General features: G+C 34.8%; 1 pseudogene; it reads right to left on the bottom strand.

Moving 5' to 3' along the window:
* Positions 1 to 14,618: 14,618 nt before the first annotated feature.
* LOC116742968 lies at positions 14,619 to 70,697 on the bottom strand (annotated as a pseudogene).
* Positions 70,698 to 72,089: the final 1,392 nt, after the last annotated feature.

The raw sequence follows: 72,089 nt of genomic DNA, 5'->3' as shown, positions 1-72,089 counted from the left end.
CCCAGCATGCTAGTGTTGTACTGTCATTTCATCGGCTGTATGAGATGGCTCAGTGGATGGTAGCTTTAACCACAGTCTGGAGATTTTGAAGAGTCCTCTTGCTTTAGGACCCACTCAAAATTTGCAGACTTTTGAGTCACTCAACTATTTTGAGCAATATATTCCATCCAGTGTCCTTGGTGTTTCTTCCATCATTTCAAAAAAGTCTCAGAAAACTGTTTTTTTCTTTGTGGTACGGGCTACAACATGCTGAAATGTATTAAGAAAATATCTTGTTCTGCCTCATATGATTATATACTTTAAAAATTCATAAATGTGATAGGTCCCTCATTCTTCATGCCTTTTATCTCTTACCATGAGGCATACTTCTGTTTTACTTTTTCATCTAGAATACCTGCAACTCCCTGCTCACCAGATCCAATTAGCATCATTGATTATGTGAACTTATGTGTGCTTTTTTATGAATGGCAAGATGATCAAGTTTACTTGGGCCACATTATTATGGTTGACGACTTATACAACCATAAGACAGTCAATGTGGACAGCTCTCCTTACCACATAAAAGTCAACTGTTTTTGGTCATACTTATTGTTGGAGACTGAAAAAAAAACCAAACCAAACCAAGCCAAACCAAAACAAGGAACACCTAATTTGGCAGATAATGGACTGAAATGCCAAGTGCCAGAGACTCTGTTGAGTTCTGGCAATCAAGATACCTCAAACATCACAGCATCTTGTGTCCTGGCTACCACTTGACTAAATTTAAGATAGTCCACAGACAAATGTCATGATTCATTTCCCCCCCTAAGGATCAAGCAGGTAACTGAGTTAGAGAATAATAGGATTTACTGCCTTCCTTTTAATTTATTTATTTTCTGGAATCCCATTATTTTTTAAACTTTAAAAAAAATTCTATTGAAACATAGTTGATGACAATGTTGCATTAGTTTCAGGTGTACAGCAAAGTGATTCAGATATATCTATCTTTCTATATATATCGATATACACACACACACACACACACACACACACATACACACACAATACACAGGCACATGAAAAGATGCTCCACATCACTAATTATTGGATAAATGCAAATGAAAACTACAATGAGGTATCACCTCCTGCCTTTTTAAAATTTTGAAGATGGCATCAATCTTTGCAACTTCTACTTGTGATTCACTCTCTTGGCTGGGGCCTGGAACTTCAGGGAATTTCATTTGGCTCTTCCTCCTACTATGACTTTTAACCCCCAAACCGTGTAACTCATGTGAGGGCTTTCTTAGATGTTAAATGTTTGTGTTCTAGTTACATACTCTAAGATTGGGAACATATTAAGTTGCTCTCTCTGGCACAACTAAAGACTCTTAGTGAGTGCATTCTAACTCTGCATTACTAAAGATAAAGCTTTTCCTAAGCAGCAATATAATCTGCATGGCTTTGCCTGTTATAGATTATTGTGCAAAATGTGTTGTTTCCCCTTATTTTTCTCACTCAGGGCACTAGTTTAGAATAATCTATTTGATAATGCTCACCACTTGGCTATATAAAGATCTAACAGATGTTTGCTTTTTTAAGTTATATTTTAATTTACTCCCTAGTAATATCTGTATTTTATTAATAATAGCTTAATAATAATGTGTGATCATTACAGATCACTTAGAAAACATTAAAAATAATAAGAAGAATTCATAATTTTATCCCACAGAGATAATTTAAGAATTTAGCATATTTCCTTCTAATTCTTTTTCAATGACTACGTTTAATGTGTTTCTATTTATGTATGCATGCGTGTGTGTGTGCGTGAGTATGGCCTCTTCCACCACAAATCTGTATGTATAAATAGAAATAAAATTTTTATTTTACAATAGTTTAGATTGACAGAAAAGTTGCAAAAATAGTATAGAATTTCCATATTCCCTGCACCTAGTTCCTGCTATTGTTAATATCATATATTACTATGGTAATTTATCAGAACTACTGAACCAATATTGATACACTATTATTAACTGGCCTACTATTATTAATATTACCTAATTTTTTACTTACTGTATTGTTTACTGTTCCAGTATCCCATCTAGGTATACTACACTACAGTTACTCATGTCTCTATAGGCTCTTCATCTCAGACCTTCCTCATTTTTAATAGCTTGATCCTTTTCAAAAGTACTAGTCAGGTGTTTTGTAAACTGTTCCCAAATGTGAGTTTGATGGCAAGCATAAAGGGGTGGTATTTTTGAAATAATTTTATTTTTGTTATTTTAATTATAAATAATTTATACTTTTTTTTTTTTTTTTTGCGGTATGCGGGCCTCTCCGGACGCGCAGGCTCAGCAGCCATGGCTCACAGGCCTAACCGCTCCGCGGCATGTGGGATCCTCCCGGACCGGGGCACGAACCCGTGTCCCCTGCATCGGCAGGCGGACTCTCAACCACTGCGCCACCAGGGAAGTCCTATACTTTTTTTAAACTCGAATTCTGCCATGATGTTTTCTGTTCATGAACTTCATCTCATTTTCTTTATATTGTTGGTTTTTTTCCTGTCAATTTTCTGTATACATTCTTTATCATTTTAAAATTTTCTTTTTAAAAATAAACTTAAAAGAATTTTAGAATAATTTAAGAAGGTTTATTGAAAACTTGCAAAAATAATACAGAGATTTTTGGTATTCTCTAAATCACTTTCCCATGCTGCTGACAATGTAACAGGGTACATTAATCAAAAGTAAGGAATGAGCATTAGAATATTCCTATTACCTAACTCTGGATTTTATTCAGATTCCACTGGATTTTCCATTAATATTCTGTTTTGCTTCAAAGATCCACACTAGAATACCACATTGCATTTAGTCATCATATCTCCTTAGCCTTCTCTGGTCTATTACAGTTTCTTAGTTTTTCTCTTGTTTTTTACTTAATGTTATTTCCCAAGTTCTTTGGATCCAATAAATAAGTAGGTAGGTTCCTTATACATGGTGTTTTACCTGAATCTCTCACTATGAGGAAGTATGACATGATGAAACCATTTTTCTTATGTTTAATTAACTTCATATTACATGTTTTTGCCTCTGTTTTAGCAGTTTCAACTAAACAAATTATGCATAGTAAAGTTTTTATTTATCTTTTATCACTGTTTCTATACATGTTATGCCGAATCTCCCTGCCCAACCCCCTACTAGTACCTTATATCTTGCCAGCCACTTTATCTTTTTCAAGCTAAGTCCAGCCTAAATAAAGTTCAATTCCCACCTTCATTTGAAGCTCATATTCTACTTTCATTCCACTATGAAGACTTGACCTGGGATTCTGAATTTTGGAGTTGGGACCCACAGTGGTATTGTCTGGTTCCAAGTTACCTCCTTTTTACTCCTTCTCTAAAACTTAGATGTCTGAATGTAAAGAGCAAAATAATATGTGGGTCTTCACTAATTGGCCATTTAATGGTGTTCTTTCTTTTGCATGTTGTTGATTCTCAGGTGAAGAGTGACTGATCCTTAAGGCACTTGGTGTGATTGATGCTCAAATCTTGATCCTTCATGGGGAAACCATGTGTTTTGTAGACAGCTCATTGGAGTTACTCTCTCTAGTTTCCTATACTTTCTGCTTGTCCTTTTACCCCCTTACTCACCTCCTTTATCTGAGGCTCTGACCCAAACACACTTCTTCTTTTGATCCCTTCGAATAGCAGGCAGCTCTTTCGAGTGAATCCGGGTAGGGTAACTCAAGTCCAGAAAATACTGATGGCATCTTCTTAGACATAACAAAACATGGGGATATGGACTGCTTATTTTTGACTCCTGTTTCAGTCTTGTCGCTTCTCCCTATATTTTTGTGGGTGATGGTGGTGGTTGTTTATGATGTTAATGCAGGCACAGATAAATCTTGCCTAAGAAGATGTCCAACTGGGGAATAAGAGGGTACCGCTCCTGTCCTCCTCCTTGTGCCTTTCCTTCTCCTGCCACTCATCCTCTTTTGTTCTTCTCTTTCTGACGTACACTCTGATACCCACAAGAAAACAGCCCTGAGATAAATGTTAGGCTTTTCTAGGTTGGGTTGAACGCCATGCTGAATAACATCAGTGTTCTCTTTGTAAAGAAAGAGATCACGAACATGGAACAAACAAATAGTAATGCCCATTACAGACGTGAATCTGGCACATATTCATATCTGACTCTCTAGTCCATGATTAGGGGAAATTCAAGGTCACATAATAAGTTAAATACAGCTAGAGGAAACTTGTGATGCTTAGTGAGATAATCTATAGTTAATCATTAGAATGCATTTAGAATTTACATAGTACAAAATGGTAAAACAAAATCATAGAGATCAGAATCAGAAAAACTATGTTCTGGTCTAAGTCTTATGAATAATTAGCTGTTTCTTCTTAAGCCTACTTAAGTTTTTCTTCTTCAATTTTCTCACTTGCCTGTTCACTAGAAGCGTATTAAATCCCATTTCTTATCTGAAACTGCAATGAAGTAACAGTAATGGTAATAATCATTGACATCAATATCATTTATTGAACACTTACATTTGAGCAAGTTCCCATGAAAACAAGTTAATACTACGTGTAAATAAATAATATACATAGTGTGCATATATGTATACAACATTATGAATATTTAGTCATATACTCACTTGTTTTCTAATAATAGTCTTTCCTCTATTTTCCCACTTGCTATAATATTTTGAAAAACATTGGTTTCTTTTCAATATTGGTACTGTAGAAAATTTAAATTATATTGGCATTATTACAACTCACATTGTAAGATAAGCACTTTAGACCTTTAGGCAGGAAGAAATAAACCAAGCATAATGGCCCTTGAGGCAGGCTCTAGATATTTATTACCACTCCCTTACAAAATCACAGTCCAAGATGACAAATAGGCCCCATGCAAAGAAAACAAATATTTAAAATAAACTTTTTAATTGAACTAGTTCATGGTTCCAAATAAACCATTATATATGAAATACGATCACAATTACCCTAGCACTTAGTTCCTAATATATCATCAGAGTCAAGTGAGAGAGTAAGTAGCATGACACTGGAAGTATTTAATTATTTTCATTTAATGATACTTCTATAACGGGACTCTGTGGAATCTAACCCTGTTATCTCTGCCAATTTTTATATCGGTTCAATATGAATACACTGAGAGTGAGAGTATTTGATTTAATTTGCCAGAGGTAGTAGTGAGCCCAACAGCTAAAATTATGGAGATACCCTTTGACATATGTGATCTGAGGACAAGTTGGCTGTGACATCTATTACACAGCTTCAAATGATCTGGCTGGCTGAGTGCCTCTTTTGCAGTCATAACTCTATTTGCTTCTTTCATAAAATGAAGTATTTAATTTGGCATGATCACTTCAGCTAGAAGAGGACCTATTTCTTCAGTTAGAATCTCCAAACAAAAAGTACCCTTTCTGACCTCAGAGAATCTTTACTGTGATTTTTAGGACATTCCTCAAATCAAATTTGAAATGTAATTATCAGAGACAGCCATTTAATAATACATAATTGGCACTCATTTCATTTTACTCTTCTTTGTGTAGTCAGGTGCCAAAGAAGCTTATATATTTCAAGCATAATGATGATGATAATAATAATAATAATGCTATTTTTAAATGCCTGCATTAGTATTTCTGTCCTCAAATACTATTATGTGCTTTTCCACTTTAGCATAATTACAGATATATCCATTAGCCTTCAAAGCAAATGTGAGGAAATGTGTCTCTGTCTGGATTGAACATTAAATTTGGCAAACTTATTGCTGCCATCAAAGTGCCAGAATTAAGCTGCATGCAGTTCAAAGGGCACTGCCTATGTACCTAGAGTTCCCTATTTATGCTAGTCCCCTCTCACCCCAAAACATCCTTAACCTTAGTGTTTCTGATGCTATTAACAGAATCATATGAGCAGGAGTGTTCTTCAGAGCTCTTTGGTACAAGCTCTGACACAAGGCAGAGATAACTAGACCCTCAGGAATAATGGGCATAAGGTCTGTGCCTACTTCTAATTATTGGAAATTCCTCACCACTTGCAAGAAAAATTTTTCTCCTTTTATCTCTATGTACTAGTTTAATTCCTCCTTTTAGAGTGTATGTGAACAAGCAGACATTCATTTTTTCACAAAATTCCTCAAATATTTGAGTGGAGCAAACTGTCAATACGTATTTTTTTAAAAAATTGTCTACAAAATCACAAAAGCATTTATCTCTCATAGTTCCTCCTCTGTTGTTTCAAAATAGCACAGTGGAGACAAGTTACAATTCAAATTTCAAATACAGGAGTTATTTATCCAGAGACATGGAAATGTTTCATCACTTCAAAACACATAAAGCCTAATTTAAAAAAAAATGCAATGAGATAATCTCAAGGTCTAAATTTATAGGACCTTTTATTTATAGGTTTCACAGGTTATTGTAAAAGCACACAGAGAAAAATATTTTTTCTATCGTAATTACAATGTATTCAGTTTAAAAATATGAAATATTTGATTCTAGATAGTTCTATTTGTATCGATCACCTATCAAAAGAAACAACATTTGGGTATTTATTCATACATAAAATGTTAATTTGTGTTTAATTTGATGAAATGACTGAAGTAAATAGGTCATACTTATTTTAAAAGATATTGTCACTGATCACAAGTGATGACTGAGTTTTAGTAAGTGTAGACTAACTTATCACCAATGCAATTTTGTATAAAAAATTTATTAAACAAGATAAAATACAGAATTATTTATGTTCCACATCATATGTAGTTAGATAGATAAAAACTGATTAATAACCACTATGAAGATTTTCTAAAAGATGTAATAAAGGATAATATCTTCATTATACTGATAGAAAATTATAAACTGATTTTACTCTTCAATTTTAAATGTGAATATTCTGAAATGTTACTGAAAAATGTAACTTTTTTTGTAGTTAAGAAGTTACTGGTACTTCTACTAGTACTACCAGAAAGAGAAATTAAGAAAACAATCCCATTTACAATCACATTCAAAAAGAATAAAATACCTCGGTATAAATCTAACAAAAGAGGTCAAAGACCTGTACTCAGAAAACTGTAAGACATTGATGAAAGAAATTGGTAACCACACAAATAGATGGAAAGATATACCATGCTTCGGAATGAAAGAATTAATATTGTTAAAAGATCCATGCTACCCAAGATAATCTACAGATTCAACAAAATCCCTATCAAAATACCAAAGGCATTTTTCACAGAACTAGAACAAATAATTCTAAATTTTATGTGAAAACACAAAATACCCTGAATAAGTAAAACAATCTTGAGAAAGAAGAACGAAGCTGAATGTATCACGCGCCCTGATTTCAAACTATACTACAAAGCTACAGTAATCAAAACAGTATGTTACTGGCACAAAAACAGGCACATCAACGGGTAAATGGATAAGAGAGATGTGAGATATATATATATATGTATATACATATGTATAAAATATATAATGGAATATTACTCAGCCATAAAAAAGAATGAAATATTCTCATTTGCAACAACATGGATGGACCTACAGGGTATTATGCTAAGTGAAATAAATCAGACAGAGAAGACAAAAACTGTATGATTTCACTTACATGTGGAATCTAAAAACCAAAACAAATGAACAAACATAACAAAACAGAAACAGAGTCATTTATACAGAGAAGAAACAGGTGGCTGCCAGAGGGGAGGAGTTAGAGGAAGGAGAGAAATAAGTAAGGGAAATTAAGAGGTACAAATTTCTAGTTGCAAAATAAATGAGTCAGGGATATGTACATTGTGGGGAATATAGTCAATAATTATGTAACATCTTTGTATGGTGACAGGTCAATTATACTTCAAAAACAAACAAACCGGGGCTTCCCTGGTGGTGCAGTGATTAAGAGTCCGCCTGCTGATGCAGGGGACACGGGTTCGTGCCCCGGTCTGGGAGGATCCCACATGCCGTGGAGCGGCTGGGCCCGTGAGCCATGGCCGCTGGGCCTGTGCGTCTGGAGCCTGTGCTCCGCAATGGGAGAGGCCACAGCAGTGAGAGGCCCGCGTACCACAAAAAAAAAAAAAAAAAAAAAAAAAACCCAGCAAACTCATAGAAAAAGAAATCAGATTGGTGATTGCCAGAAGCAGGGAGTGGGAGAGGGGGAATTCAATGAATGCAGTCAGAAAGTACAAACTTCCAGTTATAAGATAAATAAGTACTAGCAATGTAATGTACAACACGATAAACATAATTAACACTGCTGTATGTAATATATGAAAGTTGTTGAGAGTAAATCCTAGGAGTTCTCATCAGAAGGAAAAATGTTTTGTATCTATATGAGATGACAGATATTCATTAAACTTATTGTGCTAATCATTTCATGATGTATGTAAGTAAAAATATTATGTTGTACACGTTAAACTTATACAGTGATGTATACCAATTAATTACATCTCAATAAAACTAGAAGAAAAAGGTACTAATAGATGATAACACAAAAATGTTCTCTTTATTTACAGTATACTGATATGAGAAGGTAAATAACTTAACTCAAAGGAAGAGACTGTCTTCTTTTGAGTATGGAGGTTCCTTTAAAAACTAAAAATAGAGCTATGATATGATCCAGCAATCCCACTCCTGAACATATATTCAGAAAAGATGAAAACTCTAATTTGAAAAGATACATGTACCCCAATGTTCGTAGCAGCACTAATTATTTTTTTTAATTTACTTTATTCAGGTATAGTTGATTTACAATATTGTGTTAACTACTGCTGTACAGTAAAGTGATTCAGTTATACATATATATACATTCTTTTTCATATCCTTTTCCATTATGGTTTATTACAGGACACTGAACAGCAAACCTTGTTGTTTACCCATTCTATATATAATAGTTTGCATCTGCTAATCCCAAACTCCCAATCCATCCCTCCCCCACCCTCTTCCCCCTTGGCAACCACAAGTCTATTGTCTATGTCATAGCAGCACTATTTATAATAGACAAGACATGGAAACAACCCAAGTGTCCATCAATAGATGATTGGTCTAAGAAGATGTGGTGTGTGTGTGTGTGTGTGTGTGTGTGTGTGTGTGTGTGTGTGTATATATATATATATACACACACACACACACACACACACACACACACAATGAAGTATACTCAGCCATAAAAAAGAATGAAATATTGCCATTTGCAGCAACATGGTTGGATCTAGAAAATGTCATACTAAGTCAGTCAGAGAAAGACAAATACTATATGATACCTCTTGTATGTAGAATCTTAATGAATCTATATACAAAACAGAAACAGATCCACAGATATAGAAAACAAACTTATGGTTACCAAAGAGGAAAGGGAGGGGGGAGGGACAAATTAGGAGTATGGGACTAACAGAGATAAACTACTATACATAAAATAGATAAGCATTGAGGATTTACTGTATAACACAGGGAGCTATATTCAATATCTTGTAACAACCTATGACAGAAAACAATCTGAACAAATATATATATAATTGAAATATTTTATCAATTTGCTAAACCTGTGAAAATGTACAGCAACTACAGTCTGTACATTTTCACAGGTTTAACAGTTGACAAAATTACAGTCTCTGCCTTTTTAAAATATAGTTGATTTACTCTATCATATTAGTTTCAGGTATACAACAGACTAGTTTCTGAACAATCAAATGTCTTGTGTTTCTAGTAATATGTGTCAATTTGGAAAGTATGCTGTGTTGTCTCGATAACTTTTTGATTCAGTCAATTTAAAAGAAAGGCAATTGCAAAAGCAAGATGTATATGTGTATATATATATATATGCATGTTATGTGTGTGTGCATATAGACAGCAAAATACGTATATACATGTGTGTTTATGTATGTGCGTTTGTGTGTGTTGATGTAGGCACAGAGATATAGAAGTCTAGTTGACCTTTGAATAACTCCATGGTCAGGAGTGCTGACCCTCCCAGCAGTCAAAAGTGCGGGCTTAACTTCACACTTGCCCTCTGTATCTATGGTTCAGCATCTGCAAGTTCAACATGTAGTACTGTAGCGTATTTAGTGAAAAAAATCCACCTATAAGTGGACCTGTGCAGGTCAAACCTGTGCTGTTCAAAGGTCAATTGTAAATACAGATATAAGTATGCTCATTCAAGTTTCCTAAACATTAGCATAATACTAGTCTAAATACTAAATAACTAAATGAATAATGCTCATCATATGAAATGTACCAATTTCTTTCAAGACAGCTGTACAGCTTTCCTTGATAGAATAATCACACTTAGATATTTCATTTTTGTAATAAAATTTGCATATCTACCTTTTAAAAAAATTTTCTAACGTGTAATATTACAATTGTAATTATTCTCCAGTGTAAATGAATACTAATTAATCAAATACATTAAAATGTATCTGAAGACATAATATGCTTCTCCAGAGTGTAACTATTGAATTGGTGATTTCAAACATTGGTAGTGTCTTAATTTCTGTAATATATTTGGAGAAAATAAATTAAAAGTATCCATAACCTTCATTTTGTTGGGTGACTTTAGTTATATTTTACCCCTTAAATTATTTTTAAAGGCATATGGCTTTATTCTCTTTTTTCTTTTTCATTTTATGGGTATCAAGAGAACAGTTATTTTTGCTGCTATAATGAGAATAAATTTTTTTCCAAAATTTGACCACATGCTTGGCATATAAAAAGAAGATAAGCCTTAGTAGAAATATACTATAATAAAACATATAAATACAGAAAAAATAGTATGTCCAACTATACCCATTTATGAAAATAATATGTATAATGATACAAATATCAATCTAAATTGTTGAATATGAGGAAACTATTCCTGATATGAAACATGAAAGTCACCAAGTTACACATTAAAATAAATGTGAACTTATTGACTAATAGGTTACATAATACTTTATGTTGCAAGCCAGGTTGTAAGTGCTAACTTTTGAAATTTCACAATATGAAAAACAGTATTTGATCTGTTTTGAGAACAGGAAACTGAGGCTCAGAAATGTTATTTAACTTGTCCAGTAACTCACAATTAGCAAATGATGAAGGCAAGATTTGCACCTGGGTTCTTTGCTGATTAAATGTACACATTTTCCAAGATGAAGAGTGTTGTGATGGTCTTTTGAAAAGCCAATAATTTTTTGAGGTACTACTGAGACTCCTCAAGGCTATCAGAGAATATAAACAAGAGGCAGGGTATGGTGTGAAAGGACTGTTATTTTTATTTTTGAATTTTTTTACAATTCATAATGTTTTTAATATACTGCAATTGTATTTCAGTCGCACAAAGTTAGCATGTAGGAAATTTAAATGAAACTATGGTAAAAATAGCAGAGAACTAAAAAAATCGAAAAAGGATAGGAATAAAGACACAGGTGTAGAGAATGGACTTGAGGACATGGGGAGGGGGAAGGGTAAGCTGGGACGAAGTAAGAGAGTGGCATGGACATATGTACAGTACCAAATGTAAAATAGACAGCTAGTGGGAAGCAGCTGCACATAGCACAGGGAGATCAGCTCTGTGCTTTGTGACCACCTAGAGGGGTGGGATAGGGAGGGTGGGAGGGAGACACAAGAGGGAGATATGGGGATATATGTAAACGTATAGCTGATTCACTTTGTTATACAGCAGCAACTAACACAACAATGTAAAGCAATTATACTCCAATAAAGATGTTTAAAAAAAAAAGCTAAATATGTAAATAAATAAATAAATAAGTGAGGGAAGTACAATTAAAGCATGAGAATTCAACATTCATTGGTATTTCATCTTCAGTTTTTTCATACTGACACTTGATACTTGCAAATTTTGAAACCAACTTTGAGATCATGATGACTATTCTGAAGAGATTTCAGCACCAGAACTAAGATTTGTACATTCAGTTGTTTTGCGATTGACTTGTTAGCCATTTGCATAGCGTATAGTACAGATTTGTCACTGGTCAGATCACAGTGTTGAAGGAAAGAAGTACCTTCCTGTAATTAGAAAGGATCCCCTAAACTGCACTCACCTTAAGACATCCAATGTACAAGAGCACAAAAACCATCACAATAATGTGTCTCCAAGGAACATGGTTTTGATAAGGAAAATAACTTAAGCTTCTGTTTCCCATTTTAATTACTGAAATCTCTAACAATGACAAAACTGTCACATAGGACAGTAAACATATACAGAAATTCAATCAAACTTCTTGGAAAGAACACATTTAGCAATCTGGGATAATGCAGAATGACAGGAAATATAACGTGATTCAACACTGGTTCTTGTAGTCATTTTACACAGACATCATGTTAGTATTAGACCAAGGCACAAAACATTTAGTGCATAAACCAGTTTCTTTTTTAAGATCTATCATTTTTATCTTGGTCTTTTATCTTACTTTGGACCACCTGTACCCAGTACTCTATCCTACTGCTCAACTTAATCAACAAAATCAAAAGTGATTTCTGACCAGATTTATGGGGGACATATACATTTATATCATCAAAGTGTTTCCATGACCAAAAGTACAATAATAAAGATGAAAATGCCTCCTATTTCTTTTAGAAAATAGTACTTTATAAGCTTGCTGCATCTTTAATGTCTTTACTATTGGACGACAATGAATAGTTGATAGAAAAAAAACTATACTTAATTATGATAGCTCATCCATCACAGATTAACCTAAAAATGAAGTTTCTACAGAAACAGGAACTATTTTAACAAGGAAAAAAAATTCCCTCATTCAAACCTCTTTGAAGTGGTAATGGCTGCAAACCTGCACAGCATTTAGAAAAGTATGTTATCAACAAGCTCTGTCTTATGAACTTAGATTAAGAAATCTAGAAAGCAGATGGTGGATTATTCCTTCACAATTTTAGTAAAATTACTAATAATCAAAGATTTCAAAGCAAATATGGCACATAACAACCCAAGCATAAATCAAGATGGAGAGTCTGGAGAATTTTTGATTTCCTAAAATTTCAAAAAATTCTATCATTGCAACATACAGGATTTCTCCCCTATTTTAATCTTAGAAGTTTCAAAGGAAAGGGAGTGGATTACATACTCACACGTGAGTGCCCGCACACACGCACGCTCACACACACACACTTGGTGGTAAGTAGAGTATCTAGCTCCTTCTTCCCACCACCTAAGTCTTACTTTATTTATTAAAAGAAAATTATGCAGGACCCCTCGTTGTTTTCCTTTTGTCTAATGATTTCTATGACCTTAATTGCTGCCATCATGGTTACTTTTCTAGTATTTCAACATAAGATTCAAAAGCAGCTTTGTAGTCAGGAACGTGTACCTGAACACCTGTATAACTGCAGGGCACCTAGGTAATAATAACTGACAAATTCAGGGATCGAACTTTTGAGTTCCACAGTAAGATATAATTCATGTGAATTATAAATGGTCTGAATCATGTTTCAGACCACTGAACTTACTGAAGTTAAAATACAAATAGCTGAAGGCATGATGTAAAAGATTAAGTACTTGGTTCTGTTAACATATTTACCAATTAAAGTCACAAAATATTCCTCATTATTATTCATGCAGATAATTGAGAAAAAGATAGTGCAGAAATTAAGTTTAAATTAAACATTATTCCTTCCCTTCCTCCCACTTCCCTATACTCTACAAAATGTTTTCCCTGGGACTAGGCCTTGAAAAGGCCACTACGTATTAGTTTGACATGCATTACTGTCTGCAATTAAAAAAGCTAATTTTGTGATGGTTGTAATTATATTATAAAAATGTCCACATTCATCAATCTAAAAAGGTTGAAAACCTACAGTGAATCTACAATATAGTGTTTTACATTTGACCACTGGTTTGTGTTATGTAGGAATCATAGATTTGGTAAATCACTAATAATTTAGGAAGGCATCTAAACCTTTAAATTCTGGATGAATTTATGTTCGAATCTACAAAATTGCTTTAAGGCTAAACTCGAGAGACTTCCTATCATTCTAGAATTCCTCACTCTGGGCAAATCATTTTTAGGACACTTTCTTATAAATATCACTCTTTGAAAGCACATACAATTCCAACTGTTCCACATTTTATGGTCTTAACCTACATAGGGCTGATCTCAATTATTCATGGGACATCAAATGTGATAGGAAGACAAACCTGAGAGAAACATTTACAATACAATAGCATAACTTGCTAAATTCTTCATCAGCATTCTCTGAAAAAAACTTCTCAAAGTCTTTCTCCTCTTTATTTTAGCAATGGATTGTGGAAAATGTGTGATTTTCTGTTGACATGAAAATATTTCAAGGCACGGTGTCCTTGCCTGACTGGTTTAGTATTTTCTGCATAACTGATACAGGAACTCCTATACAACTCTCTTCCACCCTGTTGTAAAGGTCAGAAAAAAGCATCAAACTGGGAGGGTACTAGCTTATTGCCAGAGTAGTAATGTCTCAAGACTTTCAAAGTATGTTGTCTTTTCCCTCGTTCTGTTTGTCTCCATTTTCTTTTTACAGCTCACAGAATGTAGGGGTTTTGTTGTTGTTAACAGTTGTTCTTTGCAGGTTTTTTTTTTTTTTTTCTTTCTCCAGATTAAAGTCCTATCTCTTCTTAGTTTGTTTCTCTATGTGATATTTCACTTGGTCAGTTCCTGCCTGATTGCATCGATGAGCTCTTCTTGTAGCTTAGTTACTTCTTTTCTCATTTCTTCTAAAGTGTTTGGCTTCAGCCTGTCATAGTCCAGTCCTTCTGTCTGGACTCCGTTGACACTGGACTGTGATGAGGGTGCAGATTTTGGTTTGTAAATAACAGGTGACTTGCTGCCATTCATTGTATTTGTTCTTTCCCAAGGTTTTCTTGTTGGTTCAGGTGTACTTGTTGAAGAGGCCTTAGAAGTTACAGGCTGAATCTTCATTTTCGTCTTCTTTTCGTTCTGTTCCAATTGTTGATCACTTTTTAGCAATTCTCTTCCTCCTAGCCAGCAGGGTGCTCATTTCTTCCATTAACCCACCACCCCTAACGGAAGGGGTCCTTTTCCACTACCTGTATTTTTTAGATGAGGCCAAATTCACACCAGTGATCTCTCCGCTTGGGAAACAGGAATCCTCCATCCATGACATTTTCCTAAGTTTTGATCCAGAAATTGCAGCTGCAAGTCCAGTTAAAGGGTGACTGTCTTCAAACATGGATCCCCAAGAGATCCAGATGCAGGGAGGGGAGAAGCAGGGGGTGGTGGAGGAGGAGGGGGTACCTGATTAGGAAGAAGGCGGTAGAGGAGGCGGAGGCCCTGAGGATGGAAGTGGATGGGATGGAGGGAGTCCTGGGGGAGGAGGGAGTGTGGCTGATGCCTGGGCAGGACCTGGTGGGAGTGGAGGAGGGGGTGGAGGTGCCGGTGGTCCCAAGTCAATGCAAGCCTGGCTCAGCAGCAGAGGAGACTCCCAGCACAGAGCTTAGAGGAGTCTCCACAGAGGCAGGGGCAGCAGCGTTTGACATTCTTCGCTCTCGCTCGCTTTCTAGTTGCTCTTGCCGCTTTCGTTCTTGCCTTTCTCTGTCCAGTCTCTCCACTCTTGTCTCTCCCACCCCAGGCAATCCTGAACTTCTCTTTCTTGTCTCTCTCTCTCCAGCTGCTCCTGTTCTAGTCACTCCCTCTCCAGCCCTCCCCTTTCTAACCTCTCCCCCTCCAATCTCTCCCTTTTCATTCTTTCGCCCTTTCCCGCTCCAGGTCCTTTTCTTTGCTGTGCTTGTAGTTGCCTCTGAATTTTTTTGTGTGGTACGCGGGCCTCTCACCGCTGTGGCCTCTCCCGCCATGGAGCACAGGCTCCGGATGCGCAGGTTCAGCAGCCATGGCTCACGGGCCCAGCCGCTCCGCGGCACCTGGGATCTTCCCAGACCGGGGCACGAACCCGTGTCCCCTGCATCGGCAGGCGGACTCTCAACCACTGCGCCACCAGGGAAGCCCTATAGTGTATTTTTAATTTTAGTTACTGTAATCTTCAGCTCTTGTTTTATATATATATATATATATATATATATAGTTTTATCAAGTTCTCAGTGACTTCTTCAATTCTTCTCCTGAGTTTGGTAAGCAACTTTATTATTATTACCTGAACTCTTTACCAGGTAGATTTCTTATCTCCATTTAGTTTAGTTCTTTTTCTGAGGTTTTGTCTTTTTCTTTCTTTTGGAACATATTCCTTTGTCTCCTCATTTTGCTAATTCTCTGTGTTTATCTCTATGTATTAGGTAGATCAGATATATCTCCTGGTCTTGAAGGAGTGGTCCATTGTAGGTTTCCTGTGAGGCCCAGAAGAGCAATCCCCTATGGTCACCAGAGCCGGGCACTTCATGAGTATTCCTTCTGTGGGCTGTTTGAGTCCTCCTGTTGTGGTGGGGTCATGTTTGCTACTGGTGTACTGATTGGTGCGGCTGTTCCCTGGCCCAGCTGTTTGCAAGGCCTGGTCATGACTGCTGCCCCAGTGAGGCTGGATTCAGGGCCTGACTGCAACAGCTGTAGGTATGGTGGTTTTATGGGGTTGGTCCCCTGGCACAGGAGCCATTTTGTGGGGGAGGCATGCCAGACCCACCTGAGGCTGCCTGCCAGGTGTGGTGGGGTAGGGCTTGCTTTGGAAAGGCACTGACCAGGGTGGATGGATTGGACAGGGTGGGTCCTCAGGGGACTGCTAGGACAGGGAAGGAAATACTAGCAGGGTAGTTAGCAAATGTCAGAAATAATGCCCACCAGCGCCTGGTCAGCTAGGTAAAAGGAGAATTAGAAAAATGGCATCTACCACTGGTTTGGTACCTTGATAAAGTTCCAATAGATCCCTGATCCTTTGGGACTCACCCTAAAGTTTGTCAATGAATCTCCTTCACATATAGCCCAGGCACTTTTCAAACATAGGTCTCTTTGCCGGAACTCAGAGTGAGTGAGTTTGTGCACAATCCATTTAAGAGCAGAGTCTGTTTGCTATAGCCCTCCAGCTCTCCCAGCCATAAGCCTCGGTGGTTTTCAAAGCCAGACATTATATGGGATCACCTTCCAGGTGCAGGTCCCCAGGGCTGGGCTGCCTGATGTAGAGCTCAAACCCTTTGCTCCTTAGGGAGGACCTCTGAGTTTGTGATATCCCCTCCCACTGTGGGTCACTGTGCCAGGGATGTGGGTCCTGACTAGACTGCATCTCTGCCCCTCCTAGCCATCTCAATTTGGATTTTTCTTTATATCTTTAGCTGTAAAAGAGGCATTCTTCTAGTCTTCAGGTTGTTCTTAGAAAAACTTCTATACATAGCATAGTTTTTGTGTGTCTACGGGAGGAGGTGAGCTGAGGTTCTTCCTACTCCACCATCTTGATTCTCTCCTCCTTCTTGAAAGGACTACTCTTGATGAAGATATACAGTGAATTAAAGGCAAGTATTTTGTTTGTGAAGGAGCAGGAGCATCTGTGGCATATACTAGAAATTTAACAGCATTATATTCTTCCAAACCTGGTTATATGATATTTTCCCCATTAATCACATGGCAAGGTATATATGAGTAGTAATGCAGAGAGTTGGCAAGTGTCATATTGCAAAACAACACACAATTTATTTTCCAAAAATACTTATTCTGAAAATTAAATGACACCTTAAACAAAATAAATGTCCAGAATATAACTTAAAATTTGGCTGTTTTATCAACAAAGATTATCCACTTCTCTTTGACACTTAATCACTTTTGTGCTATCTTTATATGGACACTATTTTTTAAGCTGAAAATTTTCATCATTATCAACATTAACATTTATTGTGTACTTAATCAAAAAAACTTAATCTACTCAGGAAGGATTAAAATTTTGAAAGTGCATAAATATTTTAAATATCTTGATCTTCTACTACTGATGATACTTTCTACTGCCACTAACATTGACTGTTCATTTGTTTCTGTGTAAAACAGATCCACCAAAACATAATTTCCAGAACATAATTTCCAAGAAAGATTAATTTGGAAAGCAGCAGATTTAAAAGTTCATTCAATATCATTTTTAAGCTTCTCTTGAAACCAATGACAAAATTTCTTGGCAAGAGTGAAAACTAGAGTTGCTAGTACTGTACTGACTTGTTTTTTTAAAAATGGATTTAACTGGAATGTGGATTTCTTCTTAAAATAATGCAATGAGGAACAAAATTCTGGAAAGTATATTCCTTTTGTACATTATCAAATGTCAGGAAATATCTTGTATATTATGAAATTACATTCATTTTACATTTTAGGAAAATACTCATAAATTATGTAAATGATTTGTGAAATTATTATGGAAAATATGGAATTATTGTGAAAAAATATGGGAATTATCTTCCTTTCTTTAAACATGTACTACACGACAAATATACTTCCTCTGCAGCTTAAATTAGTTTTGTTTACTCTCTGCAAAAGTTAAAAAGTTACGTATCTTATTAATACAAGATTATTTATTATAAATTTGCTTTTCTTTTTGCCTACCTTACCTAAAATTTTCATCTCAGAGAAGAGTAAGATAAATTCTAAAAGGAATATGGAGACTGAGATGTACTATCGAGGGATATACATTGAATAAAGAGATAATATTCATGTTCTAATATAAAAAGCATTATACATTGTGGGGAGGATAACTGTGTTAATCAAGATGTTATTATGAGAGAGGATTTTCTAATTTTCTACCAACATTCCCATTAGAATGTCAATAATGCACCTAAAGGAAACACATAAGTACATTGTCCTGTGTGGTGGAGGGTAAGCATCATCCACAGGTTTCATCATCTCTGATTATGGTAGAATGAGATTTAGTCCTTTTCTGACCCAGTGATATTTGAGGGGTGAGAAGGAAAAAAGTAAAGAGAGAGAGAGAGAGAATCACATTTGAAAGAGTCCCATTTTCCACCTATATAGTCTTTAACATAAAGAGGGGGATATATGTTATATCAGGCAAGATTCTACAACGGCAGAGATAGGAGAGATAGTGACTCACCTGGCTCTCTAAATTAGATTGAGGAAAGTGGATATCTAGAAGGCTTCTATATAATAATCTAGTACACAGATATCACCACAGAACCTTGGCAGTGTGCTTAGGTATGAGTCATGAGCCTTTCAGAACCTGTAGGCTTAGAATTAAGAACTAAAATATAGCTGTGAATAAAAATGCTGAGCAAAAAACACAAGTGGGATTATTGTAGTGAGTCAGATGGAAAATTTTGTGGGATTTAAGGTTTGTTTTCACCAAGAAGAGAAGCTGAGCTATGTATATCAAAGAGTGTCCCAGCCTATGCTGACTGTCTGGATGTGATTATTATTAATAGCAACTCTTTACTGTCAAAGTATTCCATTCTGAACAATAAGTCACATGGTCACTACAGATAATGTATATTCTCCAAGGGCTTTGCCATTGAAATTATAGAAGTAGAAAGAGGAAAGGGATGCTGAGTAACTAGAAAATTTTATCTAATAGACACCAAACATTATTTAAAAGGACTACAAAAAACTAAGGTATCATACAATTTTCAAACTTTATATAACAGAAAGTTACTTTTCTCCCTCATCCATGCATACATGCTATTGAGTCAGACCAAATTAATTAGAGATTAACTATTATGCTTTCTAGGCACATCAGCATTGTAGTATGAAATAAATTTTCCAATTCCACATCATTGCACTATTTATAAGATTTAAAGATAATGGAATAAAATTGTATTTTTGTTTTGTCTTTATTTTTGAATTTTATTTAATTTTTTTATACAGCAGGTTCTTATTAGTCATCAATTTTATACACATCAGTGTATACATGTCAATCCCAATCGCCCAATTCATCACACCACCACCACCACCCTCTGCCGCTTTCCCCCCTTGGTGTCCATACATTTGTTCTATACATCTGTGTCTCAACTTCTGCCCTGCAAACTAGTTCACCTATACCATTTTTCTAGGTTCCACATATATACGTTAATATATGATATTTGTTTTTCTCTTTCTGACTTACTTCACTCTGTATGACGGTCTCTACATCCATCCACGTCTCTACAAATGACCAAATTTCATTCTTTTTTATGGCTGAGTAATATTCCATTCTATATAAGTACCACAACTTCTTTATCCATTCGTCTGTTGATGGGCATTTAGGTTGCTTCCATGACCTGGTTATTGTAAATAGTGCTGCAATGAATATTGGTGTGCATGTGTCTTTTTGAATTATGGTTTTCTCTGGGTATATGCCCAGTAGTGGGATTCCTGGATCACATGGTAACTCTATTTTTAGTTCTATAAGGAACCTCCATACTGTTCTCCATAGTGGCTGTATAAATTTACATTCCCACCAACAGGGCAAGAGGGTTCCCTCTTCTCCACACCCTCTCCAGCATTTGTTGTTTGTAGATTGTCTGATGATGCCCATTCTAACTGGTGTGAGGTGATACCTCATTGTAGTTTTGATATGCATTTCTCTAATAATTAGTGATGTTGAGCAGCTTTTCATGTACTGCTTGGCCATCTGTATGTCTTCTTTGGAGAAATGTCTATTTAGCTCTTCTGCCCATTTTTGGATTGGGTTGTTTGTTTTCTTAATATTGAGCTGCATGAGCTGTTTATATATTTTGGAGATTAATCCTTTGTCCATTGATTCATTTGCAAATATTTTCTTCTATTCTGAGGGTTGTCTTTTCATCTTGTTTATTATTTCCTTTGCTGTGCAAAAGCTTTGAAGTTTCATTAGGTCCCATTTGTTTATTTTTGTTTTTACTTCCATTACTCTAGGAGGTGGACCAAAAAAGATTTTGCTGGGCTTCCCTGGTGGCGCAGTGGTTGAGAGTCCGCCTGCTGATGCAGGGGATGCGGGTTCATGCCCCGGTCTGGGAAGATCTCACATGCCGTGGAGTGGCTGGGCCCGTGAGCCATGGCCGCTGAGCCTGCGCATCCGGAGCCTGTGCTCCACAGTGGGAGAGGCCACAACGGTGAGAGGCCCGCATACGGCAAAAAAAAAAAAAAAAGATCTTGCTGTAATTTATGTCAAAGAGTGTTCTTCCAATGTTTTCCTCTAACAGTTTTATAGCGTCCGGTCTTACATTTACATCTCTAATCCATTTTGAGTTTATTTTTGTGTATGGTGTTAGGAAGTGTTCTAATTTCATTCTTTTACACGTAGCTGTCCAGTTTTCCCAGTACCACTTATTGAAGAGACTATCTTTTCTCCACTGTATATCCTTGCCTCCTTTGTCATAGAGATTAGTTGCCCATAGGTGCGTGGGTTTATCTCTGGGCTTTGTGTCTTGTTCCATTGATCTATGTTTCTGTGTTTGTGCCAGTACCATATTGTCTTGATTACTGTACCTTTGCAGAATAGTCTGAAGTCAGGGAGTCTGATTCTTCCAGCTCCATTTTTTTCCCCTCAAGACTGCTTTGGCTATTCAGGGTCTTTTGTGTCTCCACACAAATTTTAAGATTTTTTGCTCTAGTTCCGTAAAAAATGCCATTGGTAATTTGATAGGGATTGAACTGAATCTGTAGATTGCTTTGGGTAGTATAGTCACTTTCACAATATTAATTCTTCCAATCCAAGAACATGGTATATCTATCTGTTGGTTTCATTTCTTTCATCAGTGTCTTATACTTTTCTGCATACAGGTCTTTTGTCTCCCTAGGTAGGTTTATTCCTAGGTATTTTATTCTTTTTGTTGCAGTGGTAAATGGGAGTGTTTCCTTAATTTCTCTTTCAGATTTTTCATCATTAGTGTATAGGAATGCAAGAGATTTCTGTGCACTACTTTGTATCCTGCTACTGTACCAAATTCACTGATTAGCTCTAGTGGTTTTCTGGTGGCATCTTTAGGATTCTCTATGTGTAGTATCATGTCATCTGCAAACAGTGACAGTTTTACTTCTTCTTTTCCAATCTGTATTCCTTTTATTTCTTTTTCTTCTCTGATTGTCGTGGCTAGGACTTCCAAAACTATGCTGAATAATAGTGGTGCGAGTGGACATCCTTGTCTTGCTCCTCATCTTAGAGGAAAAGCTTTCAATTTTTCACCATTGAGAATGGTATTTGCTGTGGATTTGTAGTATATGCCCTTTATTATGTTGAGGTTAGTACGCTCTATGCCGACTTTCTTGAGAGGTTTTATCAAAAATGGGTGTTGAATTTTGTCAAAAGCTTTTTCTATATCTCTTGGGATGATCATATGGTTTTTACTCTTCAGTTTGTTAATATGGTGCATCACATTGACTGATTTGCATATATTGAAGAATCCTTGCATCCCTGGGATAAATCCCACTTGATCATCATGTATGGTGCTTTTAATGTGTTGTTGGATTCTGTTTGCTACAATTTTGTTGAGGATTTTTGCATGTGTATTCATCAGTGATACTGGTCTGTAATTTTCTTTTTTTGTAGTATCTTTGTCTGGTTTTGGTATCAGGGTGATGGTAGCCTCATAGAATGAGTTTGGGAGTGCTCCTTCCTCTGCAAGGATGAGTTTGAGAAGGATGGGTGTTAGCTCTTCTCTAAATGTTTGATGGAATTCACCTGTGAAGCCATCTGGTCCTGGATTTTTCTTTGTTGGAAGATTCTTAATCACAGTTTCAATTTAATTACTTGTGATTGGTCTGTTTATATTTTCTATTTCTTCCTGCTTCAGTCTTGGAAGGTTATACATTTCTAAGAATTTGTCTGTTTCTTCCAGGTTGTCCATTTTATTGGCATAGAGTTGCTTGTTGTAGTCTCTTAGGATGCTTTGCATTTCTGCGGTGTCTGTTGTAACTTCTCCGTTTTTATTTTTAATTTTATTGATTTGAGTCCTCTCCCTCTTTTTCTTGATGAGTCTGGCTAATGGTTTATCAATTTTGTTTATCTTCTCAAAGAACCAGCTTTTAGCTTTATTGATCTGTGCTATTGTTTTCTCTGTTTCTCTTTCACTTACTTCTGCTCTGATATTTATGATTTCTTTCCTTCTGCTAACTTTGCGTTTTGTTTGTTCTTCTTCCTCTAGTTCCTTTAGGTGTAAGGTTAGATTGTTTACTTGAGATTTTTCTTGTTTCTTGAGGTAGGCTTGTATAGCTATAAACTTCCCTCTTAAAACTGCTTTTGCTGCATCCCATAGGTTATGGATCGTCATGTTTTCATTGTCATTTGTCTCTAGGTGTTTTTTGATTTCCTCTTTGATTTCTTCAGTGACTTCTTGGTTATTTAGTAACGTATTGTTTAGCCTCAATTTGTTTGTGTTTTTTACGTTTTTTCCCTTGTAATTCATTTCTAATCTCACAGAGCTGTGGTCAGAAAAGATACTTGATATGATTTCAATTTTCTTAAATTTACTGAGGCTTGATTTGTGACCTAAGATATGCTCTATCCTGGAGAGTGATCTGTGCGCACTTGAGAAGAAAGTGTAATCTGCTGTTTTTGGATGGAATGTCCTATAAATATCAATTAAATCTATCTCGTCTGTTGTGTCATTTAAAGCTTCTGTTTCCTTATTTTCATTTTGGATGATCTGTCCATTGGTGTAAGTGAGGTGTTAAAGTCCCCTACTATTATTGTGTTACTGTCAATTTCCTCTTTTATAGCTGTTAGTAGTTGCCTTATGTATTGAGGTGCTCCTAAGTTGGGTGCATATATATTTATAATTGTTATATCTTCTTCTTGGATTGAACCCTTGATCCTTATGTATTGTCCTTCCTTGTCTCTTTTAACATTCTTTATTCTAAAGTCTTTTATATCTGGTATGAGTTTTGCTACTCCAGCTTTCATTTGGTTTTCATTTGCCTGGAATACCTTTTTCTATCCCCTTGCTTTCAGTCTTTATGTGTCCCTAGGTCTGAAGTGGGTCTCTTGTAGACAGCATATAGATGGGTCTTGTTTTTGTATCCATTCAGCAAGCCTGTGTCTTTTGGTTGGAGCATTTAGTCCATTCACGTTTAAGGTAATTATCCATATATATGGTTCTATGACCATTTTCTTAATTGTTTTGGGTTTGTTTTTTTAGGTCCTTTTCTTCTCTTGTGTTTCCCACTTAGAGAAGTTCCTTTAGCATTTGTTGTAGAGCTGGTTTGGTGGTGCTGAATTCTCTTAGCTTTTGCTTGTCTGTAAACCTTCTGAGTTCTCCACTGAATCTGAATGAGATCCTTGCCAGGTAGAGTAATCTTGGTTGTAGGTTCTTCCCTTTCATCACTTTAAGTATATCGTGCCATTCCCTTCTGGCTTGTAGAGTTTCTGCTGAGAAATCAGCTGTTAACCTTATGGGACTTCCCTTGTATGTTATTTGTCGTTTTTCCCTTGCTGCTTTCAATAATTTTTCTTTGTCTTTAATTTTTGCCAATTTGATTACTATGTGTCTCTGCTGTTTCTCCTTGGGTTTATCCTGTATGGGACTCTCTGTGCTTCCTGGAATTGGGTGGCTATTTCCTTTCCTATGTTAGGGAAGTTTTTGACTATAATCTCTTCAAATATTTTCTCGAGTCCTTTCTCTCTCTTCTTCTTCTTCTGGGATCCGTATAATGCAAATGTTGTAGCATTTAATGTTTTCCCAGAGGTCTCTTATGCTCTCTTCATTTCTTTTCATTCTTTTTTCTTTAGTCTGTTCTGCAGCAGTGAATTCCACCATTCTGTCTTCCAGGTCACTTATCCGTTATTCTGCCTCAGTTATTCTGCTATTGATCCCTTCTAGTGTAGTTTTCATTTCAGTTATTGTATTGTTCATCTCTGTTTGTTTGTTCTTTAATTCTTCTAGGTCTTTGTTCAACATTTCTTGCATCTTCTCAATCTTTGCCTCCAATATTTTCTGAGGTCCTGGATCATCTTCACTATTATTATTCTGAATTCTTTTGCTGGAAGGTTGCCTATCTCCACTTCATTTAGTTATTTTTCTGGGCTTTTATCTTGTTCCTTCATCTGGTACATAGCCCTCTGCTTTTTCATCTTGTCTATCTTTCTGTGAATGCAGTTTTCATCTCACAGGCTGCAGGATTGTAATTCTTCTCGCTTCTGCTGTCTGCCCTCTGGTGGTTGAGGCTATCTAATAGGCTTGTGCAAGTTTCCTGATGGGAGGGACTGGTGGTGGTGAAATCTGTTGCTCTGGTGGGCAGAGCTTAGTAAAACTTTAATCCTCTTGACTGCTAATGGGTGGGGCTGTGTTCCCTCTCTGTTGGTTGTTTGGCCTGAGGCAACCCAACACTGGAGACTACCTGGGCTCTTTGGTGGGGCTAATGGCAGACTCTGGGAGGGCTCACGCCAAGGAGTACTTCCAGAACTTCTGCTGCCAGTGTCCTTGGCCCCATGGTGAGCCACAGCCAACCCCCTGCCTCTGCAGGAGACCCTCCAACACTAGCAGGTAGGTCTGGTTCAGTCTCCCCTGGGGCCACTGCTCCTTCCCCTGGGTCCTGATGCGCACACTACTTTGTGTGTGCCCTCCAAGAGTGGAGTCTCTGTTTCCCCCAGTCCTGTCGAAGCCCTGCAATCAATTCCCACTATGCTTCAAAGTCTTATTCTCTAGGAATTCCTCCTCCCGTTGCTGGACCCCCAGGTTGGGAAGCCTGATGTAGGGCTCAGAACCTTCACTCCAGTGGGTGGACTTCTGTGGTATAAGTGTTCTCCAGTCTGTGAGTCACCCACCCACCGGTTATGGGATTTGATTTTACTGTGATTGCGCCCCTCCTACCATCTCACTGTGGCTTCTCCTTTGTCTTTGGATGTGGGGTATCTTTTTTGGTGAGTTCCAGTGTCTTCCTGTCGATGACTGTCCAGCAGCTAGTTGTGATTCTGGTGTTCGCACAAAAGGGAGTGAGAGCATGTCCTTCTACTCTGCCATCTTGGTTCAGGGCCTACTCTAAAATTGTGTTTTTAGAGGTTTTGAACTATGTATAGGGAATTGAAACGCATTACTCACAAAGTAGTTTCAAAGATATCAGCCCCTGCATTATGAAAAATGGTATAAACATTACTTCCATTTATGTTTATTTTCTCACTCATGTCCCTCATACTGGATTTATGGTTTCTGGAGCTAATACGTGCTTTGTTTTTTGCTATTAGTACAAAGAAGTTATATTGCTAAATATAGCTATTTACAAATAAAGCTCACATTTCAACCTCAACAGAAGATGGGGAAATTAATTTTTGTACTCATTATATTTTTATATATGTTCTTATTTAAATCTGAAGAACAACTTACATAAATTACAGAGGAAACTAAAATATATTAAAAATGTTCCACAATTACATTAAAGAAAAAAAGTTTTTGTTCAAATACAGAAGATAACAAACTTACCTAAATGTGTGATAACCTGAAATATTCTGCAAAGTTGTGTTAAAATTATATTTTTTAAATTATTAAATATATATTAATGCCTCTAAGGTATAATATTCTTCTAGTGTCATTTTACCAGGCAAAATATGAGAAGACGGAAAGTTCTTTCACTTTTATGTTTAATTTTAACATTTTAATAAGCAAGCGAGAGTCACAGAAGTCATTTGTTAGGTTAAGATAAATGTTACAGAGACCTTGATAAAATGTCAATGTTAGCAGAAGAAAGTCAACATATGATACAGTTAAAGTGTGTGTATGTGGGTGTCCGTGTGTATATATGTATATAATCTCTTAACTAGATAAACGCTCCATTTATAATTTTAATCCAACACACATATAAGGCAGGAAAAATGATAAAATATTTTAAAAACAAGTTTATGTTTAACAAGTATCATTTATAATTTTTAAAATTCTATCAAAACTTGACTGTGTTTTGAAATTATTATAAGTGAATAATGTCTACCCAACTATAATATGGCTATCAATTTATTATATTTCAAAGGCAAAGGATTTAGGGTGATATTATGGAGGGTGATCATTTTAAAACAGTATCAAATACTGTATACACCACAATACACCTGCAGAACATTTGTTTTATTAACACACCCACCCACCCCCAGACACACTTTTAAATGATTTCTTTATAAAGTATGTAGTAGCTGAACTCCACATAGACTCTGTTATGTAGAAGGAGATTAAATAGATGTAAGTGTTATATTTAAACTAAAGATTGGATCAGATTAGATACTTTGCTAAAGATTTATCTTGAAAAATTCTAAATGGAATAGTACTACCTTAGTTAACAAAGGACAAAGAGGATTTTTAGGGCTGTGAAAATATGCTGTATGATACTGTAATGATGTATACATGTCATTGTACATCTTTCCAAACTCATAAAATGTACAACACTAAGAGTGAACCCTATGTAAACCATGAACTTTGTGTGATTCTAATGTGGCAATATAGGTTATTCAACTGTAATAACTGCACCACTCCGGGAAGGGGGTGGCATGGTTCATAGTGGGGGAGGGTGTGCATGTGTTTGTCAGGAAGTATATGAGGAATCACTGCACTTTCCTCTCAATTCTGCTGCAAATCAAAAGCTGCTCTAGAAAATTAAGTTTTAAAAAATTAAAATAAAACGATGATTAAGTCACACCTGATTTAAATCCGATGCTTATTTATCATGTTTTGTGGAAATTCAAAGTAAATGTTGCAAGTAACAGTAATTTGCAAATTGAATTAGTTTTTTTTAAATCAACCACAATTTATTTTATTTTCAATAATAGTGGGATATTGTGTAAATCATTAACAGATCCATTTCATCTCAGACAACCAGAAAGTCTTGGTAATAATCAATATCTGGCTTTCTTTTTAGTTATTATCATACTTTCAATCCAAACTCCATTCAAAAAGGATAAATCCCACTCATTAGTATCTTGAAAACATAATTTTGCAATAGGACATTGCTAAAAATTCCACAGATATCTACAACTTTGTTATAATTATATCTGTTTTGCAGAGTAATTTATTAATATGACGTTTTAAAACCCATTATTAAAAGCAGAAAACCAATAGAAAATTAGAGCACATGAACAAACACTTCACAAGAGTAATATCTAAATAACCAACAAGATTTGAAACACTGGGTAGGATCATTAGCCATTATCAACATGCATATTAAAACATTTAACCCATACCAAATAATGGATTAAAAATATCAGAGACATCAAATTCTGGTGAGTGTGGTACAATCATAATAAAATTATGTTAAAACAAAAAAACTGAATTATGAAAAAACAGTCATCTTAAATTCAAGTTTTCACAAGTGCTTCAATTCAATAACTGAAGTAATTTACCTGTAAGGTATTTAAACAGCCTTCTATTACAGACAGAATTATAGTTACTTTATACTGGAAGAATAAGTTTTTTAAGCTAACACATAAGGGCTTTAAATGCTGTTTTATTTGTATATAACACATTACAGTGTTTTAATATAAGGCTCTTCCTCCTGATACCCATAACTCTTATTTCTTTATAGCATTCAGTATATATGGACTATTTATCCCTTAATAAAATGTGCTGAAGCAGTTTCTGAAAGCCATTTCAGTGGAAGTAGTTCCATCATCTATACTGCCTGTTGATAAATTCTATTATTTTACTTTACAGGTTAACACTTGAAATACCCAAAGTACTATCAGAGATAACCTGAAGGAGCAAGCAGCATGGATTTCATCTGTATAAAATGTTAAGGAAAGATTTGAAAAAAAAATTTTCACTATAGTAAAGAACATTTCAACAGATGGAAAAGCTAATCTTGCATTTGTGATGAACATCAGAAATTCCTTTCCGAAATATTATTAGCAAAATTTAGCTCACCGGATATCTGGTAAAAGTCATATTTTGCTAAAAGCTATGCAATTAAGGAATTACTTGACTTTGGTTCAACATTCTAAAATTATAAATAAATTAACAGACGAAACTGCCAAAAATCTTTCCAGCCAGTAGGAGTTCAGGTTAAGGTGGTAATATCTTTTGGGCAAAGAGATCTATTTGATTAGAATACAGAGGTAGGGCAAGAATAGATGTCCAAAATTATGTGTTCTCCTAACTTAGCCCTGGATTTTCTTCAAAGGACAAATCCGGTGAAGTTCCGACCATAATGTCCAAATCCTTATTTCTAAGTTAAAAAAATCTATGTTGCATAGAGACCAATTTATGTTTTGCTTCATTCAAAATTTCATTTTTTTTACATTTAGTTATATGGAAATTCTGAGACTTTTTAAATGCTATATTTAACTAAGTTATTTCCTTATATCTGAGGTTAAATTTATCTTGTTATTTCTTTTTACATGATTTCTCAGTGTCCTCCTTATGTACATTCTTTTCTACTGTTGTTTTGGGAGAACTGTCTAACCAAATGTTATTTTTAGGATACATCAGATAAGTTTCTGGGTACTATAGCGTTTAAGAACATAGGCCTGAACCTAGAGTCTGGGACTGTAAGTCTGTCCTGGCCCTTACTAAATGAGTTACCTTGGTACCCAGAGAAAACCATAATTCAAAAAGACACATGCACCCCAGTGTTCACTGCAGCAGTATTTACAATAGGCAGGCCATGGAAGCAACCTAAATGCCCATTGACAGATGAATGGATAATGAAGATGTGGTACATATATACAATGGAATATTACTCAGCCACGAAAAGGAACGAAATTGGGTCATTTGTAGAAAAATGGTACAGATGAACTGGTTTGCAAGGCAGAAATAGAGGCACAAATGTAGAGAACAAACATATGGACAACAAAGGGGGAAGCGGGGGTGGGAGGGGTGGTGGTAGGATGAATTGGGAGATTGGGATTGACATATATACACTAATATCTATAAAATAGATAACTAATAAGAACCTGCTGTATAAAAATAAATAAATTAAATTAAATTTTAAAAAATAAATAAATGAGCTACCTTGGGTAAAGTACTGATTGAACCTCTCTGCTTAGAGACTCCATCTGTAGATGGGGCTGTAGGATAATGATTAAATAAACCAACCCATGAAAATACTAAGAGGAGCGGAGACCATGTATCAATAAATTCTCAATAAATAATAGGTATTATTTTTATATTTGTACATCCTTTTGTCTGTCTTTAAGTACAGTTGGTTGCCTGTCTAACCTATATTTTACAGCCTGTCACTGTGCCAGGCCTCCTGCTTATTTCTCATAAAATGAGAATAACCCTCAAAAAATATCCCTGGATTACTGCAGTAATCTCCCAATTATTGCCTGTTGTCTGATCAATCAGTTGTCCAGTGATGTCAGATTACTGTGTAAAAGAATATTTTCCAAAACATATTCCATTAAACCTTGGTCTTTTTTGGTGTATCATGTGAGAAAAGTAATATGTGGTTTATGTTCAGAAAGCCCATTGTTTTTTTTTTTTTTTTTTTTTTTTTGGTGGTACGCGGGCCTCTCACTGTTGTGGCCTCTCCCTTTGCAGAGCACAGGCTCCGGACGTGCAGGCTCAGCGGCCATGGCTCAGGGGCCCAGCCGCTCTGCAGCATGTGGGATCTTCCCGGACCAGGGCACGAACCTGCGTCCCCTGCATCGGCAGGCGGACTCTCAACCACTGCGCCACCAGGGAAGCCCAAGCCCATTGTTTTACATGGTCTTTTTGGATCTCCATAGGAATTTTAGCAAAATACAGCTCCTGGGGAGTACTGCAGTTAAATTTTGTCTAACTCATAATTTGACAAGTTTATTTCAGAAACTTCACTCCAACTAAGAAATCGTATTACTATTATTAACTACTGTTCTGAGGAGCATGTTATAAAAACACTACAATTGCTCTATCTTGAATTAGTAATTTTTTCTCAGAGTGTAAGGCAAGGAATTCATGTGATTTGGGGGCAATGGAGTTACTACAAGTATACACAAATACAGATGAGAATCAAATATTGTCTGTGTGATGGAATAGATAATAGCTGGAATATATGAACTAATTTTCAAATATATATATCTGCTTTTATTACTAATAATATACTCCTATAATTAGTATATACTAATAATATACTTAAACATGCTATTTAATATATAGCAATTTAGTATTACATAAATGTTAAAATACAATTAAAATCATGTAAGACTACATATTACACTTCATTGTTATAAAAAGGGTAAGAACTATATATGAGGAGAAAAGATCTAGTTTTAAAAATCAGCTAAACATGGACTGAACGTCTGTTCCCTCATTAACACAACTGAAACCACTATTTATATGAAACCTCACTTATAAGGCTGTTATGAGCAAAGTTTGTCAACATTGGTAAAAATTTCTTCAGAGTCCATAGCATCAAGTACATAATAAGATGTTACTTCTTTCATTCTTTCCTTTTGCTTCTCAAGTGTAATTTTATCAGGGTATAGACTTGTCTTTTTCATTTCTACATTCATAGCATATATAGCTCACTATATACATTATAATATATATAGTAGCTCTCCAAACAATATTTGCTAAAGTGATTGATTGTAAAATGGGGATGGCAGAGAGTTAAAAAAATTATTAATATAGAAATAAAATATGTAGCCAATAATCACATTACTAAAATGCATATTTATGGAATTTTAATTTTTATTCATTAAATAAAGATGAATATTTGTTCTGTTGTTTTATACAAGTATAATTATTTTTCTACTTCGTTTGCATACTCACTTATAAATCTACAGCTGCTTATGTTGTCCCAGCTGGCAAGAAATGTAATTTTCACAGCGTTTGTCATAGATATTAGGAATATGCAAACCTCACCTGAGCACTCACACTATTTAAAACCCCAGATTGACTCAGAGCATTAACATTACTTCTTCATACTCTTAGCAGGAATCTGTCTTTACGTTTAGCCTAAGTCTAAGACAAATAAATTTGTCTGAGAAAGTCAACTACATATAGTCAACTCTCTTTGCCTGAGCTGCTAGTAATTTGTTTAATGTAAATTATGTACCCAAAGCAAATCTATGAGTCATTAGAGAACCATACAGTAAACCCCCAAAAGAGCAAATCGTCCCAGGTAAGCTCATTTTCCTATTGCAGCATATGGGCTAAAAATTGAAGATTTTTTAAAAGTTTGTAGTTTATTATCATTACCATCAAAAATAACTGTTCTAAGAACAAACATACTGTAACATCAGAGTGGTCATTGTTCAGGATTTCTGGCTGCCAACAATGCAATCATGAGCCACTTAAGCAGAAACTGAATTCATTAATGGATGTTTGCCAGTTTACAGAATCTCTGGTAAGGCCAAAACAAGCAAGAAAAAGGTAGCAACAACGTTCCACACACTGCAGTGATTTCTCTACCTAAACATCACTGCCACTATCAGTGGCTTCTATCACATTCAAGGACTGGTACCAGAAACTCTACTACTGCCACCCTTGAGGAGCAGGACACCCTGTCTCATAGGTTGCTAAAAGACTGATTTCCTTCTAGGTGTTGACCACTTCTATATCTAAATCTTTTTTTTTTTTTTTTTTGGTACGCAGGCCTCTCACTGTTGTGGCCTCTCCCGCTGCGGAGCACAGGCTCTGGACGCGCAGGCTCAGTGGCCATGGCCCACGGGCCCAGCCGCTCCGCGGCATGTGGGACCTTCCCGGACCGGGGCACGAACCCATGTCCCCTGCATCGGCAGGCAGACTCTTAACCACTGCACCACCAGGGAAGCCCTATATCTAAATCTTGCTTGGTTGCATTCATTGGAGTAACTGGATTAAATAACTGTTCTCTACTTGAAAGGGATCCTGTGGATGCAGGCTTTATAATTCTGAGAAGGTAGGACTCATACTGTCAAAAATTATCAAGATACAGAGATGGAGTGCAAAACATTGGATAGCTATAGGTAACAGATGGTCTCAGAGTAGAAAACAATATTGTATAAGGATGGATATGATTTCTAGGAATACATGCTCTTTTACCAAAACAATAAATGTTTATTTAGAACACTGAAAGACTTGCTTTAATCATATATGTAGCTATTAAGTGATCAATTATTTATCAATTGTGACACTGTAATGAGTGTTGGTGGCACAAAGCTACAGATACCATTCTGAACTACTGTCAATATAGCATAGAAAGTAGATATATGGTTGTAAGTTCACAGAAACAAGGCAAATCTGTAATGACGATATACAGATGGAAAATCAGAGGGGACATTTTGTTTGTCTTCATGGGAATGTCATAATTATCTTCAAAAATAAAATTTTGGGGACAGAAGATGTGACACTGAAAAAAGTAAACATTCTAAAGGTGGACAAAGGGACAAAAGGTATGTTTTTCTCAGGAGAAATATACAGTTGAAGTTAGAAACCATCACATTGTGTTGAGAATTTTCTTTGCTCGAAAGTATATTTTATTAGATATTAATACAGCCACTCTTGCTTTCTTATTTTTTATTAATGTTTGCACGGTATATGTTTCCATTATTTTATTTCAACCTATCTATGCTATTGATGAATAGAAATTCTTGTAAGCAACATACAGTTTAGTCATGATTTTTTGTTCTGTTTTGACAATCTGTATCTTTAGATTGGCTCCAAACAACAAATGCAGATACTTACAGATCATGATAGAAACAGACACTGGCATGCTTTAACCTCAGAATTCCAGTTTCTAATACCGCAGCACAGTAAGTATTTCTAATTTTGCTTCATGGCTTGAGAATGGCAGGAAATGACACAGAACAGGAATAAATTATACATCCATCAAATCATTGTCAAGTGCCTACCATGTGCCAGGCTGTGATATCTGTTGGAGTTGTAGTGATAATCAAAACCGGTACTTGTTGTCAGAAGGCTTACAATCTAGTAGACTATAGTACCAGAGCAAGTTCTGTAGTGTGACTCATTAAACTGTTCTAAATACACATGTCTATTGTCAAGACTGGTCCTAACGATGAGAGATGGAATTGGGATGGGGTTATCAATGGTCTCAATTGAAGAGAGAAGAGGAATTCAGAAGTTAGACATTAGGAAGATAAAACATAAACTATTCCAGGATATCTTTTCTTTCTCTCTCATATTTTGGTTGTTAGTCAAGAGTCAAGATGTTTTTCTACTTCTTAAATAATCTGTAACATTCCAATTGAAAACGTTCCCCTGATTTAAGCCATATGAGGTTTTACATTAAATGACTTAAAATTTCAAAATTAAACTCTAATTAAAACAATATCAAATGTGTCAGTTTTATGTTTAACTTAATATATATACACAAGTCAACCTACTTATGAAAAGGTGTATCCATTTTTAATGTCTGTATATGAGTTCATATTAACATACTGAAAATATCATAGGATTAATTCTGATGATATTTACAATTAAAATATAAGTTAAAAAATTTTTCCCTACTACTTTAGTACTTAGGAAGGGTTGAATATTTGTTTAAAGAATTAATTATGGTAAAGCACAGGAAATATAATTTTATGATTTCAATCTTCTGCTTCATTGATTGATAAGAAGCTCAAGTTCTTTTGCAAATACTTTATTCTGACTATCCTCCATCTAACTTGCTCTGTTTTAATTCCTTGTCCTTGGGGCTATGGGTATAAGTCAAAAGTTTGTGCTGAAGATGGAATATATTTTTATTCATTTAGAGTAAAATAAATACCTCCCCTTTGTTCTATTTCTGGATATATCCTCAGCACTGGAAGACTGCCTTGTACAGAGTAGGCAACTGATTAATATTCTTTGAGTTAAATACTTTAGACTTCCAGACCTAAACCTCATGCTACAGGAACAGTTATCAGAAAAGTCTTATATTAGCAGTCACAGGGTATTTTAGCATGGGTAACTAAACTATAGGTTAATTTCCAAAAGATAAACAACCTACTTTACTTGCATTTATAGCAAAAGGAAGTGATATGGGGCTTCCCTGGTGGCGCAGTGGCGGACATTGACAGTCTGCCTGCCGATGCAGGGGACCCGGGTTTGTGCCCTGGTCCGGGAAGATCCCACATGCCATGGAGCGGCTAGGCCCGTGAGCCATGGCCGATGAGCCTGCGCGTCCGGAGCCTGTGCTGCGCAACGGAAGAGGCCACAACAGTGAGAGGCCTGCGTACCGCAAAAAAAAAATAAAAAATAAAAAAGGAAGTGATATGATTTAGATAACAAAGCTTACCTAACCTCTAACACTGAGTATTAGTTTGGATCCACCTATTGAAGACACTACAGGGATAATCAATATCCAACTGAGATCCACTAATGCATTTTGTATTTTGCTGATCACCCCCAAATATATTTATTTTTGTAGAACAATCTTTGGAAAATATTGCAACCAGTCATCCTTATTCATCAACTTCTGAATATTTATATATAACACTTTATCTGAAAAAATCATTACCCTTTATATGTTCTTTTTTATCCCTAGGCACACTCTATAATCTTGGAAAACGTCAAAGATCAACATAATAAAGAATTGTAGTATAAAGCAACTATTCTTATAATGGTACTTATTTCTATAATAGACTTGCTATTTGTTATAGTTTAGCTTTGAACAACATATAAATTTTGGTAAAAAATATTAAAACAAAATTTATATGGAAGCTATTTTTTGTTAAAACATACTTTGACTATATTAAAGATAAAGCCACTTTCAGAATAAAACAATTTAAAAAAAAGAAAGTACTAAAGAAGGAGAACATGCTCCCCAGCTGAGCTAATAGCAATGAAGAACATTTTTTGGATTTAGTCATGGCACTGGGAGGTTGAATGACAGTTTGATGGCCTTGGAGACTAGCAGCCTTGACAGAGCCTCTGAGATCTGTCAATCAGGGATGAGTGGACAGGGTTAAGACCTAAGGGCCATGAGAATAAAGGTAATATAATAGAGAGAGCCTTGTCTCAGGAGAAGAACAAAAGTTTCTGAAACACACACATCCCTAAAAGAAGCATTGATAAGTACAGCAGCTGCCTCATAATGACGGCAAGAATAACCTACTAGGTTATTAAATGCTCCCAATTTGTAGGAAGTCCATTTACCTCCATAGGAAAGTGTTTAAAATTCAGCAAAATGAATTCCTAGGGAGAGAGATGTTTTTATCTCTGTATTTAAAAGTTTTGGGGCTTTTGCATCCATTTCAAAACAATTATTATTTTCCATTTTGCCACTTCATATAACTGAAAACAGTGGCTTCAAATGTAATTAAATTACAAAAGAAAAAAGTTATCTCCACAGCTCAAAGCTAAAAGAGTTAATCTTTGAAACATGGTCAGTGTTGAAATGAGTATTTCCCAAATGCTCCATTACAGCTAAATACTTGAATTCACCCTTTATTTGAAAGAATGTTTTCTGTTTAAAGTTTTATTAAAACTTCTGGATACATTAGAAATTTAATTTAAGGGCTTATCAAATTATATCAAGTAAAATTGGCCTCAGACATAATAGAGTTTAAAACTTGACACAAGCTGGAAGCATTGCCTCTTGGTAAAACTCTTTCACGGAAAAATGTCACACAAATGTGTTCTTAGAAAAATAAAATGTATGGAGAAAAGATTAATTTGTTTTTATTTATTATACTTATAAGCTCTGAATACAGATGGAGAACTCGAATCTTATTAATTAAACCAGTTATGTTTGGATTTATCACTAATTGTTTTAAAAACTTAAAATTAATAAATATATATCTGAAATATTCTAAACTTACAAAGAGTCTGAATAAATTTGAAATATCTATATTAATACGTTTTAAAACTTTAATAAGTACAGCGCTTCACAGGCGACTCAGAAAGTAATGAACATATTAGTATTTTAGCAACTTTACTATTTAAAAAATTAATCCACTCACATATAAAAAGAGTAAAAATAGTACTGAAATATCATTTTTTTCTATTAATCATTTACGTTAATCTAACTAATATTTTTAAAATGCTGACATGACCCTCTGTCTTAGAATTGACAATTTTAGCCTTGCTTCCTAACATTCTTGGAAGCCTTATGATGATTGATTTTGTAGTGAATACAAAAAATTATGATAAAGGCTCTTTATGCTTTCCAAACAAACCAACCTAGTACTTAAACAGCAATTACAACAATAAAATCTATTCAAAGGTTACCCATCAGTTGAAATTACTTTAAAAATTTAATGTTTCTTTTTCCAGTGACCAGAGATTTCTTGCTATTCTTGAGCACATACTACCCTTATTCACTGCACTGACTGCTGTTTCTCCATTTCTTATTCCTGCTCTTTTAATCTTGGTTCCCCATCACTATGGATGACTTCAGGTATCTGTTTTCTTCCATCTCCTCTTCATTTTTTCTCTCTCTATTCCTAGGGGCTTTATGAAACCTCATCTTAATCAACTACACACATACAAGTGTGGTATTTTAATCCAATTCTGACCCTACCTACACCGAGGCTGATCAACAAGGCTGGGAAAACACACAGAATTATTTAAACTATTCTCACTTTAAATTAATGATCACAGGCTTCCAGAGGAATGGACTGATCATGAAACTCCTCCCCAGTCCACACACTTGTGCTGTCCTAAAACATCCTATACTTTCTCCCCAAACTTCACTCTCACCTTACGATATTGATCTCTACCTCACTGGGAAAAATCAATCAAAAGAGAATTTTCGAAATCTCAAACCACCACCCAGGTCTCCCAAGGTCACCAATATTCATTTTTATTAAATTGTATCATCCTCATTCATGGTACTTTTCATAGCATTTTCATCACTTTCTATCATAATGAATAATTTACTTATTTGTGTTGTTTATAGTTTGTCCCCATTTGCTCTATCTCCCAGTGCCTAGAATAGTGCCTAGCTCATACTGACCCTCAATAAATATTTGTTGAAGTACTTATCCATATAAATAACTTCTATATCTGCACTTTAAGACCTTGCTTATGTTCTAATTCTGAAGCCCTGTTATTAATCATCCACCTGCTGGAAATGTAAACTTAAATACTCATCAACTTATGTTATTATTTATATATTATTCATTGAAAGTATTATTTATGATTGTCAATAGCTAGTTATGACAAGTAATTACTGGTTAATAATTGGTATTGATGGTCTTTATTCATCATTTATTTAAATTATTCATAAATCATTTGATGTAGAGCCAAGACTATTTTTAATATGATTTCATTAATTGGAGTCCTATATGAACTTCCTAACTATGCCTAAGATGTGTTATCTATGAGTTTCTCTTTCAGGTTCCTTAAAGAAGAGTTAGAACTAGTTCAGTTGCATCATTGGCAGTGTTTTCTGCCACCTACGAAATCATGTTTTTTCAATATTTTCTGAGCCACATTCTCCAACTGCCTATTCCATTCTTTTAGTTACACAATATTTTTCAACAGTTTTAAACTAAGGTATTTTTTTTTTTTTTTTTTTTTTTGGCTGTACGCGGGCCTCTCACTGTTGTGGCCTCTCCCGTTGCGGAGCACTGGCTCCGGACGCACAGGCTCAGCGGCCATGGCTCACGGGCCAAGCCGCTCCGCGGCATGTGGGATCTTCCCGGACCGGGGCACAAACCCGTGGTCCCTGCATCGGCAGGCAGGCTCTCAACCACTGCGCCACCAGGGAAGCCCATAAACTAAGGTATTTTTTTAAAACATCTGAAACCAGGACTCGTCTAGGTTATTATGAGTTTTGCCTAGTTTTATAGTTGCCCTGCTAATTCCTAAAACAATAGATTTTCCTTCCCTTACACTTATCAAGGCCATCAAAAGCATAAAAACTGCAACTCTCTTTGCATACACATTTTATTGTTTTATGCAGTGCTTAATGAAATAATATAATTAAAGCTATAAAATAAACTGACATTAAAAAGTTTAAAAACCAAGAAAACTGAATTATTTTCCTATTGCTGCTGTTTCAAATTACAAGGTCAGCAGGGCAGCATCTTCTCTCATCTCTGACCTTTTTTTTCTTATCCTTTATCTCTCTCACTTTGGCCCTCTGAATTCCATTTTATAAAGGTCCTGGTGATTAGATTGCACCCATTTGGATAATCCAGGATAAATCCTCTTATCTCGAAATCCTTAAATCTGTGAAGTCCTTTTGCCACATAATACAATATATTCAAAGGTTCTGGGGAATAGAATATGGACATCTTTGGAGGCATTATTCTGTCTACCATACTGACCATAAATTTCATCTCTTAGGAACAAAATTACACCCAGGTATTGCTCAGTAGAGAGTAACCTGCAAGTGTCCAGTGGTAACCATGCTTTAAGCATCAGTAGAAAAGTTTTAAAGAGGGAAAGGAGAGTGTTATTGATCTCCAAATCTGCTAAATAGAGGTCTATTAAAATATTCTCCTCTGAATGTCTATTACACTTTATATTTCATGTTTGTCCAATTAACATCATACTATGAATTTTCCATGTTAATAAACAGAGCTGCCATCATATTTTCAATATTAAAAGTGAAACAAAATTTATTTAATCATTTCTGTATTGATAAGATTTTATATTTTCCAGTTTTTTTTCTTTTTGCAATCAAGGGTACAATAAATATCCTTATACATCTTTCCTTAGTCAAAAATGTATATATATATTTTTCAGACATAGTCTATAGAATTCTACTTTAAGTGCAACCAACTGATGAAAAATTAAGCTAATGTTATCACTGGATCCAGACAAATAGTTCTCCCAAATGACTATGGCAGTATACATTTCCACCTCTACCTTAACATGCCTTTGCTACACACTTAATAAAAATTTTTTTCTCAGTTTAATTACTGAAAAATATTTCATTGTTTTAATTCACTTTTCTCTATTAACTAGTGAGGAAGGGAAATTTAAATGCATTTAAATAAGAATTTCTAAGACTTTGAAAGTCAAAGTAACTCAAAATAGCAGTTTATAGCATTGTTGTAGTGCTGCGAGAATCTGTCCTGTAGCACCTGCCTCTGATGTTCACCAGTAGTAGTAGCCAAGAATGAAAAGTGGATTTCAGTCCAATAACCATGATAGGGCAATGCCATGAGCAGTGATCAGCAGGAGAAGAATGCATTCAGCAGAGTCTGTGGCATCATTTTGGCACAGTTTCCCACAATCTGAATTCCTGTGATTCCTTACTATTTTCTCAGAAAGATTCTCCAGGTAACTTTACAGTTAATTCCAAATTATTCAACTGCCTCTATGAGATATCCAATAAATAAATAAATAAACACACACACACACACACACACACACACACACACACACACACATTAAAGTGACCTAAAGTCAGTTTCAGTTGCTTAGAGGTAAGAAACCTATGTAAATTATTTAGTTTCCTCACATGTAATACAGGGCTCATATACTAGTAACCTTAGGGGTTCTAGTGAGGATTAAAAGAAAATATATGCAAAGCCCTTAACACAGTGTTTTTCAGTAAAAATTATTAACATATTTTAATATCATTTTCATTGTTTTAATTCTAACACATACAATTGACACAGGTCATGAGAGGAATAACGTGTCTAGCGACATAGCATAGGACCTAGTATCCATTAAGTTTTTAATAAATAGAAGGCTCTTTACTGTTTCATTCCTTCAACACCTATTTATTGAGGGCTTACTATGTGCCAGAGTCTTTGAGGTACTGGGATGGATTAGGGTGCATGTGAGATAAGAGTTCTGCAGGAGACATATAATTAACAATAACAGAAATAAGTCAATCACACAGTACTGTTTATGTGCAATTCTACTAGGTTAATGTGTATAGCTTAGCTCAGGTTAAGGAAGACACGGAGTGTCAGAAGGGGAAAACAGGGGCTGGTGGCATTTTCAATTTTAAATAATCTTGTTAGGACAGGCCTCAAAGGCAGATGATATTTGAGATTACTGGGGAAAAAGTGAGGAATTTTGTCATGGGGATGTCAGAGAGACAAAAATATTCTATAAAGGATAAAATTAATGCAAAATTGCTAAAATTTGCCTGGTATGTTAAGGAACTGTTGCAGACTTTCAAGTGCAGTTCAATTTGTGGAAAAACATATCTTAAAAAAATTTAATTCATTAATTTATTTATTTTTTGGCTGCATTGGGTCTTCATTGCTGCACGCGGGCTTTCTCTAGTTGCGGTGCTCAGGCTTCTCATTGCAGTGGCTTCTCTTGTTGTGGAGCATGGGCTCTAGGTGCACGGGCTTCAGTAGCTGTGGCTCACAGGCTCTAGAGCACAGGCTCAGTAGTTGTGGCGCATGGGCTTAGCTGCTCCGCAGCATGTGGAATCTTCCCACACCAGGGATTGAACCTGTGTCCCCTGCACTGACAGGTGGATTCTTAACCACTGCGCCACCAGGGAAGTCCCTAGAAAAATATTTTTATGGCAGCGCAGGTATGACAACTACATCTAACTTATTTCATATTAAATATAATCAAAATGGTTTTCCTAAAGAATAGCCATTAATCATTTAATTTAGATCAGTAAACAAAATTGCTTATAAGTGAGTTTTGCTTCTCATTTACCTAATGTTGGTATGCAAGTCTTATAGATATTGGACATCTTTTGAGACATAAATCAGGACATTGTCTGAAAGCTTTTTTTTTTTTTCGCTTATTAGGTAATTTGGAATCTGTTAACATCTAAAATCCACAATAATATATAATTAAAAGAAAGATTAGTTTAGGCTGATTTTTATTCTCTTCTTTCCTTTCCTTTGTTTTCCTTCCTTTCTATTTCTAATATTTCTTGGAACCTTGATTAAATGATGTATCTTAAATTAGTCTGTCAATACTGAAATAGTACAGTGTTTTTAATTCAGAGATGTAAATTACTTTATTGACAATAATCATAATAATTGGGAATCAAAAACATTTCTTCATATATTATTACATATAGTAATATTTATATTACATAAAATATGTTGATTCTTTTACTTATAACAGCCAAAACCACTGCTTCTCAAACTGTAATGTACCCAAAAATTAATAAAAAGATATTATCAAAAAATACAGATTCTGATTCAGTAGCTCTGAGATAGGACTTGAGATTCTGAATTTTTAGCTCCTTCATAATGCCAGTGGTCCATAGATCACACCATGATAGTAATGGCCTCTCCTATGCCTTAAGAGATATTTTGATATATTAGAAATTTATGAATAATTTAGTATACATATGATATACTAATAAAGAATATAATGTTCCATGACAGTTCACATTGATTAAAAAGCAAGTATTTTCAACTCTGAATATATAAAAATGAGATATTCCAATAAACATCATTTAGCTTCACTGCAGAGATAGTGATTTTAAAAAGATGTCTGGAATAAACATGGTAACTGCTGTAAAAATCTAACATCAGAATACAGTAAAATGTATGTACATTTTTATTTTTAGTTGATAATCAATTAATAGAAACATTGTTAACCGACTATTAACATTGCTATTTTCTAAAGTATGTAAGAAACATGGAAAGGTAATGTCAACAGTGTCTATTTTTGCATCTTAGAAATTCCTTTGTTAAGCCTCAAATTAATTAATTAATCAATTAATTAATGCAATCTACAAAATAACTTCTGATCTCATTGAGGCTTTAACCTAGGCCAAGAAATGATTTTCAGTAGGCAAAAAAAATTACAAATCATCTATGTAAATGCACATACAGGGTATTCACTCAAGATAAGGAAAATAAGACAGCTATATCATATATCTTTATTCTGTTTAAAATTGAGCTGTAAATGTCCATTTTATACCAAATAGTAGCATTTTATTTTAGCATTTACATTAACAAGATGCAATAATGCAATCAGTTGTTAATTATTTTGAGTAGTGGCTGTGCTTTCCATTCACGGCTTGGTATATTTATTGGCAAATTGTTATAGCAGCATATGTCTGGTTTTAATGATATTTCACTAACTTATGGGGATGAACTGTTATTTAGAAACGCATAAGATCTAGTTCACAGGGTAGTTCATTAGTCCATAAATAACCACAGTTATTTTATTTTGCCTTGACTTTACAATATGACTTTTTAATATCTCTGTTTTTATTTTTTTAATCCTATGACACTAGACTATAAACTACCTAGTAGGTTATGATTTTTTTGCATGGACTTTCCACATGTATTTTAATATCACCAGGAAAAGTATAATTCTAGAAGACTGAAGTACCTCAATAATAGTCTTCAACTGAATACATCAAATGATGTTAACTTTCACTTTTTTCCCTCTTTATTATACAGTGTTCCATGTCTGTATCTGTCTCCTTTTGGAGAATGCTCCATTTTTCCAAGCCATTTCCCAAGTTGCTTAATATCTTAATTTCTCAATTACCATGGCATCCCAGACAGTGTGCTGTGCAAACTTTCCCTCAGGGCAATGGCATTTCTTCAGCAGAATTAAATGTGTTGTATACCTATCCTTTAAAATATAAAGCCTGCAAAAAGTAAATTTTCTTATGAAAAATAATAAAATGATGCTAATGATGAATCCTTGGAATCTCTGGTATAGCACAAGGAATTGTTATCTATCTTATTTTTTGCCTCCTAGTCCCTACTTACTCAATCAAAAAAATATGCAAGACAATGGAGTGAATTCCTATGACACTAAGAAGTTAGGGATAAAATGCATTATAATAGATTTCTTTCCAAGTTCACAAGAAATCTTGACTCTATTCTTTGGTCAAGATAAGCGTCCAGGCACTCATTACATTAAAATTATAATATTTACTGCCAAGAACGTACTAAGCATCTAATTTTCACCTATATTTTACAAATACATTAACTAAGACAGACTGTGGAAGCGATTTAGTGAAAAGTGCATTAGCAGTTTTAAAAACAAAGCTAAAATTATATTAAATTTTCCCGACCTCTACTTTTCCCATTACACTTTAGAAGATGGGAGTACAAAATTAAAAGAACACAGATTTTTTTATCCTAGATTTTATTAGCTCTTTGTACACTTGATTAAATGGTTTTCAAACTGTGTCATTCAAAAAAAAATACAGGCCTCTTGTCTAAAATATTTGGGAATCCATTCTGATGTAATTCTTGATAAGAGAAGAGCACATTTTCTATACTTTGACCATAATGGTTTGACAGTAAATGCTTTTTTCTTTTAATAAGAACACTTCATTGTCCAAAAACTGTAGAGTATTAACAAATTTGAATGAAAATATATGTTGTGTTTGTCCTTTACTGTCAATGGTACACTATTCTTACTTAATCACCACTATAAAAGAGACTGAGGTTTAAATAAAGTCAGAAAATGAAAAAAAAAAAAAGGGAGCTTCCCCCGTGGCGCAGTGGTTGAGAGTCTGCCTGCCGATGCAGGGGACACGGGCTTGTGCCCCGGTCCGGGAAGATCCCACATGCCGCAGAGCGGCTGGGCCCGTGAGCCACGGCCGCTGAGCCTGAGCGTCCGGAGCCTGTGCTCCGCAACGGGAGAGGCCACAACAGTGAGAGGCCCGCGTATCGCAAAAAAAAAAAAAAAAAAAGAAAATGAGTTAATTTTATAGTTTAGCTCAACCAGGAGACTAGTTAGTCTTTGCCTTGTATTAATATTAGATACAATGTATCAATACAAACATTTATCAAAACCTTGAAATAATCATCCAGTACCATCCTAACTCATTTCAACATTAAAAAAATATTAATGACTTTGTGTTTGAAAACTCATAAATTACAAAAAGGTTTAACCTTTATGAGAGAGAAGGTAGGCATTCTCCTATATGTAATCTTTCAAAAATTCACTTTAGAAAAACAAAATAATTTATTTGCCCTTGACTGAACCTAAATTTTAATTATGGAATATATATAAGGGGAAAATACTGCTTTAACAGAAGGCATGTTTATGCACTTAGAAATAAAACAGGATATAATAAGTGTTATTTTCAGATCTTAGAGAAAATGAACAGAAAATCAAATCACAAATGCAGGTGAAAGATAAAATTCCTGGATAAAAAGAATTCTCAAAGGATTCAACAGCATACAGAATTCCAACTTGTAGTGTATTTTAAGTTTTTTCTTAGTCATATTTTTTTGTGGTCCATATCTTGCAATTTTCTTTTATTTTAAAGATATTGCCTAATGAACTGCTTTATCATTTCCTTCCTTCCTGTCTCTTTATTTCTTTCTTATTCTTTGTACATTGTTATTCATTTTAGTTTATTTTTGTTGTAATTTTTGATTTTTGTTTTCCTAAAACAGAAAACATCTATGTTTGAGTTTAGATATGTAATATAGTAATACCTAAAATATCTAAAAACATTTGATTGGGACATATTCATTTTACATGCAAATTTGGAATAAACATTTCTTTAAAAAGTTGATGAAAGAGAAGTTGAGGCTGCTTCAACTAATCCAGTATTTGAAACTGGGTCATCATTTTATATCAGTCATAGGTCTTAACCCTGTTATTGGTTTCAGTAACACTGAAGAAAAAAAACTGATTCATCAATACAAGTAGGCAGAAATAATAACATTTTATACTTGCTTTTTTCTGTATCCTTTACAATATTTACTATTATATCTTAAGAACAAAATAAATTGCCAAAGTTTATATTTCCTGTTTGGTAGCAAGCAGTCTCACAGCAAAACTAAAAGGAGGGTACAGAAAGCTTTCATATACCACACACACACATCCATATCCCTCCCACACCATTATCAACATCCATCAGAGTGATACATTTGTTACAACTATACTGTAATCTACATTGACACATGGTCATCAGCCAAAGTCCATAGTGTATATTACGGTTCACTCTTGGTGCTGTACATTTTATGGGTCTGATCAAATGTATAATGACATGTATCCACAATTATAGTATTATAAAGTATTTTCACTACCCTAAAAATCCTATGTGTTCCATTTATCCATTCCTCCCTCCTGCCAAACTCATGGCAATCACTGATTTTTTTTTTTTTACTGCTCCATAGTTTTGCCTATTCCAGAATATCACATAGTTAGAATCATGCAGTATGTAGCCTTTTTCAGATTGGTGTCTTTCACTTAATACGCATTTAAGTTTCCTCCATGTCTTTTCATGGCTAGATAGCCCATTTTTGCAAAAGATATACCTGATAAAAGACTGTTATCCAAGATATAGAAGAACATTTAAAACTTAATAAGAAAACAAACACCCCAATTTAAAAATGGGCCAAAGACCTTAGATACCTCACTGAAAAAGATATACAGAGGGCAAATGAACATATGAAAAGATGCTCCACTATACATGCCACCAGGGAAATGGAAATTAAAACAACGAGATATCACTACACATCTATTAAAACGGCCAAAATACAGAACACTGACCACACCAAATGCTGACGAAGATACTGAGCAATAGGAACTTTCATTCATTGTTAGTGGGAATGCAAAATACTACAGACATTCTGGAAGACGCTTTGGCAGTTTCTCACAAAATATAACATACTCTTACCACAAGACACAGTTGTGTTCCTTGGTATTTACTCAAATGAGCTGAAATCTTATGTCCACACAAAAACCTGCACACAAATGTTTTTGGCAGCTTTACCCATAATTGCCAAAATGTGTAGGTAATAACCAGGATGTCTTTCAGAAGGTGAATGGATAAACTGTGGTACATCCAGACAACGGAATATTATTCAGCACTAAAAAGAAATGTGCTATTATGCTTGCTTTTTATTTTAGTAAATTCATTTAAACTCTTGAAAACAAAGGAGCAGAAAATTCATTTTCAAAGTTAAATCTATATAAATACATTGGCATATATATATCCATTAGTAAATTTAATCTGAAGGTGTAGAAAAATAGATTTCTTACTTTTTTAATATCTATTGTTTAGCAAAAAATCGTTTTTTCACAAAAACTTTTTTCACATTTTTGTTAAAGTTTGACACAGAAAAATGTGATTATAAAGCACAATCTTAGATACCACTGCACTTGTACCTGTGAAATGTTATTTTTTTAACTGAATTTTGTAGGTGTTGAGTAAACTATTTTCTATGTAATTCAAATTATTTGCCTTTTCAAACAGGTTAAAAATGTGAAATATCGAATTGTCAAGTGCGGCTCATTTTGTTTATGAAAATATCAAGAAAATGTGAGTTACCACATTATATTTTAGAAAATATTTATATATTGGGACTTTTACAAAGATCTGAAAATAAAAGAAAATATGACTCTTTGACATACCTGGAATATTTTTCTGGACTCAGACTACATGTGTCAACATGAGTCAGTTTGTTCCCTATGCTCTTTGCTCAGGAAGATAAAACTGTAAATCTATACTGAACTTTATTTTTTGCTTCAGGAATCTCTTGCAGAGAAATTTATCTGAAACAGTAGCCTGCTCAGCTAGACAAAGCATTCACTTATCACACAATATCGATACCTGCTTCAAGACCATCACCACATGTCATATCTATGGCTAATTACAAATTGGAAGATCTAAATTGGACTTTTTAAACCTAGATCCCAAAATCCTATTATAAAAGCCTCTTCTGACTTCCCCTTTTTGAGACACTGCTAAGTCTCTATCAAGGTAATATTCTCCCTCAGTCCCTCACTGCAATGAGTTCTAGAGAAGGCAACCTCCATGCTGGTAAATGCTTCTATCACATGTTTTTTCTACTCCAAGGCTAAAGAAGACTGTTCCAGGTGAGTAAAATTCAAAGCACTATTGCAGCTGAGACTGAAGACTCAGCCATGTGGCATAAGTGTACCTAGCTCTGGGCAGTGAGACTTTTTGAATGCTGGAACCCATAACTTGCTCAGAAAACTGAATGAGCAAATCCTTGCAAAACTGCCCTTGCTAGAGAGAAGGCGTGGCTATGCCTTCTTCTCTTTGTTTCATTTGTCTCTTACACCATCTCATCCACGTTGAGTCTGTAGACTGCTTTCATTTAAGAAATGGTACTAGACCTGCTCTTTTCTGATTGGGTCAAGTTCTCTGTTACTAGTTGATGTGCTAGTTTGTTAGTTTCTCATTAGTCTTTCCATATCAATTGAAGGGCAAGATGGAAGTCTTGAAAAGAATGTGGAAAAGAACAGACGTAAGAAGCTACCTACATTTAAGCCTGGGTCAAGGCTAGCCTTTGTCTTTGAGCAAATTAGAGAAAGGCGGCAGGTCTGGGATGGTAAATTAGAAATTGCCCCTCCCCTGGGTGTTATGGCTCAGTTGGAACAAAATATTTACCACGAGGCATTTCTGTTTAGAAAAATGGTCCCTTGTCCTTGCAGAGGAGGACACGTGACTTGATGAATGGAATCCCGGCTGCATTTAATTCACCCCTCAGCAGGGCATCTATGTGCCCTGCACAAACTCACCAACCATATGAGAAAACCCTGAATCCAGTTTGCTATATTTAAACCAAAGCCACGATTATAGATACACAACCCCACATTGACATTTATCCGAAGCTGGAGTTTGCATTCCCTACTTGATACATTTAAGGTACAAATTCAGTTTTAGTGTATACATATTAACAAGGTCACAAATAACTTTGAACTTTGTTTCATTTAGAACTTGAAACCCAGACTGCATTTTATTTTCCCTTTAAATATATTGTTAATTAGTCTCAAAGTCTATAGCATTTTTTTTCTCTCTTATCAGTTCAGAATTACTCCCTTCAGAATGTGGTAAAAGACTGATGTAAATTTAGAGTTATGACCTAATTTTTCTTATAAGAAATCAATACGAAAATTTGTATGAAGGTCTTGCTCTTAGTAGTTTTTTTTTTTTAATTGAAGATTGAGGAGGATTAAAGGTACATCTAAAAGAATTTTGTTGCAATTGAGAAAAAAAGTATCAGTTAGATATGTCCCTTATAGTTTACCATATGAATGAGGCTCCACAATTAGTCCCTGCAGGCGAGTATCTGTGTCATATCCTCAGTCCCCCCAGTGAATCTTAAGCCCCACAACTCAACTCCAGTATGCATGCCTTAAGTTCTTCCCAAAGTATTCTAGCTCAGTCTCTTTTCATAATTTACTTCCTTTGCTCTTTTATTTTCCAAAAGGAAACTCCTCAAGGGTAATGAGTAAAACACATGAATTTAAGCTCTGCAGAGTCAAATGATCACTACCCACTTTTTCAATGACTCTATGAAGGATATATAATTTGTTATAAATATAAACTGAGAAAAGAAGAATTTAAACCATTCACTTTTATCGCTAACAGGCTGGACTAGGTTAAGTTTGCATCACCTCTATATGGCTAATTGTTTTGCAGGGAATATTTTTTGGTTCCATCATGGAACAGGAACAGCAATGCAGTGTGGCTAATTCTGTTTGAGGGAAGTCATTTAACTATATGATAATAATTTACCCTTTAACTATATGATAATAAAATTTACCCTATCTTAAAATAGTTTATTTTATTCTCATCATTGTCCTTCCTCTTCTGTACAAAATTAAGCCTATGTTAGTATGTGCATAAATCAACATGGAAACATTAAAAATAATTACTTCGTGTTAATTTCACTTACGAAACATTTGCCACATGTCGAGCACTATGTGAATCATGCTTCTCCTATGTGACACTTCTGAAAAAGCCAAAGTTATCCACCACCTATAGAAAAACCAGAGAAAGCATTTTGAGTGTTAAGTTCTTTGCTGAGTTTAGCTAATTTTACACCTTTATTTTCCTTTTACCCTCATTTACTGACCTAAGAAATTTGTTTTTGCCATAACATGTATTTTTGTATGTCATTTTAAATCCAGCTAAAATATAATCATGTAAAAATAAATAATGCTATGATTTTTTTTATTACTGGCAAACACATTTGTACAGAAACTCCTAAATCACAGAACCTTGAAATGAATTGAGGCAACAACAACATCTGCAGCAGAAAAATAACTATTACTATAAAACCTTAATACCTAGAACCTGTAATTAACCAGCATTCATTAAAGATCTGAATTCACAGAAATGATGCATACATAAGTAGCCATGCACATTTAGTTTAGGAGAGTGTTTCTGCAAGACTATTTACTATAAAAAGAAAAATGCACATGGATATAAGCAATTGTAATGGTATTTATATATAATTCAGCACATGGTAAATGTACATAAAGAGCCCAAGTAGTTAGATCATTTTGTTATAATGGAATGACATCTGTGTTATATAAAACATCATATTCATTGTCTGCCAAAATATTTTTTGTTTGTTCTTTTTTCAGTTTTCCTCTTTGTTATTCTGTGACAAAATTATACGACAGCTATAATGGCGTGGCAACCAAAAGCTTAAAGGCTTTCTCAGGAAAAGAAGAGATACTAGTTTGTGATAACAAATGCTTACTCTATTTGTGATTTATCAAGTGAGACTGATGTGAAATTTTTTTCTCAAAGTGAGAAATATCTCTAAATTCTCTAAAACTATTCAAAATATGTCAAATACTTATTAAATATTTAGTAACATGTTAAGTAAATTCTGACCACTTTTCAACAGAAATTTAGTGATAGTTTACTCAACATGTCTAGAAACTGACTTAACTCTAATTGGAAGGGGAACAAGTGCATTAATTTCACAACTAAGTGTTATTTGTATGGATTTTGGAGTCATAAAAACTTAAGAAAATTATCCTTTGTGAGACTCTGTTTTTGCTTTATCTATTATCTGATGATATTTAATCCATCCTTATAAGGTTTTCACAAATACGGGCACTCTGTATTTTTTAATAACACTATAATAAATGCTTGAGACTGTATAAGATGCTATAAAACTACTTTCTGTTTTTATATTTAGGTAACTTGCAGATTCATCCTGAGTGAACTGAACAGATTTCTCTGTAATTCTCTAGTGGTAGTGTATCTGCTCCAAATTACTTGTATAATCATGTGCAGGCCCCAGAGTCATCTATTCATTGATTTGAATTACATTTTCTTGCCTCTATGGGTTGTGGTAGGGAGTTACCCTGTGGAAGTGGAACAAAGAATTTGCCTGTGATATGTCTGACCTGGTCTATACTTGCTGTTCTTAATTGTACACTGTACTAACTGACATGATTAACTTTACATCAACTTAACTAGGCCACAGTACATAGATATTTGGTCAAAAATGTCTGGATGTTGCTGTGTAGGTATTTATTTAGATGAAATTAACACCTGAATCAGTAGACTTCGAGTAAAGCAGATTAACCTTCATAATGTGAGTGGGCCTCATCCAAACTGTTGAAGGCGTTAAGAAAAAGACTGACCTTCTCCAAGGAGGAAGGAAATCTTCCAGAAGTTTGCATTTAGACTTAAACTGCAAGATCACCTCTTCCTTAGGTCTCTAGCCTGCCAACTTACCTTGCAGATTTAGGACTTGCCAGTTTCCATAATCTTATAAACCAATTTCTTAAAATAATCTGCACCACCCCCACACACACAGTCCCTATTGGTTCTGTTTCTCTGGGAAATCCTGACTAAAACACCAACTAAGCTTTGTGCATTTATTTAGAAAATATTTTGGGGGTGAAACATTTGTCATTCTAGTCAACTTCATCCATGTACTACATGCCAGGTACTATGTTAGGTGTGGATGAAAAAAAAAAGATAAATAAGACATAAGTTATACTTTGAGATGACTTGAAAATTTTGTAATGAGAAATATTTATTAAAAATATCATTGAAATAAATAGTAGTATATTTAAATATAGAGATAACAGTTCAAAATATGGAGAAAAAAGAGTCAATAACAAAGAAAATTCATTAAAGAATGAACTATGAGGCAGAAATTGTCTGCAATGAGAATGGAAAGAAAAAGCATAGAGCACTATGAATGTCATGAAATTACACTGAATTTTATTCTATAAATTAAGTCATTCATTGAAAGTTTTTAAGCTCAGGAATCAAATGTATAGATTTAGATTTTTGTTTTGATCATTCTGATGATATTATAGGTGATAAATTTGTACAAGGTGGGAACAGAAGGCAAAACTATTGAGGGTATTATTGTATTAAGTTAGGAAATAAATGATAATGACCCAATCTACAGATGGAGTTAAGGGGACATATTTACAAATATGAATGAGACTGATTTGGGGAGTTTCATTAATGGGGTCATTAAAATGACTTCTATTGAGATTTCTAGCTTGGGTCATTGGGTGATAAGGCTACCTAAATAAGACATGCCAGACAAAAAGAACAGATTCAAAGAACAATATAATGAACTACATGTTGGAAGTGTTGCATTTCAGACACTAGTTAAGTAACTATATGCTGTAAGCTTGTTTACTTTCTCCAATGTAGTCTGATTAGACCTACAATCAGCTGCCACTAGGTAGGTGACTGGTTTTTGAAGTTCAACCAGTGAGACAGAGATCTTTTCTAGCCATAGACAAATGAGACGATTTCCACTTTACTCCTTGGATAAGGAATAACATCCACGTTAGTTTCTTTCTAGTGGTGTTGGAATTAAAATCCTTTTAATTGAAAGAAGAACAACAAAATCCTAGGAAAGAAGTGAAGGAAGAAGCTCCCTAACCTTGCAATACAATTCCCCAATAACCATATGCACAAGAAAGGAGAAGGTTGTAGAAAAAAGTGTCTGTAAGTTTGTGGATATTTCCTTGGCTTTCTTGGATACTGGGATATTTCTAAGCTATTCCTCGTAAAACAAATTAACTTTCTGATTCATTTATTTCCTGATCCTGAATAACTCATTTCTGCAAATGGTTATTTCGGGAATTATATTACAAAGTTAGGAAGGTTCTTCCCTCACTTCTTTCCTAGGATTTTGTTGTTCTAATTTTTCTTTTCCCTTTTGATGAAGAAATATGTATAATATTTTTAAAATATAAGATGAGCATTGAACTAGATATCAACAGATTATGTTCAAATTCTTGCTCTATACAGCTCTAAAGCATATGTTACCAGACAGATTACTTAAAAGTGAGGAACAGTTAAATAAATATTTATAGCCTATTTCACACAGTTGTAGGAATAAAGTTTGAAATATATGAACACTTCTAGAAGATGGACTTGTACACTGTAAATAATCATTAAAATTTAGTAATTACAGATCTTTAGTTGCAAATAATTTTAAAACTATTACCCCAAATTTCTGATTGTAGAATTCTTGTCCCTATTCTGTGACTTTAAATTCTTAAGTTTTCATTCTGTAAGTGAATTCAAATCCTTCCATTTGTAAGAAGAAACATATACAGATTTCCATAGATTGGGGGGGTTATTTTAAGGGCATATAGGCAAGTTGTTACTGTAGAATATTTATTTAGATTTATCCTATAGATGCCACTCCCCTTCTGATACAGGTTTTCTTTGTCATCACTTCTTGTCTACTCCACATCTTTTATCAACCTAGACTCTGTCCCTATCCTTGTTTCTCAATTACAGACATACCAGGAAGCAGGGTTTTTCTGGCTGGATAATCACTATATATAGGCATATATAATCACATAGATAGGCAAACTCTTCAAGCTAAGTGTTCTTCCTCATAAGTGACACTAAGCAGGCTAAGGATGGATGACATTGGAAGGATTCCATCTCTAATTCAACATTGGAAGGGTATCATCTCTAATTCAATCAACTTGGACCAAGTTAGCAGAATCATATGTAATGAAGCTAGAGATCTATCTGAGCAGGACCACCTTTGACTGCTTGCTGAGAAGCTATCTTTGCATATTGAAGACTGCCATTCCCACTAGCAGAAAAGTAGGTCAGACAATACATATTTTACAATTTTATGTAAAATTTTAGTAAAATTTTTAGTAAAATTGCATTGCAAATTTTCATGGATTCATTACGATACAGATCTACTTAAATAAATATTGCTATGGAAATAATTTGACAAGAACAAGAAATGATGCCAGAGGGAATAAAGCAGGGATAATACATACAAACTCACAGTAGAGGCAGAAAAGATATTTTGTAAAATTTATTCTATGAATCTAAATAGTATTACCATGATGCACAAGCACATTTGCAAAAGGTTTCCCTCAGGAAAACCATATTCTGAACCATAATATGAACCATGCAGAAAGATTCATGGATCAGGAAAAAATCATACAGAAAAAGTTAAAAGATCATTAAATCATTATTTTCCTTAAAATTCAGAAAACTACTGTGCTTTACAACACTTATAGGTTTCATGTTTTGGTAACAACAATGTGGTAGGCAGAACAATGCCCCCACCACCAATAAAATAAAAAATTAACAGTCTTATTCCTCAAAGTGAATATGCTGGGTAAAATAAGAAGAATTACAGTTGCAGATGGAATTAACGCTGCTAATCAGCTGACCTTAACATGGAGAAATGATCCTGGATATTCCAGGTGAGCCCAATATAAGCACAAAAGTCCTTAAAAATATTGAATACAAGAGGGAGGCAGAAGAAGAGAATCAGAGAAAGATGTAAAGATGAAAGCAAGTTGAGTAAGAGTGAAGGGGTATGAGAAGAATTTGACCAACCATTTCTGGCTTTGAACATAGAGGAAAGAGGCCCCAAACCAAAGAATGCAGGCAGTCTCTAGATGCTGAAGAAGGAAAGAAAAGAGATTGTAGCTAGAGGAGATTAAGGTTACAGATGGAATTATGGTTTCTAATAAACTGACCTTAAAACAGGGTCAGTAGCCTGGATTATCTAGGTGGGCAATTGCTAAATAAATACTTTATGTGAAATGAATGAACACAATGTAGGGAAGGGACATTTAAAATTGACTACTGATAAGTTAATACAAAAATGTGGGTAAGGGCTTCCCTGGTGGCGCAGTGGTTGAGAGTCCGCCTGCCAGTGCAGGGGACACGGGTTCGTGCCCCGGTCCGGGAAGATTCCACATGCTGCGGAGTGGCTGGGCCCGTGAGCCATGGCCGCTGAGCCTGCGTGTCCGGAGCCTGTGCTCCGCAACGGGAGAGGCCACAACAGTGAGAGGCCCGCGATGTTGGTGACGCAATTCTGAACGAAATTGTTTTCATTTTTCATAGACTTCGCAATTAAAAAAAATTACAAAATACCAAGGTGTAATTGAATAGATATGAGTATTAAAATCAAGATTCTAGTGCTTAGAAAGCTCAACGCCAGATAAGTATAAATGCGTGTTAATATTTAAAGTTTATGTGTATTTGTATAGAATAACAAATTTATGGCATGCAAGTCTGAACAAAAACTCATAAGCCTTATTTTAAAAGGTCAAAAACTGTGCTATTCTCCCCTTCAAATTAGGGGAGTACTTTCTTTTTAATCATTTTATGAAATTGCTGTATATTTCATTTCAGGCCTTAAAAGATATGGCAGTCCCACTAATTGAAATAATTTTCTTCTTTATTCTAATTAAATCCCTCCCTTCTTTAATATGCACTGGAAATTTATGTCATAGAGGAGTCACCAATAGTTTATTCCCTGGATTACCTTATGGTCCACTCAGCAGTACTCTAATACTCAATTTAAACATACATTAAAAATGTTTCTTTATAATTTAATCGGAAGGAATTTTAGCTCAGTTAATGAATTAAAACTCATTCATGGCACAGACATGATTGTTCTGCCTCCCTTTAGTTTGTAGACTTTATTGCACATACCACCTGCTTGACACTCACTTTAAGATGTCTAGGAGTTTGGACTGTCAACTGGATTTCAGAAATTAATAATTGTTGACTTGTAATATATTTTCAGCTTTATTAAGGTATAAATGACAAATAAAATTTTAAGATATTTAAAATGTCCTGGAATTTTGTTTGTTGGGAGCTGATTGATCACTGATTCAATCTCCTTAATAGTAAGCAGTCTGTTCGGATTTTCTGTTTCTTTATGATTCGGTGTTGGTAGGTTACATGTTTCTAGCAATTTATCTATTGCTTCTAGGTTGTCCAGTTTGTTGGTATATAGTTGTTCATCCTCATATCTTATGTTCCTTTGTATTTGTGTGTGTGGTAGCAGCATTACAACTGCTACTGCATTTTTTGTTTATAAATTTATTTATTTGAGTCTTTTATTTTCTTGATGAATCTAGCTAAAGGTCTATTTTGGTTTTTTTCAAATTGTGATATTATTAATATATATTTATGATTTCTGAAATAAAGTTTGTAAATTATTAACATTTGGAATGAGCTGAAATAAAGGATTTATGTCTTATCTTTTAAATCGTCTCAGATCAAGCTCTTCCAAGGGCTAATGAACACATAGGAACCATCAAGATTAATACAAACATTCTGATCTCACAAGTAAACATAGATGAAGGTCCCACAAGTCACTCAGTAAGTAAGAATACATAGCAAAAATGATGAAACATTCTGTGCTTTGTTTCTGGTTATTTTTCAAGTGAACTATACGATTTTAAGTCTCTGCAATTCAGTTTGTATTTGTGTGCAATAGGAGAATTGAATATTATGCAAATTATTATTATACCTCCAAAAGTTCTTATACCAACGGCAATAATAGGCATCATCCATGCCATTTAATATTTAGATTAATTTCATGTAATTGATTCTTGGTACTTTTTTTAAAATATAAATTTATTTATTTAATTTTGGCTGCATTGGGTCTTCGTTGCTGCGTGTGGGCTTTCTCTAGTTGTGGCAAGCAGGGGCTACTCTTCAGTGCGGTGTGAGGGCTTCTCATTGAGGTGGCTTCTCTTGCTGTTGAGCAGGGGCTCTAGAGCACAGGCTCAGCAGTTGTGGTGCACGGGCTAGGTTGCTCTGTGGCATGTGGGATCTTCCTGGACCAGGGCACTTTTCTGTCCTAGTTCTGTAAAAAATGTCATTGGTAATTTGATAGAGATGGCATTGAATCTGTAGATTGCCTTGGGTATATGATCATTCTAACAATACTGATTCTTTCAATCCAAGAACATGGTATATCTTTCCATCCGTTTGTGTCATCCTTTGGTACCATTACTCAATATATACATTTTCTACTCTCAAATAAAACTTAAACTATGGATTAGTCTCAAGTTAATGTTTTCTTTAAAGTAAATATAACAAGTTTTTGAAAATGTAAAACAAAATTATTGTTAGACAACAATTTTATTTTATATTTTTGGAAAGCAAAAATAAATAAAACAACTGACAATGTACAGTGAGCCCCATCACAATGAAATCTCAATCATAGACAATGCTATCCATCTATTAATATCTCCTCTCTTTTGCGTGGGTTTGTGTGTGTGTATGAAATAAAATTCAAATGTGTAAATAACCATATTTATTCAAAATACATTCATATGAAACTAAGTATCTACACATATGTAAAGGGAAAGAATAATTATATCATCTACTGTGTCAGATGTTTTGAGTTTTATATGATACAGTCATTTAGTTACCCGTCTTTTCATCACACTTCATATTTCCAGAATATTTTATAGTGTTATCCGTCTAAGAGATGAACACATGTTTGTGAATGACTGAATGGTTATTAAGATTGGTGAAGTTAAGCCATTCTCTTTTCAAGAATTTTGTAGACTCTGGTTTATGAAAATCTCTCAGAAAAATACAATGTGATGATAAATAAATATATTCCAAAAAAATAACATCAGAAGAATTTTAGAAAAATACCCATAATTCAATATTGAAAACATAATTGAAAACCAGAAATGCACATATTTGCCTTATGTTTGCCAATACTTGTAAACCAAAACCTGTTACTTAACAAGCATATGTAGAAAAATGCAAAATTATATCATCCATGAAAGTGAGAATTACAAAAATACATTTACTTTCAATCAGGGAAACAGGAAAGCTTATTTTGGTTTGAAAAAAAAAAACAAAACACACAATTTTACATGAGAATTAATATGTCCTGTTCTGACTTTAGGTGCTATTGAGATTTGAATTTTAAAACATGTATGATTCAAGTAACCACAAGCAACAAAATACACATTAATGTCAATCATTGCTGATAACACTAGATAGTGCCAACCGAATCTGAGAGTAAAATATCTTTCAAGGAATACACCCTCATCTCAGGCAACAATGATGTCCATAGGTAAAGCTCCACCAAAAATGAATTGCTAATTCTAAATTATAATGCACAAAAGGAAATAATTTATCATGAGAATAAGCTAAAACAGTTAAGTGACAAGGGTAGATTTACAGGAAACTTAATTATGAATATTACAGTATAAAATAATATAAGCAGGCTTACTATGATTAAATGAACAATATACTTTCAAAGTAGTCTAGACATATTTGAGAAAGATCTAACTAGAAATTCTTGCAATTAGAAGAATAACAATACAACTAAAATATAAGCTCAGTGATGGATATAAAACAAGTTAGCACAGCCACTTAGAGAATTTGTGTACCCGAGTATATATTTTAAGTTACAAATATGTGCATATATATTTGTATGGATTTATAGATATAGATACAGATACGATAACAGGTCAGAGAAAGAAAGATATGGAAAATATGAAGGAGAGAAAGAGACATGGGGAATACATTAAAACAACTGAGCATGAGTTATGGAAGATGCAAACAGAAAAGAATGGGGAAAATAATGAAGTAATAATGACCAAGATTTTTTCAGAACTGATGAAAATATGAATTCAGATTTAGGAATTCCAACAAAACCCAAGAGAAGTATGGAAACATAAACCTACTGACAAATAGAGTATCTTAAAAGAAGTTGGAGGGGCTTCCCTGGTGGCGCAGTGGTTAAGAATTCACCTGCCAATGCAGGGGACATGGGTTAAAGCCCTGGTCCAGGAAGATCCCACATGCTGCGGAGCAACTAAGTCCACACGCCAAAACTGCTGAGCCTGCGCTCTAGAGCCCATGAGCCACAACTACTGAGCACACATGCCACAACTACTGAAGCCCATGTGCCTAGAGCTAGTGCTCTGCAACACAAGAGAAGGCACTGCAATGAGAAGTCCACGGACCACAATGAAGAGTAGCCCCCGCTCAATGCAACTAGAGAAAGCCTGCGCACAGCAACAAAGACCCAATGCAGCCAAAAATAAAACAAAATAAATAAGTAAATAAATTTATTAAAAAAAAAGAAGTTGGAAAGAAAAGTAATAAATAGTAGACTGAAAGATGATGCTTCAACTCTAACAATAAATGCAGAGTAATAGCTTCAAAATGTGGGGAGAAAAATTTGCAACAGAAACTGTTTTATTCACCTAATCTAAGACTCCACACTGAAAAAAGAAATATATTTTTAAGTAAAAATAAATAGATAGATAACTTATAACAAACATGTCCTCAATGTAAGAGACTGTAAAGTCTGTACTTACAGAAGGAAGAATTTGAACCTAGAAGACTGAGCTGCAAATAGGAATAGTTAAAAAAGATAATGGCAATTATGTAAAAATTCTGAATGCTTAAAACAATGAAAGTAGCAGTAATGAAACTGTAAATAAAAATAGAACTGAAACACTGGATAACAGTAATGGAAAGACACAAAGGTGTGACCAGAATTAAGGCTTTCACAGAATCTTGGCATACTTGGAAGGAGGAAAGAAACAATGATAACTGTGTATGCTAAAGGGTATGTGATACAATGATAGAAACAGAATGTTTAACTTCCAAATCATACAACTAACTTTCTATATTATGAGGGTAAATAAAAATATTTTAATATAGCTATACTATTTTGATAAACACTTAATGAAGCATTTATAATGGTAAGATGTACTATATGTAGTATCAAAGGAACTAGCACTCTCAGATGTTCAGTGTTAGGGACAACAAGTGCTGAATCTTCTAATGTATGAAAATTGTACCATAATTATAGATGAAATAAATCCCCTGAATCTATGCTAATTATTCTTACATAAGTTAAATGTAGAAATTGAATCTGTTTTACTTGCTATGTAGAAGCTATGCAATGCATTTTTGATGACTAGAATATTTTCTATTTCCCCACTTGGTAAGAAATATGGATTGCTTTTCATTTGATAACCTAATGTTTTTTCTATATTTAATTTTTTTATAGAATATGAAGATTATGCAATCTTATACAGTTTGCTTAACAAAGATAAAAGGAGCTCTTTTAAGTGTCAGAAAACGGCAAAGTCAACAGTTTTCACAGTACTGAATTGCTAATTAGTGAGTTTTTCTCCTGCATATATAACAATATCACTTTTAACAAAAGACCTAGGTAAGAAATATTGCCTATAGTAGGAAAGTTCCAAAAGTTTGGTGTCAAATAGACCTAAGTTTTCCAGTCCCTACAAATGTTTAGCTTATAAACAAGTGTAATTAGATCTGATACTTGGTTTCCTCAAAAGAGGTATAAAACATGTACAATATTTATCTCATTTTGGAAAAATATATAAAAATTGTATGTTAAGTCTGTAGCACTATATCTGACACAAAGTAAGTCCTCATTAAATGATGGCTACTAGAATAAGTTTTCCAACAATTATTTTATAATTTCATAGATGATTTTTATCACAAGACTCACTTTGACATCATTTTTCCTTTTTTCTGGAAAGTTCTAATTTTTGAGAAAAATATCAATATACCTAAAATATTATTAAGGTTGGGAAAAATCATGCTTTGTATACAAACAATTTAAACTTATATTCCTCTGTGTGTGTGTGTGTCTGTGTGTGATTAAATTGTCTGTATATTCTCCTAGTTTTTCTCAGATTATCCATGCTAATTTTTTCTTTATTCACTTGTTTCTAAATCAGATTCCAGTTTCATTTGGTTGTTTGTATGAGTTTAGAAACATTTTTTTTGTGTGTCAAATTTGTTTAGGAATTTTTTTTTGCAATAAAAGCCCTAAGCTTGCTACAAAGGATTATATAAGATTTATTTTCTAGTAAATAATTTAATAAGTTGACTATGTATGAATCATTATAATAGAAAAAGGAGCAGGGAAATTTTTTGATATGACTCATAAAGGTAGAATAAATACTTCTGAATACCTAAAAAGAAATAGTTATTTGTCAAATCGTAACACTTGAAAAAAAATTGCAAGAGTGCAGGTGAATCCAGTTAGAATTTTTGCCAAGACATTCTTAACATACATTTAGAAAAAATGGAGAAAACTGACTTAATAATTTGGACAAAGTATATTCATAGAGAAAGTAAAGGAAAAAAACCCCAAAAAACAATTATATCACCAAAAAGTCCCAAATATTTAGGAACATACCAGAATTATTAAGAAAATATTTGTCTAAAGAAACAAATATTTTGATAGTTTTTAAAGGTCATCAGAATTATTACCTTGGACTTTTAATAATCACTGAATATAATTACATGTATATGTTGTAATTTAGAAAACATTTAAATATTTTTGAAAGCAAATGTTTGGGAGTGTGACCATAAGTAGCATAATAATATTATGGCATTCATAGCTTGTAATCTCATATTCATTAGTCAGTATCATGCCCATGACATACAGGAAAATGAAGTTTATCATATAAAAGTTGAGAATAAATTCAGTGATCAATAGCAAATGATCTTCATGATATGCAATTCAAGGTTTAAAGCCAGTAGAGCCACAGTTGTACTCTGAATCACACTGTGTGCACAGTAACTACAGTATTGCTAAAGATAATGGAGATTGGCTAGCACTTTTCACATACTGGAAAAAACGGAGAATACTGAGAATTTGGCCCTAACCCAATGTCTTCCCTTTCTTCTATCCAGAGATAGAAGCAGCCACATGAAGGCTCCTATCTTCCCAGACCACAAATGCACTAAGGATTCATTAAAAAAAAAAAAACTGCAACACTAGACCTAAGCTTGAAAGCTTGCAAGAGCTCCAAGATGGCCCCGCTGACAATGTTATGCTTGGTCTTGTGGCTTCAAGACTCCTTCTGCCAATGGGCGGACAATACATTCTATCTGATGTTTGATGATCAACAAACTTTCTGTGAAAGGCCAGACAGTAAATATTTTAGGCTTTGTGGGCCATATGATCTCTTTCACAACAATTCAAACCTACAGTTGTAGCATAAAGGCAGGCATAAAATATATATAGATGAATGTGATTCCATTCTAATAAAATTTTATTGATGGACTTTAAAATTTTAATTTAATTTTTGCATTTTATCCCATTGATTAAGAAATGTTTAGGAATATAAAAACTATTTTTTTGTGAACCCCCCAAAAAAGAGGCAGGCTAGATTTGGCCGACTGGCAATAGTTTGCCAACCCCTGATTTAGGTCACCATGATAATCAGATATAGACAGAAAAGACCTGACAAAAATAAGTAACAATGCATCTAAGCTGTGCTATGAGCTCAGGAGGAAGGCAATCAGAAGGAAAAGGTCCAACATGATTTATCAGCTACAGAAGAAAGTTTACTAAAATTCTAAAAAAACCAATTACTTATACATGATTAAGAATAGCACAGGTGTTTTCAATGCAAAATAAAAAAAGTATCTAGAAGTAAAATGTATTTTTTATATATATATATTTTATTTTATTTTATTTTATTTTATTTTATTTTATTTTTTTGTGGTACGCGGGCCTCTCACTGTTGTGGCCTCTCCCACTGCGGAGCACAGGCTCCGGACGTGCAGGCTCAGTGGCCATGGCTCATGGGCCCAGCCGCTCCACGGCATGTGGGATCTTCCCGGACCGGGGCACGAACCCGTGTCCCCTGCATCGGCAGGCGGACTCTCAACCACTGTGCCACCAGGGAAGCCCGTAAAATGTATTTTTTAAAATGAGATGACTCAGTGGAACACCAAAGTTTCTTGAACTAAAAGGTTTGCTTTCTAGTTAAAAAATCAATAAGTCAAGTAAAGGAAGGAACAGCTGCCCCTGAGTCCTAAATTATGGACAAAGTAAAGGAAATATCCTAAAACATAAACAGAAAAAAAGGAAAGAGATTAAAAATATGAAAATTATGAGGAAAGAGACAAAATTCCTGGAGTTCAGATATTGAGAATTAATAACTAAATATTAAAAACCCAGGTAAAAAAGAATTGATAGTAAAAATTTAAAAAATGACAACAAATAATAGAGACTCATTCCTGGGCCAAAGAGAAATCCAAGTCTACTTTCTTGAATGCATTGATTTCTAGCAGACTAATCATGAAAGACATGCACATAGACATTTCCTGATAAAAGCCATACATTCCCACCCATTTTTAGGAACTAGAGCAATAATTTAAAATAAAAATGTGAAATATAATGAAATAAAACATGCTTTTTAAAATATAAAATTAATGAAAGAAAACAAAATTTAGCAACTTCTCCATAAATAATTGTCTGTAGAAAATGATGCCATACATTGAGATTGAAATTTTGAGAAGATACAGGTTTGAAGAAAGATTGGTCATTTTCAAAATGTTGAGTTTCAGATATAGAGAAATAGAAAACAATGTCATGGAATTAGTGATTAAGAAACTATGGGGTAGAAAAAAAATGTGGAACTCAACACTACATAATTCTTGGATAAAACTCTGGGAGTCAATGAAATGGCCCTGAAAAACATAGTGTGGTAAAAGAAGAGACAATACACGAAGATAAAATTTTGGTAACACCACCATTTATAAGTGAGTAAGGAAAAGAAACCAGAAATGAAACTCAAGAAGAACAGGTAGCACAACATGCTAGAGTAGTAATACAGAGACACCACTCTTCTTGAAACAAAATATAAAATTCTGAGGAAAAAACTTTGGGAACAATAATGGTAAATTCTGCCAAAAAGTTCAATTAAGAGAAGTGTTGGGAAAAAAATCAGCTTTCAAAATGTGGAGGGTTTCAATGTAATTAACAAAAGTAATTTCAATGGAGTGCTTTGACAGAAGCTATGTCACTGTCATTTGGAGTGAATAGGTGAAAAGAAAGCAGAAAATATGTAATGTGTATATTTAAGTATTGTGTACTTTAAGATATTAGTATTCTTGGTTTTATGAATAAAGAAACAGTATCAGAAATATCAAGCAACTTTTCACTCACAGCCAAGTAACAGGATTCCTGTATTTGGGAATGATTCCATATATTTTAACCTTATATTGATTTATTTTCATTTATATTTATTTTATTTTATATTTATATATTTATTTTAACCATATGTTTAACATTGTAGTGTGTGTGTGTGCGTATACCTTTAATCCTAGAAAGGTGCTCCATTAGTAAAAATATTAGAAGGTCAATTCAGAAAAATCACAGGAATTCATATTTTTATACTCCAATAACTTCAGCTTGTATATTGTATAAAGATATAAATACTATTTTATTTTTCAACATGTTGGGACTGAAGATCTTTTTTATTCAACAGTACATTTTAGTTCCTTTTCTCTCCACTAAAAATGGTAGAAATTATATCAATATTATTTATTCATTTTTTATTAAGCATAAGTATTTGGAGAACATACAAATATGTTCAGATCATTTAAAGGGCATTCCTTCATTAGCAAATGTTTGGAAAGCCAAACAACATGCTTAATAAAATTATGAAAACTTATTTTTACTTTTTCCTCAAATAAAATTGCATACTGTAAAATATTTAATGCCTTAAAAAGGAGGCAAGAACATAAAATGGAGAAAAGACAGTCTCTTCAATAAATAGTGCTGGGAAAACTGGACAGCTACATATAAAAGAATGAAACTAGAACACACCCTAACACCATACACAAAAATAAACTCAAAATGGATTAAAGACCTAAATGTAAGACCAGATAGTATAAAACTCTTAGAGGAAAACATGGGCAGAACACTCTCTGACATAAATCATATAGCAAGATTATTTTTGATACACTTCCTTGAGTTATGAAAATAAAAACAAAAACAAACAAATGGGACGTAATTAAACTTAAAAGCTTTTGCACAGCAAAGGAAGCCATAAACAAAATGAAAAGACAACCCTCAGAATGGGAGAAAATATTTGCAAATGAAGCAATCAATGAGGGATTAATCTCCAAAATATACAAACAGCTCATGCAACTCAGTATCAAAAAAACCAAACAACCCAGTCAAAAAATGGGCAGAAGATCTAAATAAACATTGTTCCAAAGAAGATATATAGATGCTTTAAAAGCACATGAAAAGATGCTCAACATCACTAATTATTAGAGAAATGCAAATCAAAACTACAATGAGGTATCACCTCACACTGGTCAGAATGGCCATCATCAAAAAATCTACAAACAATAAATGCTGGAGAGGGTGTGGAGAAAAGGGAACCCTCTTGCACTGTTGATGGGAATGTAAATTGGTACAGCTACTATGGAGAACAGTATGGAGGTTCCTTAAAAAACTAAAAATAGAGCTACTATAGGATCTAGCAATCTCACTCCTGGGCATATATCCATATACACACACACAATGGAATATTACCCATAAATTTGCAGCAACATGATGGACCTAGAGAATATCATACCCAGTGAAGTAAGCCAGACAGAGAAAGACAAATATTATGTGATATCACTTCATCATGCAAATGGATCTACAAACAAAACAGAAACAGACTCACAGACATAGAAAAAGAATTTATGGTTACTAAAGTGGAGAGGGAAGTGGGGAAGTGACAGATTAGGAGTATGGTATTAACAGATACAAATTACTATACATAAAATAGAAAAGCAACAAGGATTTACTTTATAGCACAGGAAATTAACACCCAATATTTTGTAATAACCTAGAATGGAATATAATCTGCAAAAAAATCCCTCAAATCACTATGCTGTACACACATGAAACTAACAAAACACTGTATATCAACTGTACTTCAATTAAAAAAACAAATAAGCAAACAAAAACAACCAGAAAAAGATAACCAGAGTATTTACCCTTTGTTTTCCTAACTTTTAATTGTATCTGCACTTTATTGTTCAAATAAAAAAATCACATACAAATATGAGACTTTACTTGATCTTCCTGATCTTCTTCATGCAAGTAGAAACAATACCTCCTTCCTTTGAATTCCTGTAGTATTTTATTTAAGAATGTCTTTCAACAGTTATTACTATTTTATTTTGCAGTCATTAATTTTATCATCTCAAACAAAGATTGTAAAACACAATACCTGTTTGAGATTCAAATGTTATTTGTCTCAGAGATTTGAATAATATGAGAAAACACAATAAATATTTATGGAATTAAAGAGCTAATGAATAAATAAACACTATCCATGTGATTTTCCCCACTTTTTTACCTGATTTTCAACAAAGAATTTAGTACTCAACATTAGTTTTCTCAGTGTAGTTTCCTCCACTACGTGAGTATGTCAACCTACTTATATTCACACATTTATATGTTTAGCATTTAGAAGTTACAGAATATTATATATGAAAAATAATACAGTTTTAAATCCCTTACCCATACGCCTATTGAAAAATAAAATACCAAGAAAATAATCTATACTTCTGAAGGCAAGAATATATCGAAAAGAGGAAAAATTATGCTCAGAGCCTTTTGGGCTTTAGGGATAGAATAATTAAAACATGTAATTTCCAAGGAATGCTGCAGAAGTGTAAAAGAGATAATCGAGGTTTATTAAGTCAGTAGGACTACGTCCCATGCGGACACGCACTTAAGAGTTATAGAGAGAAAAAGAAAATCTGAACACAGAGCTTTTAGTTTGTGTGTGTGTGTAATAATGCAATTAGAGTTTAGTGTCAGAGTATATAATTATAATGTGAAGTACAGATCAGAAATTCCAGCATGAATCCTGTGCTTCATATTTTCATTATATTAATGTATGCATCTAATTAATCTATACTAATTGAAGCTAAATGTGAAACTCTTTAGGTTACAGTAAATTTTTATGTGTTTTGAAAACTCTAATTCAAGATATATATGATTACATTATAATATGCCCTTCAGATGCTAAATTTATATGGCAATATTCATATATCTAGTACACTTCGTTTTCTTTAGGTTCTATACTGAGGTGCTGTAATCTGCTAATATATAGTTTATAGAAATAACCCCCCAAAGTGCTACCTTTATATGGTCTGCAAATATTTTATCAACAAATGTTGCACTGGGTTTTAGTCTGCAGGAACATTAAATATTTGGGTTTACGCAAATTATATGAATAAAAACAAAGCAGACAATAATAATTAAAGGAAAGAGAAGAAAGTGAGAGAAAAAAAGGAAGGAGGAAGAAAAGATTATGGCCTTGGAATCAGAAGAAAAATAAGGAAAATTTAAGACAGAATAGGAAAAAGAATTGGAATGGGCAGTTGGAAGGGTACCAAGATAAAAGTAAAGACTAGGCATAGAAAGGGAATGAGGTTGGAATGAGAAGGTGCTTTTGGTGCCAGAAGGAGAAAAGATATTGGGTTCTGAGCCAGATCGGGCTGTGAGGGTGCTGGTGTCCCTTACAGGATTGAGTTATGGCTGGAAGGGAGAACAGGATGTGCCTGGCCAGGAGCAGAGATACTGGAACAAAACTGCAGCATATGAAGTGAGAGGAATATGCTCAGAGCTGTTGGAGGTTGTAGTTATTTAATCATAACTTTGTTCCTTCTGGTGCCAGAAGTCTGATGGAACTCCCTCCCACAGAGGTCAAACAAATGATTTTCTCAACTCAGTCAATTACCCACCCTGTGAATAGAAGGTCAGAATGCTGACTAACCACAGTTTAAGACAAATGAGGTGCATTAGATGTGCACTTGCTCCCAAGGTTCCTGTGACCTAATCATTTTAGAGATTTAGATACTGCTTTGCTAAGGTCAGACTAACTGAATGATCAGTATGTTAAAATACTTGTTTTGATATTCTTATAATATATCCTTACTAAGGATATTATATAAACCATTAGGAATTATATAAAGTACTAAACAATAACACTTTAAGGAGATAGAATAGTTCAGTACTAACATACCTTACTAGAAATAGTTACTAGCTTTTGATTCAGAAAAAAGTGAAATTGAATCCCAAGTCTGTTATTTAACTATTTGAATTGGTAATTTAATGTCTTAGAGCCTCGGTGTTCTACCATTATTATTTAAATAGTAATACGAAACCCACATGGTTTGTGTAATGATAAACTGGGACTAAATCTTGTTTAGCACAATACCTGGTACACATAATAAATGATACTTACAGAAGATACTTGATAAGATCTCGCTATATGAACCGTTCCTAAAGGCTCTCAAACTTTCCCACTTTTACCAAACACATTTCCTTAAGCCACTCCTAGAACTATTACACTGTCTTAAAAACAATCCCCTTCTCCTGAATCTTTATTCTGCTGTTCAATCAGTCAAGTGCTGCTGTTTATTGGTGAGTAAGTAACAATTTCCTTCACAAGAGTTTTCAACTTTGGTTATGGCATTTTCTTACACTGTTCCTCTCTTCTGAACTCATTTGTTCCTATATTCTATAATCTTCTATTTTGAAAGAGCTTTCAAGTGTAAAAACAAATCATTCTTTCTTACCATAACTGATATGTCTTATATTTTAATAGCCCTTTATATTTAACAATACACTGATACGAATTACACAGTGTATCATATCTCATTTTGCCTTGTCTCCCCCAAATATCACATAAAAATCTTAATAGAATGTGCCAAGTCGTATACCTCTTTTAATTCTCCATTGAGAAGAACAGTGCCTTGTCACTGTACAGGGGGCAAAACTTTCACCTCTATACTCTTAAGGTTTTCCTCTGGCCCTGAGAATTAAACTGACATAAAACAGATTAACAGGAGAAAAGCATTCAGATATATAAGTTTTATGTGACGTGGAAACCTTCATAAGGAATGAACACCCAAATAAGTGATTATGTCTATTAGGATGAACAAAGAGAGGCAATAGTGGAAAAATAACTGAATTATGTGTTAAAGCTAAAAGAAAATAAGAATTATTTTAACAAGATCTGTTTGTACAGAACTCTTTTGGTCTCAGGTTCTTGTCCTTGATGATAAGAATGTTACTTTCCTTCTGATACAGGTGTTACCAAACCAAACTTGGGTCTTCTCACCTGTGCACAGTAAAGCCAATCTACTGACACCAGGTTGTAGTGAAGGAAAGTGTAGCCTTTATTGCAGGGCACCAAGCAAGGAGTCCAGGCAGCTAGCCGCTCAAAAGACCCAAACTCCCCAGTGGCTTTCAGGCAAAGGTTTTTAAAGCCAGGGTGAGGGAGAAGGGTTGTGGGGTATATGATCAGCTCATGGATACTCTTCTGATTGGCTGGTGGTGAGGTAATTGGGAGTCAACATCATCAACCTTCTGGTTCCAACAAGTCTGGGGTCTACATGCTTGTGGGCAGCATACAGTTAACTTCTTCCACCTGGCAGGGGTTTTAGTATCTGAAAAACAGCTCAAGGATATGGCTCAGAATATTATCTGTAGCCCTTGAGAAGGAACTAAAGGTTCTTGACTTTGTTTAATGGCTAAACTATTACTATTCTGTCTTGCTTGGCTGTTTTCCTTTCTTTCTGCATTTTCTCACTTCTCTGATTAAATTTATTCTTTGGAACTCGGGGAAAACCTAGGAGGCTAAAGATTTTCTACAGATAAGAAGCAGGTGGAGGACACGGTGGGGGGTGGGTGTTCCCGGATGGCCCCATCGGGTCCTGCTCACATAGGAAGGACATCCTTAGCATGGGCAATTCATCTTCTGCTCTTAAGAAAAAGAAGGAAGGTCACAGTGTTTTTCTTGCATTTTCTGTTTTGCAAGTGCCTTTAACTCAAAATAGTCAACGTGACAGAGCAGCAAATTTGGGGGTGGTATATTCTGCCAGCCTTCACTGGTAAAATAAGTCCAATAAAAATTGAACGGTCACTTAATTTGAGAAGTATATATCAGAGGATTGCAACACCACAAATTCCTTTTCATTTTGAAGTCCTCTGCTGAGTGAAGACAACACTAAATTAATATTAGTCATTTTTATTAGTCGAAGTTTTATCTGTGATATCAGTGCAAGGTTCCTGGGCCAAAGCTAGATATTAGCAACTCTGCATTCTGAATCTAGATATTGTCAGAAATATATCTACAGAGGTTGACAGGAAGGAAAAAATTCTATGAAAACATATCAACTCTACTTACACTATTACTGACAAATGTCTCAGACCAGGAAACCCAAATCTTTTTGTTTCTTATCTCTTTTTCCTTGAATCTCAGAGAATATTTACATAAATTATTGCAAGAACAAGTAGCTGGAATAAGGAGAAAATGGCAGACAAATAGAATCAGATGAATGGCAAGAAGCAGCATGATAGCTTCCGAGTTTAGCACTAAGGTGGCCAAGGCTACATAGCTTCTATGTGTCCCAGGCCTGTCACTAGACAGGGTGCCATTTGCACAAGAGAGAGATGTGGGTCGGGGGGAGGAGATGGCTGACTATAATGTAAATATCTACCAGAAAGTGGAAAAATAATAACAAGGAATGTCAACTTGATTTTTAAGATAGTGTTATTATTAATTTTTTAAAAATTAATAAACAGAAACCTCGGTCAAGTAGATGTGGGATACCAGAAGTTAGAGCTTTCACACCCTGCAAAGATAGCAGAGCCCAACAGGAAGAAGAGATTCCTCTTCTTTCCTGTCAAGGACTCAGCCAACAAAAAGCCATGGTCTGTTTGTTTCTGATTCCCTCTAACTTCCTTTACCCTTTTATGAAAGTGTTCTTCTTGGGACTTCCCTGGTGGTCCAGTGGTAAAGAATCTGCCTTCCAATGCAGGGGAGGCAGGTTCGATCCCTCGTTGGGGAACTAAGATTCCATATACCTTGGGCCAACTAAGCCCGAGCACCACAAATACAGAGCCCACACGCTCTGGAGCCTGTGCACCACAACTAGAGAAAACCCGCACACCACAACTAGAGAGAAGCCCGAGTGCCGTAAGTGGAGACAAGCTCGTGTGCTGTAACGAAAGATCCTGCATGCTGCAACCAAGACCCGACTCAGCCAAAAAAATAAAGAAAATAATAAAATATTTAAAAATAAATAAATAAAGTGTTCTTCTTTCCTTACCATGTGGTGGCTTGCACATGGCTCACCATGGCTGCAGACCCCAAACTGCAATTTTCTGCTTATCCCGAATAAACCCATTTTGCTGGAGAACGCGGTGGCTCCAGGGTTGCTGAGAAAACAGGTGAGGTACCCATGATTGAGCCCATTGTGCTCACTGCTTATCTCACAAGACCCTGGAGTTTGAAGGTATTTCTTTTTCTTGGATCTGAGCTTACATGCTCTTTGTGTTTGACGCTCTCCCATCTTTACTTAGGATCTTTTTAAAGGTTTCATCTTTCTGGTTAAGGCCTTGTTTTGTACATAAATACTCCTTTGGCACTTTGGTCTGACTGGAGATCAGACTGTTTCACCGAAGCTGGCTAGTCTTCAAACCATTCCTTCCGGAACAGGGTTGTTTCTCTGAAACAATGCCAATTTTTTCAGCCTTTGGCCAATTCCTTTGGAAGGGCTATCTTCTGGAGAGTGCCTTAAAAAAAAGCATTTTGCCTGGCTCCTCTGGGACCAAGCTGTCTTAAGACTGGCTAAGATGGCTTGTAAACTGTTCAAGTTAAGCCATTTGTGCTGTAAACTTATTTAAGCTGTTTGAAAATTGTTCTTTACTCTAGAAGAAAAACCTCTAGGAAATGGCATCCCAGTATCTAAGTGTCTTGAGGGAGCCTCACTCCCTCCCCTCAGGGAATCTGGCCAATTTTATGTTTAAAAACATGGTCCTTCCTCAGGTATATTTCTAACTGAATGGACCAACCTGACCAAAGGCAATTTAGAATATCAGTTGCCATTATGGGGAACTTTTGAAATACCCAAACTTAATTTACTTAAAACTGTACTGGACTACAATAGCTTGAAAGTTTCCAGAACTGAGTGGAATGCTTATTTCAATTAATATTTTGAAGCTTCCTAGCATTATTAGGAATCTAAAATTGCCTCTGTAAAATAAAGTTTTAAAGATTAACTGAGGCAAACAAATGACTAAAGAAAGATAAAATGGCTCCCGCAGCCTCAGAATCTTCTTCCTTGGCTTCCCCTCAGACTCTGTCATTGGCACTATCTTGTCTCTCTCAGCACCTCCTGGCCAGACTCAGCCTCCAGAGCTATCTTCCTTCTTCCCTTCTACACCACCTCCACCTCCACCATACTCCCAAATTTCCCATACTAATTCTCTTGCCAAACTTCCCGTTTTCTCTGAAACTCTCCCCACTCCCTTTTTCTCTGACTGGTCAGAACCTGTCCCTTTAAAATTAAGCCTTCTGAGGATCCAGAGGCTAAATTTTTAATTTTTTATACTTTCTGGATTAAAGCTGAACTGTGAGACATAGTCAAAGATTTTCCTAAAGTAATCAAAGATCCTCATAGATTTGCTAAAGAATTTAATATAGCCATCCACACTTATCAACCTGGTTTCTCTGACTTACATCACCTAGTTCTTATGCTTGTTGGTAAAGGCCAGGGCCAGCACTGGATGAAAACTGCTAATTGGGTAAGTCTTGAAAAGTCTCTAGAATTAGAACTGGGAGACCGGCCTGCTAACTTACGATCACATTCAGGCAACTGCTAGGCAATTTCATCGAGCAATTCTTAGCGCTATTTGAAAGCCTGTTGATTAGAATAAAACTCAAGTGTGCACACAAACATCTA

The sequence above is a fragment of the Phocoena sinus genome, chromosome 18, assembly GCF_008692025.1.
Source record: "Phocoena sinus isolate mPhoSin1 chromosome 18, mPhoSin1.pri, whole genome shotgun sequence".
Classification (NCBI taxonomy): Eukaryota; Metazoa; Chordata; class Mammalia; order Artiodactyla; family Phocoenidae; genus Phocoena; species Phocoena sinus.
This window is presented reverse-complemented; position numbering and strand designations above follow the sequence as displayed.